Source organism: Anarhichas minor, unplaced genomic scaffold, assembly GCF_050575085.1.
Source record: "Anarhichas minor isolate MPS153535 unplaced genomic scaffold, ASM5057508v1 ptg000136l, whole genome shotgun sequence".
Taxonomy (NCBI): domain Eukaryota; kingdom Metazoa; phylum Chordata; class Actinopteri; order Perciformes; family Anarhichadidae; genus Anarhichas; species Anarhichas minor.
The window spans coordinates 4,682,501-4,737,205 of NW_027466582.1; the positions used below are offsets into that span (position 1 = coordinate 4,682,501).

At 42.9% G+C, this 54,705-nt stretch overlaps 6 protein-coding genes across 6 annotated transcripts in view; 3 read left to right on the plus strand and 3 right to left on the minus strand.

Annotated features, from left to right (window-relative positions):
- The window catches only part of hddc2 (HD domain containing 2), a 2,477-nt gene extending 1,611 nt beyond the window's left edge, over positions 1-866 (minus strand). Inside the window, exons 1-3 of the mRNA XM_076084601.1 lie at positions 788-866; positions 215-336; positions 1-23 (exon numbers count right to left, since the gene is read on the minus strand). The exon at positions 1-23 is cut by the window's left edge and continues 80 nt beyond it. Of these exons, the coding sequence (XP_075940716.1) occupies positions 1-23; positions 215-336; positions 788-862 (220 nt within the window). The 5' untranslated portion in view covers positions 863-866. The remainder of the gene's footprint in view (positions 24-214; positions 337-787) is intronic.
- A 321-nt stretch (positions 867-1,187) lies between these two features.
- cenpw (centromere protein W) lies at positions 1,188-2,710 on the plus strand. The gene is made up of 3 exons (XM_076084712.1): positions 1,188-1,344; positions 1,468-1,581; positions 2,502-2,710. Exons 1-3 carry the CDS (start codon positions 1,258-1,260, stop codon positions 2,526-2,528), a joined length of 228 nt encoding a protein of 75 aa, XP_075940827.1. The 5' UTR covers positions 1,188-1,257; the 3' UTR covers positions 2,529-2,710.
- A 3,311-nt stretch (positions 2,711-6,021) lies between these two features.
- On the plus strand, positions 6,022-7,770 carry LOC142941880 (R-spondin-3-like). Its single transcript, XM_076084006.1, has 6 exons — positions 6,022-6,055; positions 6,153-6,161; positions 6,437-6,628; positions 6,764-6,904; positions 7,036-7,182; positions 7,586-7,770. Exons 1-6 carry the CDS (start codon positions 6,022-6,024, stop codon positions 7,768-7,770), a joined length of 708 nt encoding a protein of 235 aa, XP_075940121.1.
- A 1,034-nt stretch (positions 7,771-8,804) lies between these two features.
- On the plus strand, positions 8,805-11,956 carry LOC142941901 (E3 ubiquitin-protein ligase rnf146-like). Its single transcript, XM_076084026.1, has 2 exons — positions 8,805-9,007; positions 9,571-11,956. Exon 2 carries the CDS (start codon positions 9,572-9,574, stop codon positions 10,643-10,645), a length of 1,074 nt encoding a protein of 357 aa, XP_075940141.1. The 5' UTR covers positions 8,805-9,007; position 9,571; the 3' UTR covers positions 10,646-11,956.
- A 14,791-nt stretch (positions 11,957-26,747) lies between these two features.
- On the minus strand, positions 26,748-31,710 carry LOC142942346 (microtubule cross-linking factor 3-like). Its single transcript, XM_076084621.1, has 8 exons — positions 30,967-31,710; positions 30,088-30,312; positions 29,664-29,822; positions 29,374-29,442; positions 28,549-28,818; positions 28,091-28,462; positions 27,200-27,862; positions 26,748-27,072 (listed from the first exon to the last, which is right to left on the minus strand). The coding sequence occupies exons 1-8, from the start codon at positions 31,708-31,710 to the stop codon at positions 26,962-26,964; spliced, it is 2,613 nt and encodes an 870-aa protein (XP_075940736.1). The 3' UTR covers positions 26,748-26,961.
- Positions 31,711-33,592: 1,882 nt separating this feature from the next.
- Positions 33,593-40,920, minus strand: LOC142942238 (very long chain fatty acid elongase 4-like). Its single transcript, XM_076084494.1, has 7 exons — positions 40,624-40,920; positions 38,829-38,920; positions 37,996-38,183; positions 37,093-37,173; positions 36,187-36,358; positions 35,893-36,020; positions 33,593-35,556 (listed from the first exon to the last, which is right to left on the minus strand). The coding sequence occupies exons 2-7, from the start codon at positions 38,893-38,895 to the stop codon at positions 35,275-35,277; spliced, it is 918 nt and encodes a 305-aa protein (XP_075940609.1). The 5' UTR covers positions 38,896-38,920; positions 40,624-40,920; the 3' UTR covers positions 33,593-35,274.
- Positions 40,921-54,705: the final 13,785 nt, after the last annotated feature.

The window sequence follows — 54,705 nt, forward strand, 5'->3', positions numbered from 1 at the left end:
GAACCAGAGCCAGCTTTATGCATCTAAAGTACGAGCATGATAGAAGTTAGTATTCAGGTATTTTGCAATCCATCTTTGCAACAACATACTAGGACTACAACACATAAGCAACATGATGTGATGAGTATTTATGCTTTTTAAATTATATTAAAGAGCTCCGTTCATCCCAATGGATTGGAAGAAGGTCTGGGTGCAAGATGTGCGAATGAAGTACCTGTCCTTGTCCACTGTGGGGTCTGTGATGGTCAGAGACATCATGGCCATGCGGTACATGTGGTCCGATACACTCTCTGGTTTCTGTACGTTCCTGTACACCCATCCAGTCCGTGGGACCCTCTGCAGGTAACAACAACCACAACCCACAAGTTATCAGTGGCACAGAAAATGGGAAGTTTGTAGACACTGATTTTATCATTTAAGACGTTTTAAACAAAACTCCACTGGCTGCAGGTCCTGGAAGGTGAATGTTTACTGTTTTTGTAGTCTTTTGTGATAATGTTTGTGGAGTTTTCTTCAGCTGTTGATTGGACAAAAGGACACAGATAAGATATGCTTTTTTTCTTCTTACTCTCAAGTTGTAATATGATGGTAGTAGTATGTGTGGGTGGGTGTGGGCAAGGAGAGAATAGATAAGCTGCACTTTGGGAGAAAAAACACTGTCTCGCAGCTCCAACAAAACAATTTACAAGCTACAGATTGAGCGTCAATACACTTCAAATTATTTGTTGTTCATTTATTGACCAGGGACCAGATCAACAGAGCAGTGGTCGGAGTTTGGGCGTCTTACTTTGAGCTGTCCGATAAGTTTCATGAATTGCAGCATGTTGCTCATGCCGGCTGTTGTCTCCATGGTGGCCGCCATTACTGCTGGCTGGCCGGATACAGACAGTAGAAGTCTGATGGTGTTTTTCTGATGTAGTTGCGTAAAGCCGCCGCCAGATGGTAGCATAGATAAAATAGAGATAGAGGTACTACACTTATATTCTCTGTGAGTTTAGAGCTATTTTTTCTATGTAGGTGATTTAATGTTTGCCATTCATTGAATAACTATTTGACTTGATGTTATTTTATCCTTACTTTGAAAATAGTACTTAAAACCCGTTACTTCATAACTGTAGGTGGCGGTAATGACAACAAGCGACACCGTACATGACCACGAAGAAGAAGCAGTGTTTACCGGAAGTAAGAGGAGCGGGAGATTTGAAGACGTAAACAAACCTTTTCGTTAGCGTGAACTTTAGCGGAACATTTTCCAAAATGCTGAAGAAGGCACCTAAGTTGAAATATATTATCAAAACGAAATCGAAGAGTAACATAAATGTGGGGCCGACGTCAGAGGCAATGGTGAGTACGTAGCCGTTAAGTCTAACGTTAATGTTTGTTAGCTTTGTTTGTGGCTAACGCTAACTAGCATAACTGACTCATCAACTGATGAATAAACGAGCTAATTTCTTCTAATTGTCTCAGATTGAACTCCTGACGCTGCTGTTTCTGAACAGCCTGGCCGAGGAGGCGAAGTCCAAAGCTTTTGAAGAGAAATCTGCAACTATCAGAGCTCATCATCTCAACGCAATATCCAAGGTGAGTTCAAAGCACTAAGCTAACGCTACACCTGTGTCTTATATGTATTTATATTTCTCTCAGAGTCCATTCAACATTACACTTCTCTACAATATTGTCTGAAATGGCCACACATTAGCAAACTGTCAGTTATTCATACACAGACTGCAATCTGCGTCTTATCTATCTCTGTATTACAGGTTTGAATGCTTCAATTTTAGCTGCAACTATTATTTCCATTATCGATTAATCTGGCAGTTATTTACCCGATTAATCGTTTTGTCTGCACATGCAAAACAATAATGAAAGTTGCACGAGATATATATTTTCTTTTACAGTTGATTTATAGTGATTTAGTTTAGTTTTTGGGGCAGCAGTAGCTCAGACCATAGACTATGACATTGTCAGTATGGACTAGTAGCTGGAGAGGTGCCAGTTCACCACCTTGAGCAAGGCATCAAACTGCTTACTGCTCAGGGCTGACCATGCAGCCCCATTAACTCTTGACATCCCTCCACAACAACTGTGTGTGTGTGAAATAACAATGGAGTGAAAAAATAATAATTTCCCCCAAAAGGGATTAATAAAACTTCTTCTTCTTTTTAATATGCAGTGTGTTTATTATTCTTAAAATAAGTTTAGAACCCATTTTCTCATGTCACTTAAACCTATTTCTTATTCATATGTCAAAACAAAATTATTTTACATTGAGTGCATTTGAATTTGATTTACTATAACCAAACATTACAGGACTGAAACACTTTTCTGCATTCTTGTAAATGCTCATAATAATTCTATTATCTAGAACTGATGTTGACAATTATTGATGAGATGTATAAGTGCTTCTTACTAATAATTATTTAATTTGTTGGACACTTTTTGATTTCTCCATTTTGAACAAGAAATGGACTAAAAGTTTTTTGTTTGTTTTTTCATTATAGAAAATGCTGAAAAAATCACGGGGGTGAAGACAGCGAAGTACGTCATCGTCGTCATTTTAAGAACATTATCATGAATGACAGCAGCAATTTTTTATGATATATAATATGTTTTCATCTGAAATGTACATTTTATGTTTTTTATTCTATCCTTTGTGTACCCGATATCCTGTCATGAGAGTTTTTTGTTCTTTATTAAATTCTTGTGGATCTTATAACGACTCTTATTTAGTCCACTAAACTTTAAAATGCTCAACATAACAGCTTGCTCATGTAATAAACTATAATATAACAATAATATATCACAAAATCATCATAGTCAGCATTGATTGCCAAGAAAAAAACATTTTATTTCTCTGTAGGATCCTTTAATGTTGTCAGACACATATAACAATCAGTGGCTAAAACAACAACTGTTAGTGGACGTAACCTTCTGCTGCCATTAGGTCAACCGACTTATTAAAAGTGTCAAAAAATGCAACAAAGACGTTCTGTAAAAGCAACAGCAAAACAAATGTGCTGAGCGTATTAAGCTTTGATCTCAAAGTTGTGGACAGCTCGAATAAGTTTCTACTTCCAGATCTCTTCTCGCTCTCTTATCATCCGTCACGGTCAATGTTTATGCCTCACAGCTTCCTTGGTGAGCATGGGGCTCAACCCCCCAAATTCCTCACTTCTTCACGCTACATAGATCATCTGCGTTGATGCTGTCCTGCTCATACCTGATCCCTGCAGGGTTCTTCACAGGCGGGCTTTTTGTAGGTGTGTGTGTGTGCGGGGAAAAAGTCAAATTGACATCGTTGAATAGCCAGATTGTAATGTCTATGGGGTTTTTATTGAAAAAGATTGTATGTGGTTTTTTCTTAGCAGAACCTTGGTAGCAGGTGGTGACCAAAAATCTGTTTTTGGTTTGTAGTACAGTGCAGTCTTTCATCATAAGTTCAAGATGTCTTTTTCGAGCCTTGGCCAGTATAAAAACAGTAGATTTAATACAAAAACTCAAGAACTTTAGTGCATCATTTGAATTTTAGATCACGTGAACATGATACAGGTATATATAGATATGTCCTTTATTATTAACTCCCTCCTTTTGCTCGCTGTCCTCCATCTTCATCATTTGCCCGTTTCCCGTCATTCCTCTCGGCAGTTGAGACATTCCTTGGCCTCCAAACGGTTATTTTCTTCAAGAATCTGATCTGGCTCCCCGGTGAGCGTAGCCGTGTCGTGTTTATGTTCGGCGTCAGGTTGAGGAGGTTGTTACTGCACCTGCTGTTCTCTCCGTGATTCTTATATTCTCACGACAGAGCCCTCTAACACTTGCATACTATTAATAATTCCTCCTCAGTTTCCAGCAGAAATCTGCTTTAGGACGTTAAACCTCTTCACACTCTCCTGTTGGAGAATCCAATCTATGATGTAGTGCATGAAGATTGATGGATGATGTTGCTCTGGCTGCACATCCAGAGGCTCACACTCTTCTTCCTCTACTAAAATAGAAAGGTAGCTCTGTCTTGCCTGTTCGCTGTGTCTCTGTGTCTGAGCACCTGTTGACAATTTAAGCCCAGGCAGCGTAGCCCCTGTCCAGCTCCTCCGTCTGGCAGCGTAACCATCAGCTCCGTCTCTCAGATGATAAATCAACTCCATTGTAAAAAAAAAATGTCCCTGCAAAGCTCCTGATGATTTCTCTTTTGACATGTCTCCAGACAAGCCCAAAGAAAGCACGGCATGTTATTATGATAACTTGCTGTGCTTTTCCTAATAAGGAGCACATGGTTTCAAAGTGTGTCATTGTTTCTGTTCACATCTTTGCCCCGCGGAGGCAAAGAATCAATTCGCTCTCACAACACTCTGAGAAAACGTTTAGAAATGAGCAAAAGCTACAAACTCAAATTGTTTGTCTCTATGAGATTTGACGGGCTCTGAAAATGATTATGGACTAAAGCAAAGAATCCCGAATTGCAGCGGGAAACTATTTCCAAGAAGGGATGGGGGACTCAGGGGAGTTCAAATCTGTTTTGAGAACCACAGAGTTCCCAAAACATGTGATAATACACACCGGGACGCCAAACAACAAATCCCCCAGAGCCCACAGCTTTTATCGCAGATTCTCTCTGACACCTCCAGCCCTCATGTTTTATGTTCTCATTGGGAGGTAGTCAAATCAATCTGTAGTTGTGGTATTCACTCCCTGAACCCAGTCTACATTGAAAACCCGAAGTGCCCAAGCATGGCTTGAGTTGAACTGAATATAAAAAGTGTGGGCAATTGATGATAGCAGTATGTCTTTATTTCTAACCCATCATTGTGACTTCATCCCGCCTGTGTGGGAAGACTAATCTTGTGATGACAAAAAAAACAACATAGTCACGCTTTATCTGTAAATGGAACCACATGAGGAGATATTTTGTTGTCTTGGTCACACACACACTCATCCTATTTTCCATTAGGCTGAGGGGAGAGTGTGCGACTAAAAGAGAGGGTTTGTATATTTGATGTGTTGTAAACAGGCTCTGCGCTACTGTGGTCAAGATTTATGGTAGTGACAACCAAAAAAAAAGTGTCATTTGACGACATAATGTTGATACAAATCATATCAAACTGCTTAAATAATCATGTGTTGGTCAAAAGATCACTTGATGTCTTTATGAGTATCATGCAAATATTGTTTATTTTTAAAACTTTCACCACTGGACACAAAATGCGTTATACTTCACTGAAAAGTGGATTTTCAGTGAAGTAGACTCTCCGATTTTCGCCATGAGATTGTGTAAGTTGCTCATTGGACCACCGTAGGCTTCCAGTCGGTCACGCTCGCAGCGCACACGTCCTCAACTCAGATTTAAAGTGTGCACAGATCAACTTGTACTCTGCCAGGTGAAGGTCAAACATGCGAGTGAAGTAACTATAACCAAAACACATTTTTGTTGAGCGGAGGTATAGGGGTGAGGGTGTGGGGGTGGGGGCTTTAAAAGACACAGAATTGTGAGGTTTACTCAACGAATACGTTTTAGAGTGTTTGACACGTGAGGATAAATGTGTCGTGTAGACATTACAGTATTATTCCATTTCTGTGAAGAGAGACCCTGTTTGATGTGATAGAGCATCAGGAGGAGGGTCATGAAGGACGGGTAATACGGGAGAGGAGGTAGGGAGTGTGTCTGTGTGTGTGTGTGTGTGTGTGTGAAACAGCAAAGACGACCCCATAGCAGCTTACCCAATCAGACATTAGATCATTTGATGGTTTTTCTCTGCGGATTGCTCTCTGCATGGCTTTCTGCCAGCGTGAGTGATCTCATGGAATGTACACGGGATTCTTCTTCTTCTTCAAGAAAACATTTTGCCGAGCTCTGCACTCGACCGCTCTCCCTCCCAGACAGGAGTCTCTGCATGGGTCCATTTGAATGAATTGTTATGGATACCTTTTTTTGAAATGTACATCGTGGGATTTCGCTGACTGGATCGATGCCGTACTGAAAGGTGAAGGAAAATGCGGATGCCGTCGTTAATTTGGTTTCTGCACTTCATGAATCTCACGAAAGGCCTGGATGGCACAAGACGTAAGTATTCATGCATAACTTGTCACTCCCACCTCTCTTAATACTGTTGTTAGACATGGCTCCCGTGAAATGTGTCTTATCTTTCCCCCTTTTCCAGTGGGAGGAAGTAAATAGTAGACAGACACTACATATGGAGACAATAAATGTGTTATTTCAGGGGGAAATGGGGTCATATATCTCCATGGTGTTTACCCACTTTGCACACTATGAATTTGAAAAGCTTGGCTCATGTGTATCGGCCTTGCTCATAAAACCCCGTCGCCTGTAAAGTTTCATAACGTAAATTGAGCACACTTGAGTTTGTTTTGTTTTTGCACAAGCACAGGAAGACTATACAACTCTTTTGTAGTCATAGCATATCTGGAACCCCGTTATCCACAGGCAGTTCCTCCGTGAGCAGACTCTGTCCGGCAGGTTGTGCGACATGCTCTGCCCCGAATGGCTGTCTGTCCTGCAAACCTCGCCTCTTCTTCCACTTGGAGATGGACGGGATGCGGCAGAGGGGCACCTGTGTGTCCTCGTGTCCCCGGGGTCACTACGGCATGCGCTCTCCACACATCAGCACCTGCGCAAGTAGGTACCAATGGGCACATGTAGGAATGATAGAAAAGGTGTTTTTGTGACTGATTTGTGGCAGTGTTGAGAGAATAAAACAAACCACAATGGTCACTCTATGCTGACCACAAGTTCATTTCCACTGGCCTGCAGGGTGCAAGGACGACTGCTCTTCCTGTTTCAGTGAAAACTTCTGCACACATTGCCACCCCGGTCACTTCCTGTTCCGGGGCAAATGTGAGAACAGCTGTCCAGATGGGCTGACGGCGAACACAGTGCTGCGAGAATGCACAGGTGAGCCACCGTCCGGCATGATACTCATGCAGGCTGTGTGTACAATGTGTGTTTGTGTGTCTTTGTGCATGCAATAAGGTCCATGATGTCGTGGGATCTACAGAACAGATGTTTGTGTCCCTCTGTCTCAGAGTGCTCTATAGACTGTGAGATGTGTGTGAGGAGCTCCGTGTGTGTGAGCTGTAGAGCAGACCTCTACCTTCTCCACGGTCAGTGCCAACTCACCTGCCCGACGGGATTTGAGCCCGACGTGCAGCTTATGCAATGCATCCCCCAAGGTGAGAGAAATTCACTTTCACCAACTGTTTCCACACAGTTAAGAAGTTGAATACACTGAATGCGTTCCAAATCGTATACTTTTTCTTTTTTTTTACTTTTAGTTCATACTGCAGCTTCCCCTACAAAGTGCGTACTGTTGCGTATTCAATCGGGACATATTTGAAGTTTAACCCTCTTGCTCATATATCCGCTGTGCAGAGGTTTGTGGGTCAGAATAGCCAGAAAAGCGACCGGATGCAGACATCCTGGTGTTTTTTTGCTTACTTCACTTGACATACTAAATATTTTTCTGACATACTATAAAGTATGGTAGTATTGGTACTGGAACGCACAAGGTCTTAAGTTTTAATCTCTCGCTACCTATGAGTACTTTGTCATCATCATCGTCATCTCTCTCCTCAGTGCACTGTGAGGTTGGGGGATGGACAGACTGGGGTCCATGTGTTCGCAAAAGGAGCACGCAGGCCTCCAGGAGGGGACAGGAGACACGTGACCGACAAGTTCTGAGGTCTCCGAGTGTCCACGGGGATGCCTGCCCACATGTGTCAGAGAGCAGGAAGTGTGCCATCAAAAAGAGACCAGAGTAGGTTGTTATAAGTGAGGGAGCGGATTATAGACTGTTTGTTTATATTGCAGAGATATTCAACTTGTTATCGCACATTTAAACTAATATAAATTCACAACTAATGTAAATTGTAAAGATGTATTAATCGAAAAGATTTATCTATGCAATCCAAAATAAATTAATAAACCGGACGGATGGATCTGATGTTCTTTTATACAGTTATTGTGTATCTATAAAGTCAACACTTTCGCTGCATCGCTTGAGCTTATGTGGACTTCAGCTGAATCAGACATTTCATATGAATTCCAGTTCTGTGCTAAATTGATGCCACTTGTGGCCAACCATTGTAAAATAACTTACTGATTGCCTAACTTGACTGATCAGTTTGTCTAATTGAAAGTTTTTGAGGACACCTGTGCTGTTTCTACTACAACCATACATTAATTACTGTAATAAGGCAAAGTGAGACATTAATTAGTATGCATTAAAGTCAAAACCGCTCGGATGATACACCTCTGAGCATTAACTACAAGACCACCAAATGTTAACAGAATGTAAAATGATATAATATTAATGTATAAATATTTTTGTAAAAAATAAATAAAAAAATCATGTAGTACGATTATTGTCTGTATATATATATATATATATATATATATATATATATTATATATTATTTCTATATATTAATATAGTAATAATATAATTTATAATATTATTATAAATGTTATTTATATTAGTCATATTCTATGAATTTATGATATTATAATATATTAATTATACATATATATATATATATATTGTATATATTAAATATTTTTGTTTAAAAAATGCGATTATTATTTATATATTATATATCTGAATAATTTTGATTGGATATTGTGCAACCCAATGATCGATATAAACATGACAACACATCAATACATGAAATAATTAATTGATATACACCACAGACTTTATACAGTCTGGTGTATGTATATCAGGACTCTCCACGCGTGGACCCTGACGCACGTCACGTGCTGCGCTCAGCTGCACTGATGTTAGATCTGCACAACATGTAGAGGACATTGTAGACGGTGTGAGGTCCGTCCAGGAGCTCTGAAGTCAGTTTGGCCCAACGGCTGGAACAAGCGTCCGAACAACAACGCAGTTATCGCTTTGACGTACTTCACTTTATAACCAACATTTAAATGCTGCTGTTTACATTTATGTATCTGCACTTCTGCCGAGGACGCTTCTAGAGTCACCTCAGTGTCCAGGTGAGTGTGTTATTAATTGTGAAGTTAAGCCTGTAAGCGCACTGACGGCTAACATGCTACATATGCTAAAGCAGCTGTCAAGTTAGCATTGGTTAAGTGACTGTTAGCTTGACGTTTACCTCACAGTATCTTTAGTAATATTGTTGTATCGCATTAAACAGACGAGACTCTAACGTCCCCTGCTGGGAATATAAGCTTGCTTTTTATTTATTTAAAGCAACTAACAAATTAGCTAAAGCTAGCTTAGCAGTAGTTTGGTTAGCTCTGTCAGACAGGCGGAAAAGAGGCCTTTGATATAACTCGTAATGAAGTGTAAATTCAGGGATGCCAGCCTGTCCCCGAAGTCACATTTCTTAAACACGTTTAATTTGCAAACTTTATTTCACTGATGTATATTAGCAGGAACCATAACTTTATGCTGCGTGTGTTTGAGGGCGTACCCAAAACAATCAACAGAGCGGTTACTTTGCCTATTCAATTTAAATGTTCAGTTACAGTTGTGTAATATTAAGAAGTCTTCCTCGGCCTGATTTGCTGTGACAGTGCTGTGTTTCTCTTTGTAGCATGGCAGGCTGTGGAGAAGTGGACTGTTCAGTGAATGCCCTGGCTCCCTCCAAGCTGATAGAGGAAGTAGGAGACACTACAGACTCTTCCAGTTCCACCACCATAACCCCGGAGTGTGCCATCTGCCTCCAGAGCTGTATCCACCCGGTACGCCTCCCGTGCTTCCACGTTTTCTGTTTCCTGTGTGTGAAAGGTGCCTCCTGGCAGAGCAAGCGCTGTGCTCTCTGCCGACAAGAAGTCCCAGAGGACTTCCTGGAGCGGCCGGTCCTCCTGTCGCCCGAAGAGCTGAAAGCGGCGGCTGCAGGGATGAGCCGAAGTGGAGCGACCGGGAGTGGTTCCCGGCGAGACTATGCATGGTACTATGAGGGGCGCAACGGCTGGTGGCAGTATGATGAGAGGACCAACCGTGAGCTGGAGGAGTCCTTCGCTAAGGACAAGAAGAGCACAGAGATGCTGATTGCTGGGTTTCTGTACGTGGCCGACCTGGAGAACATGGTGCAATATCGGCGAAATGAGCATGGCCGCAGACGCAAGATAAAGCGGGACATTGTAGATATCCCCAAGAAGGGCGTTGCGGGACTGAGGTTAGACCCCGAACCTGTCCCCATTCTTTCTGTGCCAGTTGTCACCCCAGCTGCAACAGAGCGCGTCAGTTCAGCGGATGGATCGGACACTGATGGCCAATCACAAACTTCATTCTTTGGGATTATGGCATCTCTTCCCCCTGTTAGACCTCCAACACTCCTGGGGCGCCATCTTACCAGTCCCCTTCTTCCCACGCCATCAAGTGTGGAAGAGTCCTTCTCCCAGCTCCTAATCAGCCAGCCAGGTGGTGAAGAGGTGGAAGGAGACGATGAGCTACAGACGTACGAGTATGCGTCCGGCAGCGGTGAAAGTGAGGAGGAGGAAAGGGAGTGCGAGAGAGGGGGAGCAGAATCGATGCGGAGACACAGGCAAAGACCGTTAAGAGAGAGCCAGCCGGCCAGGATGCCTCCGAGGGGCGGGCCTTCCAGCTCCGCTCTCAGTCTCCGCTCACGGAGTCCTGATGGACAGTGCAATATTACAGAAGTGTGACTGGGCAACGGTGCTCAACCTATCATCAGGTTGACAAAAAAAAATAGTATGCATCCTTAAAGGTCCCATGAAATGGAATAATACTGTTTATTGTGTTGTTTGTGTCACTGGGTGTATTTTACCGCATCCATCATGTGCCAAATATGATCCTAAAATGTATCTTACTTATTTTTGTATCAAAATATTCAAGGATCTCCATCCAATTGAATGTAATGTTAGTTTTGTATGGGATCCGGTAAACCTGCAGGTCTACAAAGGTAACCAGCAGTACTGCTGTGTGCTTGGATGTTATAACTGACAGCTCTCTCCACTCTTCACATATAATTACTTAACACCTGGGATAAACGAATGTTTGTTTTCTTTCACCCAATATTGTGCTTCATGCAGAAATGCTGAAACGGTTACAACCAGGGACACAGCATTCAGAGAATATTTAAGGTGGAATCTTTGAAATTATGTCTGGAAATCTCCTGACACTTTGCAACCCCGGTTACAACGTTAAAGCCATTTCAAGGGACCTTTAACACATTCATTTCAGCCTTTTTTTGAAGACTTAAAAAGTCAGTTTCAGCCAGCAATACACTAATGGTAGTCATGCATCGCCCTCAGCAACAGGTTATGTAGTGAAGCATAACACTTGTTTTTCAGGCCAAAAAACTTTGGTAACTTCTTGGTCAATGTTGTCCAACAAAAACTACCATCTGTCACTGTGACATAGCGATACAACTGCTTTTGAAAGGAAACCACACCCTCTTTGTTCTAATCTTTTGAGCTCATTTTTAATGTGGCTCAACTCAATTGTAGCAGCTTTATGTAAATGTTACAGAGAGATAAAAGCTCACATTTTCCTGCTTGCTGATTAGGTTTTTTTCGATGTTGAGAAGTTTGCATCAGGATCTAATTATTAATATTTAAACTGGAGTTTGTGTGTGTGTTTAAAGGGAGGAGGGACTGCTTTCCCTCTATTTCAGTGTGGACGTCTTGTTTTAATAACAGCGTGTGTTCTTGTTGTGAGTGGAGTTGGGTGCTGAAAAGCTACTGGCAAAACCACTGGAAAGTATCGAGCTATATATGTAGAGCGACTCATTTGGATTTCTATTTCTTGTCCTAGTACTCTCGATACTATCAGAGCACTGACGTGTACTTGGACCATCTCAAGCTGTCCTCGCATGCTCTTTGTTCCTGCTATTATTTTAACTGTCAACTTTTCGCTGTTGGTGTCTCACCATCTGAATTACCCAAACAAACCTGTGTGTGTGGCGTTGTCCTTGTATTTTTGTCAACTTATTAAATGTCTATAATTTAAAATCATATGTTGGATTGTTTTTGTTTTTAATGGAGGAATACTCAGCATAGGCTGAAATGTGTCGTCTGCATGTAGTGACCGTCAGAGCCCACAGGATGGAGCTGTTTCACAGATTAAGCAGCTTTTGACTCCACCTGTGGTGTGAAACCCTTTCGTTGGTTGAAAACCTGCCAATGAAAGCAATAACATTTTTTCTCAGTCCTCTCCCTACATAATACCATGGTTGTTTTTACAGCATTGTGGTGTTGGTCTTGTCTGATACATGCCAACAGGGTCTGTGGGACCAAGATTACTTGTGTTTACTGGCGCTGATTCCACATGGTCCTCTGAATATACAGGTTTGTGGGAAACCGAGACAGTTGCCACTAATGCAGCCGAGCGGCAGCGTTTGCCAACTGAAGGAAACCACAGGCTCAGTGTGTGCAGATGGGCCGTGACTAGAATTAGAAGCGTGTCTTAATGAGCCAGACTTTCACAGAACTGTTCTCTGTTACTTCAGTGACCAGGATGGGGACTTTTTTAACTGAAGATGTGGTTTCTGCTTTGGGTATAATTTACATCTGCAGCTTATAAAATATGCTCAGCCTCCTTCATAAAAATCACATCCATCGTTACTTCACATTTCAATTCATGTCTTCGTGGCAGGGTTTGGTCTCAATTTATTTAAATTTATATCCAATTCTTGAGAAATCAGACATTTGTTGTGTTCAGTAGGGCTGCCCCCTCTTAGTCGATTGGATGTTATTAGATTAAAATCTCTTTTCTCTCGATCAGTTGTTATTTTTTCGTTTTTTGTGCTCAAGACTTATTTCTGAGAAACTTATCAGCATATCGCTGGTAAACAACATTGTTTCTTTGTGGATATGTCGATTAAATCAACTGATCTGTTAGTCAACAAAAGAGTGTAAGTCAATTGTCGAGGCCAGCCCTAATGTTCAGTATGTACTGTATGTATTTCCTTTACTCAGGTGAAACATAGGGATTAGCAGCCACCATAAAAATAATATTAATGGGAAAACTGCACCAAGTTGATTCCTTTTTTTTAAATAATAATTTGAGAACCAACAATTTCTCTTAGGATTAGACGGACATTAGCGTCCGTTGAACCAACTCGCTCCCATCATTGATTTCAGTGGAGCAACGGACCGTAACACGCTCTACACAATGTACGCGCACACACACACACAGACACAGACACACCTGTATTTTACTCTTTCATTGGCTGGAATAGAACAAGGTAGACCAGATACAAATGATAAAAGGTACGTTGAAGCTGGAGTCAGAGTGGCTGATGGAACAACAGACACATTTGTGTAACTGCAACACAAAGTGCAGCTGTCACATCTTCTCCTAATATATGTAGAAACTCCAGAAGGTTGTTGACAAATGAAATATTTGGTGGTGACTGAAGGTCCTTTGTTGTGCTTACTGTGGCGATAAGGTGCCAATGGGCCTGCTGATTAAATAGGAATAACTTGGACTCCCTTATCATAAAAGCGGTCCGTCACACATCGACACATTGACTCAGTCAAAATATCACGAAACGATTTGTGAAAATATTTTCAAATACGCAACTCTTTAAGCTGTACTGTATCCAGGTACATGAAGAATAATGTCATGTGCAGCATTATGTGGGAGCATAACATTAGCTGACATGCTATGGAAACAGTCTGCATTTAGATTGAACATGTATACAGCGGCATCTGTCAACGCAGTTAAAAGAAGACAGAAGTTGAGCGTGACGTCTCTTCACCCAGCCGAACACACAGACGCAGAGACAGACGGACGGGAGACGCACTACTATATGTTTTCACGCACATGGTTGCCCTTTACCTCCCTCACATGTACTGTCATATCCTGGTGAAATTCCTCCCTCTTCACACCACAGAAAATACTGTCTCCAATCCCTCCGCAAATAGTCCCGTCTTTCGCCACCCCGAGGCCCACAGTGGACCATTGTTGTTGTGTGGATTATTTTCAACCTTGTTTTTATCGAACAAGGTTGACTGTCCAGTGAGAGTTGTTCTTTGTGTAAGAAACGGCAGAAATTGTGCATGCATGTTGATAGCTACATATTCGGCATCTTTGTCAGTTTAATCGTGCAGTTAGAACTTTTAGCGTCTGTCTGTGCACGTTGCATCTGTAGATTTATGTTCATTATGTCATCAGTATTTCTAACCATAATGCTGGGATTCACAGACGGGGTGTCTCACTGCTGCAGGAGCCAGGAATGACCTCACTCCTACTGTAACCATCATCGACCTAACACCATCAGAGCCTATCAAGTAACACGCCTCGCTAAGCCCAGTGCTAGTAAACCATTTATAACAGCGTCACGTCATTACTACATAAAGTTTATATTATGGGTATTCTTCATTTCTAAATACAGTATCCTGTGACTGCACAGTTTGTAATGTATCGTTACTGCTATCTAAAGAAGACTGTGACAGGTGAGATATCAAATTCTTGAACGTACACTTTATTGGCTACGTTATTGCATACGCTGAGCTGAAAGTTAAAAATATGACTTCAGGCATAAATGTTCTGCTAGAATCTCAGTGCAAGAGGGCATAATAATGTCAGCCTTTTTATTGGCTAAATTAAATTAGCGTTGGTTAGCTTAGCTTAGTCTTAGCTTCTCTTTGCACAAAGTTAAAACAAACCTGCCTACCAGCACCTCTGCATTTTGGTATCTAACATATTATATATCATTTGTTTAATCTGTCTTTTTTTGTAAAAAAAAGATCTTACAACTGTGTGTCGTGTCTAGATGGTAACAGACACATTTGAAAAAAAAAACTTCTGTGGTCCCATCTTTCATTTTTCAGACAGAGTAGTTAATTATGTCTCCAACACTTTCTCCCTCTATTGTAGACAAACAACAATATAAATCACTTTCTCAATATTGCAGCTCTATCATACTGCAAAAGAACTACAACCTTTATTAAGGTAGGATTTATTACATGGCTGTTGTGTTAGACTGAATTAGTTTGAGCTAAGTGAACCGAACCAGCAACCATGGGTAGATATGTAATTGCAGAGGTGGGACCAGGTCTCAAGTCTTTGGACTCAAGTCCAGAGTCAAGTCCCAATACCTAAACTTTGAGTTTGAGTCCTAAACAAGTCTTAATGGACTCCTCACCAAATGTCACGTCATTTGTGTCTCCGTCTGTCATTTTTGTTTTCCGTTAGTTCTTCATGGTTCTCTTCTGCAACTTGATCGGATGGGTGTACCCTGTACGGATGGGTGGCCATCAATTTCAGGTGTGTGTATGTGTGTACATTGCGTACAGTGTGTTATAGTCCATTGGTCCCCGTTTACATTGTCACGTTGGCATGCTGACATTAGCATTTGGCTAATAGTAGTTAGCACCGCCTCACAGAGCTGCTGGCATGTAGACTTATCGTCTTGTTGTTCAACGCACTTCATTCCTCTGTGCTAAAAGTGTGTGTGCACGTATGCATTTGTGTGAGGCGAATATGTTTGCGTGGGCCACTGGCCAGACGGCGGGCCAAGTAGTGGCTCCCAGCGGACCGCTCCACTGAAACCAAATAAAAATTGGTCATTCGTCACGCGATAAATAGACCACTATAGACACCTCTGCCAGGCAACACCAGCTAATCCCACGAGAGCACCCCGCTCTTGTTTTGAAAGGCGAGCCTCGCGGGTTGTTTTTCAAAGAGGAGATATTTGGGCCTCATTCTATTTTAATGGAGAGGTCTAAAATTCTCAAGAACCCCTTTAGGGTCCTCACGGCTGTCCTTGATGGTCCCACCTCTTGTACTGATACACTCATCATCTGGCATTTGAGATGGCCATTTCAATGGACGGACGCAGATACACTGACAGTTCGGACATGTGGACGAAGACAGAGCGAGCAGGACTGTGACACGAGCTACAAGTCCGACAGATGCAACGTTTTGTACTTTGTAGATGAAGTGGGTGAAAAATGGATGTGTAGAGTGGTGGGATTTCCCGTACACCTATGGTCTAACAGGGTTGACCCCTAAATTCGTAATTTAAACCCCAGCATGAACAAGAGCTTGGAAATCCATGTTGTGCGTGTTATTGATACAGGTGTTCAAGAGGAATAGGCTCAGCAACTATTGTAGACGTGATTTTAACAGAAGGCTAACTTTCATTGATCTTATTTATTATCTTTTAATTCCTCTGTATTATTTGATATGTTATATCTGTGAGATACAATCCTTGTGTTTCAGTCACAGTAAGTTGATGTCAGGTCTGCTGCGTCCAAGTTTTGTCCCAAGCCTCTAAAAGAACACCGAATGACACGGCTGCAAAACAGGTGTCCGTCTCCTCGGTTGGTTTTCGAAACCATGCACTCACATGTCCGGGGGTGGTGGATGCTAACGAGGGAACATCGTTAAGAAGACAAACATAAACACTGTAGAACTCGAAAGTACACATGCATGCTGTTCGAAGCATGCAAACGTCTCTGGACTGTTAAGTTTTTTTTAACAAGAGAAAACATTCTGTATGATGCAAAGAGAAGCATCGGAGAACCCTGTAAAACAGCTCAGTTTCGGGTGGTCTGGTCCTCTTTATGTTTAACCTCTGAAACAGGGTGGTCCTGTCACTCTTCTGTCCACATTTTAGCGAGAAGCGCACACATACAAGTGGCAGTTAACAGTCTATTTTGAGTCCGTCGCAGTGGCAACTGACACGTGCTGAGGATTTCAGGGTAGACCCCCCACCCCCCAAAGCCCAGCTCCAATGAATGAGAGGCTTGTCAGGACAGAGATGCAGTACAGGGTCAGAGGGCAGGGGACAGGTGGAAGTGGACGAGAGGAGGCAGGAAGGAGCGTGGAATTCACACATGCCTCAGACAACCAAGAAGACATTATGTCAGCCACCAGAGGCCTATTCAGACAGATGTAACTCTCATAATCATGCATTTAAAGAAGGTATATCGAGCTTGTGCAGATTTGAAGTCTGCCTAGCAACTATTGTAGACGGCCTGTCTCTGTCAGTGAACTTTGAATTAACAATTTTATCACAATAATTACCTCAACGTCTTTGTGATCCAAAGTTAAGATAAGTGATCATTTCTTGAAAAAAATGGAAAACGCACATATTTACGGAAGCCCAGAACGGCCATAGTTGCAATATTTAAAATTGTTCAAGATAAATATATTTGTTTACAAGAAAACAAATGGTTCCTTACTCTATTATAACAAATCTCAAAATAAGATGTGTGTCAGCAGCTGATTTGATACCCCTCAAAAATAAGAGTAGTTCATGTACAATCAAAATAAATGTGCCTGTTTAGCTTAATTCAACCAAGTTTGCATATCTCAGTGATTTGAATTCTACAACCAACCAGTGGGTGATCCAGGAATCAATGTAGGAAAACCACAGGTGTGACTTATAACCTTAACGAGGGCTCAGTTCCATTAAGTGTCCCAGTCAGACATTCCAGTCGTTAGTTTATTAATTACACCTGTGCTTTCCCTGCTATAGCGCGTCAATACATCTGCTGTGGAAAAGGCCTATTTATAGCATTGATACCCCCAGTGTCTCCTGCTAACACTAACTACAAATCAACTTTACATTTAAACACCGATACGATATTATTGCTTTAACAGGATGGATTTAAACATCACTATGTTGCCTTTGGTGGCATGTGACACAAACGCTCGTGGGTGTCCTCCGATGGCTGGGCTGCTCATGTGTGCGCACAGACACACACACACACACACACACATGCTCTAGTAAATCATTCAAAAGGGCAGATCAGCACCCTTACCATGATCAAAGACATGACAACAGATGCACCATGGGACACAACTGAGAGTGGGTGTCCTCTAATGTCTGGGCTGGTTGTGCGTGCACAAGTACACACACACACACACACACACTCACACACACATACTCTCTAGGTACTTATTTAAAAGGGCTGGTCAGCACTTTTACCATGATCAAAACCATGAGAATAGATGCAGCCCATCAGGTGTGATAAATCCGCTCTACAGGTGTGAACAGATATTCATGAATTAGTAGGTGTATGTTTAAGTACTATTGTAAGAGCATCCTCTAACCCAGTGAAGATATTTTTTGATGGGTGTTGCCTCTGCCGGGGTCACAGTGGGTGTGGTATCGTGGTCTGCTGACGTCAGTGGAGCCATAGCTACAGTTCAGCTGTCTGCTCTTGTGTTCTTTCTCTTTCTGTCATCTGTCTGTCTCTGAATAGCCCGTTCCGTTAGAGTACATGCTGTGCCAAGCTCTGCCATGCTGTCATGCAAAGAGTGTCCTCAGCCAGGAAAGCAGGGAAACAAAGGGAGTGAAAGGGTGAAGCACAACAGGAGGGGAAAACATACACACCACACCATGTGTCTTTGGTGGGCATGTTGAGCAATTGGAGCATGCAGGCAGAAGAAGCTTGCCAAGCGTTAGCGTGGGGGCCTGATGAAGACAGGAGTGATGGCTAAAATGGACACCTTGTTAAAATACACTCATGCAGCCCAAGTAGGTGGCAACCTGTAAGATAGGCTCTCAATTGCACACATACGAACTGAGAATAGAGACAGGAAGCGGTAGGAAAGGAGTGAGGAGAAAGCAGAGAAGCAGATATGGGAAAGGTACTGTCTTAAAACCAAACAAAAAATCGAGTTAGTGGATAGATGTGATGAAAGGATAAACCACAAAGCAAACTAAATCCCAGATTTGTCGACACTTCGATGTATCATTGGGAGGCAGAAACAGCGATGGGTAAGATGAAAGAAAGAGAGCTGGGGAGACAGAGAGAGGAACCAACGTCCCCCTTCCACTCTTTATTTATACCCCCCCCAAAAGACAGCAGGGTAAGATTTCTGGCACCGATAACGCACGTCACGCTTGCTATTTCTGTCTGAGGTGCCACATAGCACCGCGAGGTGGGGTGACAGGGCTGAGGCATCATGGGGCCAAGTGACTTCCGCACACCCGCCACAGCCTTTTACATGATATTTCACACTTTGGCCACCTCTGCCAGAAGAGGGTGCGTGTATAACCAAAGTGTGGCAGAGCACACGCGTGTGCTTTTGTGTACCGAAAACATGTTTTATTTGGTGAGAAAACTGCAAGATATGTGCGATTGTGTAACTCAAAGCTTTGGCGTTGGTGTGAAGCTGAGAGAGTGTGTTTCCTCACCTTCCACAGAGCAGGAGGTGTCGGAGGAGCCGGAGGTTGTTGATGCGATCTTATGAGGCTAGAAACACAGAGCATGAAAAGTGATCCCTCATGCTACAGAATCCGTGTGTGCGCGCTGCACACTGGATATCCTGGTAACGACAAATAACATAACTGCTCTTGAACCAACACTGTGCCTCATTAATGTACTTCACAGCATATTCAGTGTGACAAATGTTTTTTAGAAATATATAATTAAAGCTACATAATCCAAGCACCGTGTCATATACAAGCCTCAGAAACCTCTCTTTTTAAGAGGACAATCTGTGAATCGGCACGTTTTTTATCATACAGTTCCTCGGGTGTGTTTGAACCAGTTGGTGTGTTGAAGTTGGTGGACAGTTAGCTCATTTGCAACAGCGACTGACACCACTTGAGCTGCCGTCGCACTGGCATGTGGGGAGCTAGCGATATCAGATATCCATAGGCTTAACATGCAGTAAATCATCAACACCCTGAAATATGAGCCATCGTCAATTGAACAATGCAATGCTGCAATGGAGAGACTCAAGAGTCTGTATGTCAAAGCACTGTCATATTTATTAACAAGAAAGAAAAAAAAATACATTAAAGGCATATCATAGTTGTTTGTCACAGCTGTTATTTGAACATCTTAAATATATTACTTTGACAATATGATAGAGTAAAACACTGTTGTTGACGGTTAGCAGATGGCTGCTGGAAGCAGAGTTGCGACTTAATCTACTCCTCCTGGTTGCCAGGTTGAATTTGATTCAACCTGGCAACCGTAAGGATTAAACACAGGAGCATGCACCCTCAAACTAGGGCTGCATGCAAAATCTCATTATACAGAAAACACCTGAAATTTAATACAAAAAAAGAGGATAAAGGGGGGGGGGGGTGCTGCAACTAAGCAATACGTTGATGTGTTGGCAAAGGTTTCAGCACAGACGAAGCAAAAAGCCACAGCAACACTGGAGAATGTTGTGGATGTTTTGTTTTTTTCATCTTGAACGTGGCATCAAGATGAGATTACGCCCTTCTTTAACTCTCTTAAAGCACTTTGTTTCACAGAAAAGTCTTTGATATTTACAGAGTGAGGGTTTTCCTGGAGGAAAGGATCACATAATAACGGTCTCAGTCTGAAGAGAATAGGAGATGAGAGGCCGGTGCTTCAGAGCGGGGCTAGGTGTTCTGGTCATGGGGCTAGGGGGGCGAGTCCGGGGGTTTGGGGGACTGTAGGTGGGGCCTGACGGGGTGGTGATGATGGCAGAAGGGGTGCGGCCGGCCCACCTGGAAGGAGGCCGCTGGTTGGCCGGTCGTGCAGGACGAGAGAAGCTCCTCTTAAGATCGTCTGGAGACAGCTGGGCCGGGTTTACCTGAACAGAGACATAACGGGACACACTTGTCAGCTTGTGCAGCATCAACACAAGTTGCGTTGGTTGGTGAGCTAAACATACTCGAATAAAGAAGCAGAAACAACACCTACCTGTTGTGGATGCTGTCTGTAAGCTGTGTGTCCTGCTCTGGGACTGGAGCTGTACTCGTGTTGGATCTCCAGCATGTCCAGCAGCTCAATAAGTCCTTCATCCCTCACTCGGCCACAACCTGCCGACTCCTGTCCCGCTAACCCACCCCTCTGGATCTTCTGAGCTCCAGAGGAAGCACTTAAGACCCTGTAGTCCATTTTGGGCTCCACATGTTGGGATGCAGGCTTCCTTGCTCTCTCTCCTTGAGCCAGTCCTCCATCTTTGTCTGCCCCACTGTTAGCCCTGGGTCTTATCTTTGGGCTCCCCGCCACCTGTGATCTCCTCTGGGACTGCTGGGGACCCCACTGGGACCCTTTTGAACCACTATAGGCTCCTCTGTGATCCTTGTGGTTCTGTCTACCAGAGTCTGATGCTAACCCCCACTCTTGGCCGGGCTCTATCTCTGCTGGCAGCACGTCGGAATCTGCTTGGCATTTCTGGGTAGGCACGCGCACGGGCGCCTTGCCGGCGACTGCAGTGGCTCCCAGAGCTCTGCGCTGACAGCCCGGGGTGGGGCACTTTGGCTCCGGTGCCTGCCCCTGATGCGTCACCACCCCCGATTCGGTGAGCATTTTGCCCTCGTTTTCCTGAAGCATGGCTCCAAACTTCCTGAGGACAGAGGGGCTGCCGCACTTCCTATCTCCCAGGACGCCCGGACCGAAGGGCTTCCTGTCCAGGGCAGGAGATTCGACTGTTGCGATTGGCAGCTGTGAGCGCGGTTGTACAGCAGAAGCATCCCTTTGTCCGAGAGGGGGCTTGGCACCTGTGTTTTCTTTGTTGGGGGAGCTCTTCATGTGGGACACTTGGTTCTTCCTGTTTTCAGTCTGTTCGAAACTGGCCAAAAGCTGCTCTTGACCGAGCCTGAAACAAACAGAAATAAGATTAACAGGTGTTTCAACTCGCATCATTCTGCAAGTGGGTTCTTGAATGTGGCTCCAGTGCACTTACCTTTCATTTCCAGAGCTTTTTCTGATCTCTGTTGCCGGGCTCACCTTGATTGTGTCACTGAAGCGCTGAGAGAGATGGGAGAAATATGTATATAGTTTAAAATCAACCTCCATCAGCTATATTTAGAAGCTTTGAAGCTGACCCTTGATCATCACTCGATAAAGCACTGCTAAAACTACTTTGCTGTACTTTAACGGCTTTTCATGTGGAACAGGAAACAGTTTAACGTCTTGTCTTTCTTCCTGACTGCTTTGTCAGGAGTCGGTGAAAGTATGTGAAACTAACTCCTATCTGGCCGTCTGTCTGTGTAAGCAGACTGGAAGGAACCAGCTAACTGTAACCCATATGTTCCTGACTGAACCCCAGCTTTGACTCGTATCATATCCACATATCTGGTTTCCTCAAGATGTGCAGAGGCCAACAGAATGAGACACAAGAAAACGAAACGACATGATCTGCCTTCACTTACCACGTGGCGAGCTCGATTGTTCTTTGGGCTCATTTGCTGCCCCTGCCCCAAATAATCCTGCAACAAGTCTCCGATCTCCGAGTTGGCGTGGCAGTACCCGTAGCCATTCTGATGACTGACAGGGTAGCTGTACCCACTGGGGCTATAGTTACAGCCGTTACTATAGTGATGTGGCACAGTTATAGCTCCAGGGTGATCCTTGCCGTGGTGCCCTAGGCCGCACTCCAGCTCGCCGCCATTTTTCTGGTTGTCAGCAGTGACATCGTTTGCTCCTCTGCGGGCCTGAACGCCATTGTACAACTGAAAAATGGAAACGGAAGAAAACATGAACAACCTCCTACATGCACATGTTGTACACAACTACATGCAAAAGAACAACTGGGTTTACACAACAAACACGTCTTATAATTATCACAAAATCGTTACACGGCCTATATTTATGATCAGCACGTTATTCCACTCTGCAGCACCATCTGTTTCCCTTCGCAACCCTCCATACTCCTTTCGTATCCACTTTCAGACTGTGTGTGTGTGTGTTCAGCAAGTCTGTCGGCACATCACAGTTTAATTATCTTGTTAACATTTGTCTGTATCATTGCTCCAACAAGGCCATGAGGTTGAGTCAGTTGGTGTGCTGCCAACAGTTTATTATGGTACACACACACACACACACACACACACACACACACACACACACCAATTAACACACACTCAAGGGACTACGGAAGCACTTCCTAACCTGGAAACAAAACCATTAGCATATTTGATTCAACCACATTTGGATCATAGTTAAACTACAACTCCTAAATAAATCTTAGAGATTCTATGATGCTGAATTTCTTTATCTTTCTTGTAAAAACCTGAGTGTACTCCATTCTACAGTTAAAGGTGCATAAAATAATTAGCTACTGAATGTAACCCCTATATTTCTACATCATTAGGTGTAGTATTGTGCTGAAGAGATCAATACGAGGAGACTGTTGATGATACTGATACTTAAAACACTGGTTTGCTCCTCAAATCCCATTTTCACACATTATGAAGTCCAATGTTCATTCACTGACACACACTGTCAACTAATCCACATGAAGTCCACACTGCATTGACCCAGGTATGGAATATATGATGCATTAACTAGAGTAAAATAATGAGTGTTCTCAGGGCAAACGGCAGCTTGAAATCACCTTTTTTGGAGATGAAGTTAGTCAGGTCTCTAAAGGATTTTAAACTGTTTTTATGGGAAATCTTACCTCTTCGATTTTTCTCTGGATGTCCTGCAGCTGGTCCTCCCACTCCTGCATCTCTGAGTCAAAGTTGTCCATCAGCTCGGGCCTCTCCTTCCCCCAGGCCCGGCCACTGTGTTCCAGCCCACGCTCCAGATCAATGGCTGCCATGACACAGGCCGTTCAATACCCTGAGGCCTCTTTAAATGGCAATTTCCCCTTTCTCCTGTTCCACTTTCCTGTCAGAGGTCACAGAGGGTTGGAGGGATCGATGGCCTGGAAACCTTATAAAGACGAGGGGGGGAAAAAGAGGATGGAATACTTATTTCTCTGTGATTCTGTGTCATTTAGCCCTAAACATGATTTCGAAATCTCACTGTTTCTTCAGACAAGTGAGAATCTTTTTATTTCACTTTTTTACAATGCTGGTCAACCTGTTTCAACATCTTCAAACAAGGCAGAATACGGTCTACTACTGCATCAGTGGCAATGACACCCAACTGAGGTTAAATTACAGCAAGTGAAACCTATATAATCCCATTAAATTTAAGTAATTTCTACTCATCTCTACTTATCTAATTACTTGTATTGTTGGACACTTTCTTCCCTCACAAAGGTCAGACATTTGCGGCCCTGTCCTTTTCAAGTTCTTAAAAAATTCACAGGCATGTAAGCCTACCAATACAGCACATGTGGACAAGAGTGTTGCATAACATCTCTTGGTCACTTTGACATCCAGTCTGCCTCTGTGCGCCTCATCACATGGGGGAAAAACACTTACAGTAAGTGTCTGAAATGAAGGGTTCAACATCAAAATGTCCACTGTGCTGTGTTGTATCTCAGATGCATTCATTTGCCCTCAGATGGATCCCCAAACACTGTAATAGTGTGCTGGTCAACATTCATTAATCACATGTGGCGTTGAGTCCCAATGGGAGCACTAATAGCCTCACTATTTTTGCAGCCCCTTGCTTTGTTGTCGTCGTTGCGTCATTAAATATGACAAGTAGCCTTGTCGAAAGTGCACGAATGTACCAGCCACTTCCCTCCCACTGGTGATGCAAGAGTAGAGAGATATTAATAATCTTGTAACTATGCATAGTAAACTGGCTGCATGGCCTGTGCGCATGGGTCAGAGACTAAATCAAAACATAGAAAAATGACAGCCCAAGATAATAGAAATAAATGACTTCAACATAAATTAAGAATAATACAATTTAAATTAAAAGAAATCATCACAAGGCTCAAACATGACAAAAGAGAAGTCAGGCAACTGCAGGGTTTGTCATTCATGCAGTCTAAATTGTATTCATATTTTGGATACAATTAGTCATATACAATTAATTTAAAATTGCATCGTTCCACATGGCACTAAACCATAATGCATTTGAATTACAGTAATTTCAACTGTTCTTACCTCTCTCAATATAAACGTTGTCGCTCCAGTATAAATCCTCAGCCTGCTCTGAGTTCCTGCGCTGTGCGCTCCAGCCTCTCCGATGGATTCACTCCGCTCTGCGCCTAATTGTCAAGTCCCCTCTCTCCGGTGCTTCCCCCTTTGCTTTTCCTCCTCTGTGTTACGTAAACCCCCGCTGACTGGATTTAAAGGGCCCCCAAGTTCTTCTAGTTACCCCTTCGGCGTCGGGGTTAAGTCCGGAGCGTTGAGCCAGAGGGTAAACAACTTCTGTTCCAGCCGGGGTACCCGGCCTTTATACCGCTCTCCACTGTTTACGTGGGCGCGCCATTGGAGCCGGGATCAAATATCATAATGTCAAATTTATTCCACCATTTGAAGTCTCGATGGGACAACTGTCGTCACTGGCATCCTGGCTATAATTACTGGGGGCTCACGGAGCGAGGGAAAGTGTTTACATTGCTATTTCAGCTGCTGGAATCTCTCAGCCAATGGGCTTCTCTGTTGCCACTCTGCTTTGGGATGCTTGGGCAGATTTTGTCTTGTGACTATGCCCAACTGCAAATCATTTATTCCAAGGGATGCCAAATGGGTGTGTGTGTGACAGGGTGAGTAATGATGTGTCATAGTCAATAATATCTTTATTATAGGTATAGTCACAAAAAGGAACCTGCATGCCTGGCATGATTGGAACATGTTGTACTTGTAAGTCATTACATGTCACATGGTCTCTGCAATTTCGATGTTATACAACATTTCCTGGCATATTGTTGCTTCAAAAGAGCCAAAATGTGTGAAATCTCCTGTGTGTGCGTGTTCTTGAATCATCCCGCTGCAGTGACGTCCGAAGACAGTTGTTCATCTGACACGTCATCAATTACTAATCAGTGTTCCTGCAGGGACTTTTGGGGGGCCTCCCTGGGACAAGATCTGGCATTTGGCTCTCAATGTGATCGTCCGAATTCCTTCCAGTTTAAAGCCCCGGGATCATCACCATTATTCCTCCACCTGTTATGTTCCCTAATAAATGACAAATACTTCGGGAGTTAAGGAGAGGGGACACAAACAAACTGTATCCTTACTTTACCTAAGAAGAAGTGACTGCTTTCATAACCTGTTACCGGATAAATGAGGCTATGTTTAGTAACAAGGTTAAACCAGGACATCAAAGGGTGAGGCAAGGTGATTTTGGTTTTCTCCCTTACAGCCTTGTGATCTCTAAGCTTGATGTAAGCAATGCTAAACCCTATATGCCCTCGATTTCTGAAACATACTCCACCTACAGTGTCTGTCTAAATTATGTGTGATAACATCAACTTAATGCACCACTTACTGGCTTGCAGGGCCTTATCTCATGGTCTTCATCAGCAATAGAAGGAGATGGAAGGCTTTTGTCCAATTTCCTGTTGGCTTAAAGAAAAAAAAAAGACATAAAAATAAGTTTATTCACTTTCTTGCCAAGACTTGGACAACAAGATAAATACCACTCTCATGTCTGCTACCAGTACAATACCCTGCTTCCAGTGTTTGTGCTAAGCTAATCTTCTGCCGGCTCTACCTTCACATTTAGCATCGAGACATAGCAAGGGTATTGTAGTGTAGTGGACATCCACAGATTTCTCTTGGGAAGTGTCTATGACACCATCTGAACTCATAAACCTTGTCCAGACCCAGAGGTCATTAAGTGGTTAGACTTCATGTGCCTGGACACACTCAAGATGGGGCTTATTGGGGTCACGCTTGACACTCACACCGTTGAGGCTGAGTCTACCATGTGAACCCATCTGTGCGCGTTTTTTATGATCAGCCACATTTTCTGAGGACAAAGAGGACACATCCAATTGTAATAAACAATTTAAAGAGACTGTTGCTTGATATGCTACAATCTTGCTTATAAACGTGGTCCAATATGAAAGAATAAGATTCTATTTGCTTCTTTGTTATCTTCATTATTTACACATTTTGTTCTGCAGCATTACAAACATCAGATCTGTGACACATCGATAGGGCAACAGTCACTTTTTATAGGATTTGCTTTGTACCTCACCTTCTTGGGCGACAGATGTGGACAGCGATGTGTGTTGTGGATAATGTGGACTCCAGTGTTGAATCTAGCCACACTCTCTTGAATGCGACTGCAGCTTTGAGACGTGCTGAGCTTCTTTCTGTGCTTTTGGTTACCTTGGCAACAAATGATGCGGGGAGGAAAGAATAACAACAGAGCCAAAAAAAAAAACAACAACAATAAGGGATGATGTGAATAAAGGGAGGCGTACATCACAGAACAAAGAAAAGAGTAAAAAGAAAGACTAGTTTAAAGATGGTGGCGTAAGAGAGGGAAGAGAATAACACAAGTATGAGGATGAGCAAAATGATAGGCTGGAACATCTGGGTGGAGGAAGAGTGGACAAACCAGGAGGATGGATTCAGTGAGAAAAGGGAAGAAACGGAATCAGCTTTAACTCTTTGTGACATTTTTAATGCAACCAATGAACATTTAAAGTGTATGTCTCACCGACAGTGGCTCCTCCGTGTCCCTGTCATCGAGCCTCGGCACTTCCAGTCTGTCTATGAAGGTCTGCAGTTCTTTGCGGAAGGCCTTCATCTGGGCGTTAATGCGATACAGCAGCTCGTGTTCCCTGATCCTGCCCCCGTCTTCCTCTCCACCCTCCTCTCCTCCCCTCCCGAACATCAGGTCGCCGTTTGAGACGAAGACCCTCGCCTCTGAGATGATGGTGGCCGTGTCGGCGATGAGCCGGTCGATGGTCCGGACGAGCCTCTCCGCCTCTACGCGGATGTCGGTCATGTGCTGCCTGTCGCGCAGGCTGCACCGGCCAACAGGCAGGAAGCGGGCCAAGGCGGAGGAGGCGGCACCCTCGGGCCCAGTGGGGGTGTAGAGGCCCCGTGTGGGCGTCAGGCAGCGGCTGCTTCCGTTAGTGTTTCTGACCTCGTCCGAGTCACTTTCCCCACCTACGGGGCCCTCGCGTTTGCGGTGCGGCGGGAGGAGGCGGGAGGAGGTGGAGTCCTCGTCGCTCTCGCGGCGACCACTTGTGGCGCCGCCGCCATCGCTCTCTGCGTCGCTGTCCCTCGGGCTGGGCCGCAGGGAGAGGTGGGAGGCCAGGTCATAGCGCTGCATGTTGGAGAGGAGCACACGGTTCTCGTACTGCAGCTGCATCACCTGAATTAAGACAAAGAGATGTTAAGAGTAAGAACAATTGGTAATCAAGATTTTTATTTTTCTAAATAGAGACATGTTGCTATGTATGCCCTATGTATGGGGAAGTCACTTTGGTGACCTTTTTATCCAGCACCATCATCTGGTCAACATTTTAATTTGTCCAATATTTTGGATTATGATATATTCAAAAAGGACATGAATGGTAATATTATCAATCAACTTGAATACCTTGCCACTTAGGTCATTAATCTGTAGCCTTGCTGCCTTTAACTCCTCCTGCAGGGCTTCTGCCTTTGCTCCATCAATCCCTCCGCCTCCCGCTCCGCCCCCATGCCTGCTGCCTGCCTCGTGGGCTTTGAACCGTAGCTTGTTCAGCTCAGCAGTCACTCTCTTGTTTTGATCTTCCACGTCAGCCAGGTTCCTCCTCAGCAGCTCTGCCTCATCCTCCACCAGCTGCAGCTGCTGTCGGAGCTCCGTCAGATCGTTACCGAGGCCTCGCCCCGAGCCCAGCCTACCAGACGCTCCGCTCCCGGAGCCTTCAGCGCCCTCTCCTTCCCCGCGGAGGTCGTCGAGCTCGGCCCTCAGGCCACGATTCTCAACCTTTGGGGAAGAGAGAGAAAAGCTCACATGACTCCCACTGAGGTAGTATTCCCTTATTAGACCCAGGTAGCATCGTCTGCTCTTACCTCCAACTCGACTATTTTCCTCCCCAGGATGTTGGCCTCCTCCTCCACCAGGCGAAGCCGGAGCTTCAACTCTGACTCCCGGGTGGTGGGCGGACCCCCAGCCTCTCCTTTATGATGGGTGTGGTCCAGCTCACCGTAGAAGGAGCGGTACTTCTGCAGCTCTTGCTCCAGACGGTCCTTCTCTTTGTCAATCTTGGCCGTCTTCTTTCTCATAAGCACCGCTTCCTCTTTGATGAAAACTAGCTGGCACTTGAGGTCCTCATTGTCCTCCTGGAGCGAAGAGACAACACAGACCGTGAGTGCCTTTGAGTAGAAACGGCTCAAACGTAATCCTGAAGTTCAAAAAGTTGGTCTCCGCAATAAGACATAAGGACGGAAGGATTTAAGATTAAAGAGAAGATTTTGTAGCACAGTCTCTCAAAGCCAAACCGTTATCTATCATTGGACCGAGAGGATGTTTGACGTCTTCTGAGTCTAAAGTAATTCCTGGAGCTCTGCAAACTCTCAGCTTTCATTTAAAATATACTTTTCTTTCAAATGATTGGCGCCCTTGCTTTGGCCTGTCGTGGCCCCGAGGTGAAAAGCAAACGAAACCTGCAGCATCTATGAGTTTTAATTAGTCTTATTGACGACTTCTCACAAATATGCACCAAGGAGGCCAAGGGGAAAAAGATGAATTATTAAATCAGGACAGCAGATGTTACTTAAAAACATACTTCCTGGTAATTATCTCCTTTATGTTACTCCCCATGATTGTTCATGCAAGAAAAGGGAAAAAAGCATTATTTTTGTACATTTGTAATAAAAACAACAACCACCTCTCACCTCTGTAGGAGTCTGTGCTAATTTCCTGTCTGTCTTCTGGATGTCCTTGCTTCCTCTTCTCTTTTGAGACTGTTGGAGGACAGAATACTGAAACATTAACGTGTGCCAGTATGTACAGTATTTGAGCATTTTGTGCATTCCTCCGCTTGCAATTTGAAGGAAAGCATTTAGAATAAAGTGCACTATTCAAAAAGGTGACAGGCCATGTGATAAAAGCTTTATCAAAGTGAATTGTGTGGTGCTCGTTAATGCCATGTGATGTAGATGGTTGCGGGTAAGTGTCTACTCACCTCTTTGTTTTTGTCTAGTTCATTCTGCAGGGCTTGTTTGGTCACCTCGACCTCGATGAGTTTCTGCCTCAGCTTTTCATTCTCCTCCTCCGTCTTTGTGCGCTTCTCCTCCACCTTTTCCAGCTCGTGGTGCAGCCTCACAGACACATCCTTCGCTACCTGCATTGTTCAGTTATTGTGAGGATATCAGTTTAGAATATTTTCACTTTGCTTTGCAGATTTTTTTTATCTTCACTTTTCAATTATCTCTTAACACTTAACTTTACTATCTTTGGGCACAGTAGTCAAAGCTACAACCATGGCAATTGTTTCTGGAAAGGCAATGTTTTCCCCTGTGGCTATATTAAAAGCTTGCATAAACATCCTTTGGGACGGCTCCCAGACAGACACAGAGACTTGAGCAACCTTCCCCTCCCCTCTGCACCTTCAGGTCCTGCTCCAGACTCCTGAGCAGCTCCTCATCGATCTCTCCCGTCTGGGCGTAGCGCAGCCTCTTCCTCTCGGCCTTCCTCAGACGGTACTGCAGGATCCGGCAGTTTTTATTGGCCCTCTCCAGCTCACGTCTCATCTCCTGCAGCTGACACGTGTCTTCCTCGTAGAATGTGTCCCGCATCTCGTCCATCTCGGTCCTCATCTCCTCAATTTCACACTGGTGGGTGCGCAGTAAAGATTGTGTGTCACAGTTATGAGACGGTCAAGATTAAGACCAGGAAAATCTCTGCTGTTTGGTCGACTTTTGACTCTGCAGAGTCAGTGATGGAAGTTTTGGACTTGAGCCAAATGTAGTCAGCTTCAGAGATGTGCACAGGATTTTAAGAAACAACAACACAAAATTATCTGAATTCAAATGTATTTCAAGACTGGATGTGAACACTATGTCTACATGGCACATGCAAATCCCAGTTGTTGACTCGCTTTGTCCCCCATTTTAACAAATAAGATAGATATAATTGATCCTAGCAGATCGACATGATCAATAACCAATTAGTCATCTGTAGCCAGTGTATTTTCAATTTTAATCTAATCATTATATTATGTGAAGACGTGGAGGATGTTCAACAGACAAATCAATTGATGTTTACTTATCCGTGGTTCTGCAAACACACAATTCAGAGTAATGTGCCAACAGGGTTTCATGGGCCCACAGGCTTCAACTACAAACATGGTCATTCTAATATGGGAAAATAAAACTAATTTCGACTCTTTTGGAGTGGATTTTGCGGAGGTGTATTTGTATCTACACATTTATAATCATTCCTTGCTAATGACACAGCTCCAGACACAAAACTAAACTGTATCAAACCTTAAGATCTTCATTTTCGTCAAGCAGTCTCTCCATCTCGTCTTCGAAGGCCTGGTCCTGCTGTGTCACGGACCCCGCCTCTGTCTCCTCTGCAGCCGGCTCCGGCTCTCCCAGAGCGGCCTCCTCTGTCCCCATGTTGTCCGTCTTGGTTTGCATCCTCGCCCCGCTTCTTCTCAGTCTCTTCTGCAGGTGGAACTGGATGAGTTCAGCCTGCAAGCATCCTCCCTTCCACAAACCCAAACTTAGGCCCGCACCGCAGCCGCTCCTGTCCCTACGGCCTCCTTCCTCTCCGTCTTTCTTCCCTTTCTCTGCCGACGAAGACGAAGCTCTTCCGGGCAACAGGCGCTGAGCGGAGTCGCCTTTGAGGCAGGGCAGGCGCAAAGCGGAGCGACGGGCCGATGCTGATGAATCTGTCGTATCTTCCCCGACAGCATCCGCCCTGTTTGGTCCGACTACATCAGCTTCAGCACCATCCGGGTGAACAGCTGCACCGCCGCGGCTCTCGGGCTCCCTCTCCCTTCCGTCGGCGGACCTCAAACTGTCTCTTGCCCCGATGTGTCTGCTCGTTCCTGCGGGGAGAGGAGACCTGGACCTTCCTGGGTGTCTTGGAGCTGGCTTGGTTGCCCCTTCCTGGGCTGTGGCCGGCGAGGGAGCCCGGTGTTGCCTCCTCCTCCCTGCGCTATTGTCTGCCGACGATGTTGACGATGATGGAGGATCTGCAGCGCCGCTGGCGGCAGGCTTCATTTTCTGCTCCACTGAAATAAGCTCCAAACATAGGCTGTACTTTTCTAGTTGTTTATCACAAGTGGGAATTTTAAAAAGCTGCACAGAAAACTCCAAATGCAGTAAATTACAAAGCTAAGCCCGGTTTTAATCACATTTAAATATTCTTCAAATAGAGTCGCAATTTAGAGGAAGATGCTTACTGCATGCACGCCACTAGAAGCCGCTTTTCTGCAACTGCTTCACCCCTCATCATGCTGAACCATAACTTTACAAGGGAGGTGTAGGCCGAGGCTACTGTTTGTCCAGGACCACTAAACATGGACTGTAACCTGCTGGCCCTGACCGACAGGTGTATTCTTACAGTCCAAACTAATACCTTTTACATAGAGAGCTCCACATAATGAGGGAATTCTTACCGCAGAGCATTAAGGAGAGTCGCTGACACGGGGCACCACCAGGCAGTGCAGGGGCACTGACCATATGACGTGAGGATGACGTACGTCACACCAGGAAGTGTCCTCACATTTAAATGAGTTTCATTGGCAGGCACAGCCATGATTAAGTAGCTACAGAGTTGCCAAAGCAGGCTGCACACTATTTACAATGTAGGTATAGCCTACAAATTGAAATGAATGAGCAGAATACCTAACTTGCATGCATAGGTTTCTAATGTCTGAGTAAATAGCTCTGATAACATCTCAGGTTGAGTTTGAGACTTGTTATTTTTAACAGAAAGCCTGTGACTAAAAGTTGGCATGTCTTGTGAGAAGTGACCGTTATTTTCTTTTTTTAAATCGTCTTTTGTAAATCCCTCTGTTTAATGAAAGATTACGTTTTGTCTTCCTTGACGATACAGATTTTAATACAGAAAAGGTTCCTGGCATGTGCATATGATATGCTTCACTCACTCTTGCCAGGAATCACACAACACATCCCCCCTCATCTCATCTGCTCCTGACCCAATGCATGTCCTGTAACTAAATTCAGGCCCAGAAGAGGGTGCCCTCCTCACGTAAAACTGAGTCAGTCCAAGCTCTGAAGGCAATCCGTCCCACACGCAGACGGCGGGCCAGTAAAACGCTGACTGTTTCCACTCCGTTAGGCTAGAATGAGCTCCTTAGTCATATAATTGCTAATGAGATGAGTGAGTGACGGGCAGGTTTGCAGAGATTTAACCCCTTCACCCTCTAATAGACGGGCCCTCTCAGAAGGCCGGGTGGGTCCGTCGACCGCCAGTGATCCTATGAAAATGACAGGCCTATTTGCTGCACATTATCAAAGGCAGAGAAAGAGTTTGGGAACCAGCAATTTGTTTTACACTTAGTTTTCTTTAAAGAGTTGCATAGGGATGTATTAACTGTTAACTATGTATTGGGATGTATACTACTTAATCTGGCTCACAAATCTGTGCCACAGCTCCACTGAATGTCTGCGTACAGCTGTATGTCTGCAGGTTAGTGACCTGGGCTAAATGCCTTCAGTAGAAAAGCCTTGGCCCTTTGCAATCCTCTTAGGGCCTGGCTTAGATCCCTATGTGTCCCCATGGAGGACAAGTACTCCTCTCACTGATCTCATCCAGTCTATCATTCACATCTTCACCATACACCTCCACCCTGATGCCAAGTTACAGAGAGGTGCACCATGATAAGATGGAAGGCTGCAAAGTAGGTCATGTAGTGTGCGACAGACTTGTAGAAAAAGTGGCTAAGCATGAGAAAAAAACTAAACTGTGGCCTGAGATGTGACATATCAGGAATAACAGATCTGAGGCATTTGGACAACAGGAAAAATGTGGAGGAAGAATGATTTAATAGACGCTATTAGTGTATCCACAATGTGGTGAAGGAGCAATGGGATATAGTGAGATTGTTGCAGGGTAATGAATAAATGGATGCAGAAGGAGGGGTTAAGTTTTTTTAATTAACCAGTATATTAAATTCACAGCAGATATGACTTGGCTGTTTCTTTTGCAAAACAAAGTATGTATTTGCCAATATTTGGGGCGAAATGTGCATCTCTTACTTGCCCTGTGTATTGTACAGTCATTTGCATAATGAATCAATACTGTATCAAAACTACACAGTTTGAGAGTTACAGGAGAAACCTCATGGCAGATTAGTGAAGGCTTCTCTTCCAGTGACCTGCTTTCCCGGGTATCTCATGGAGTGACGTGGAAGTAAGCTCTTTTGGAGCTAAAGCCAATTTACCCCCAAAGATTAGGGCAGATCTGTCTGGACGGGCCAAAGACACAGTATACCTCTGACTCTCTCACACACACACACACACAGAAGAGCTACTCTCTTCCATCCCAGGATGGAAGAGAGAGATAAAGGAAGGATAGGAAAAGGAAGACAACGGCTTTGTCTTTAGATTAGGTTCCTAATGCATGACAGCTCGATCCTATACGATGAGTACAATGTTGCTTGAGCATTAAATTAGCTGATTTACAATTGATTTTGCGCTTGTGCTCGCACCAACACAAGGACACATAAACAAACATAAACTATCGGGTGCTGACATTGTCTTTATTTCAGTTATATGTGCAGCCAGAAGCTGTGTTGCTTTCATTCTTTTGAAGACAATGAAATAACCATTTGTTTTCTTTAAAAAAAAAAAAAGAAAAAAAAAAAAGAGTCCTACATGGCAGTGAGACAATATTCAGCAGAGTTTCAAATCTCTTATTTTTGCACCTCGGCTACATTGCGGAGCAAAAAGAAAAAAATCACGAGGACCCACAAAAAAATGATTAAAACAAAGATACCCACAAATTTGCATGAATAAAATAAACTACAGTCCCCCTCCCACAAAGTGATTCAAACCCAGTTTTAATTCACAATGATCACAAAGAAAATATGTCATTCTGTAAATGCAGCACAGTTAAATCCGTTTCAGACAGCAGAGAGATGTAAAGTCCCGGACATGTTGGATTGGTAGGTGAAGTAGATGAATGAAAAGTACTTAAATACAGGAAATGGCAATTGTGAGAATGTCGTACTGTGATTTTGTCCACTTAACTTTGCTCAACTCTAATTATGAGCAAACATAAATGTACCCCCCGAACCAAGAAAAAAATGCATCTGCATGTCGTTTTGTTGGTAATAGTTAAATTCGTTAAAACTCTTATTGAGCACTAGAAAATAAATTAGCATATTAAAGACTATTTAAGCTTTCAGTTAAAACAATACTGGAATCCAGAGTACAAAAGTTGGAGGTGAATTTTGGTCGATAGGTTAGTGGATGCTGAGCAGATTGTAGGTCCTATAATACTTTGGTCCTATTACGGTCCAAAAGCCAGTTGGACAGAAGAGCATGGAGCCTACATGATCAGCACCGTACTTGTTGTGGAGACAACCAACACCCCTCTCTTCCTCTCAAAACCCCTTACAGACACAAACACACACTTCTATCCTTTCATCTTTCCAAGTTGGTCACGAATCACATCTTTCTACATTATGTGCAGGGATGATGAAGCCAGTGTGGGTTCTGTCTATCCCTACCCACCCTCCTTCTCTGGCCCTTAAAACAACTGTCTTTTTTTTTCTTTTTCTTTTTTAAATCGGCCGAGCAAGCACTCTTCCGTTTTCACTCCCTCTTCGCTCTTCCTCTCTTTTGCCTCTTCCCGTTATCCTCCACCTCCTCCACTTTGCTATGACCGTTAGCTACCACCGAGGTGCCGTTCGCCACGGGCTTGCCTCCCTTCTGGGCGGAGGAGGGTTTGCGTCGGTAAGCGTGGTAGTAGAAGTTGGCGAAAAGGATGATGAAGGTGACGGCGTAGCCAATCAGAGCCCACTGCATCCAGGCGGGGAACGGACAGCCTGTGTAGAGGGAGTGGCCAGCATGGCCGATGGTCACGTGGAACTGGATCTGTTGAACACACAAAATCAAATTATTAAGCCAAATTAAACAACATGAAGCGCAGTAAAAACGCAACTTGCAGAATGTACGATATGAAAATGCAGACTATTGTTCTGACCATTACTTAAAATGTACTGCACATAAAAAGCACTTTTTAGATATGAACTTTCATTGAAATAGACGATAGAAGTATATCTCAGTGACCTAACTGCAATGTTATGTCTTTACAACAACAACAGTATAATTAGTGCTGATAAAATGGTGTTATTTTAAGGAGGATATTTCAACAAAAACATCCACAGAACACACACAACAGAAGCAAATGCATAATCACAAAATACCCACCATCTGAATAATGGTGAGGTATTTCTTCCACCAGAGGTACTTCTGTATCTGAGGTCCCAAAGCTGCCAGGCCGTAGTATCCGTACATGAGCACGTGGATGGAAGAGTTGATGGTTGCACCAAAAAATGCTGTGGAAAGATGAAAGGGTTGCATTTTGCATCAGCCGTCATCGTGTTATTTACACATGGCTGCCGTGCAAATGAATGCCAGCTCTTCTATCAGTGGCACGAAGACAACATCAATCTGATGAATTCAACAGCTGGACGTCATGACCATCAAGATCCTTTCACTCACATTGTCCACCGGGGACCCACTTGATGCCGATCCACCAGAGGATGAACATGGTGCAGTGATGGTAGACGTGGAGGAAGCTGACCTGGGTGAACTTCTTCCTCAGGATGAAAAAGACGGTGTCCAGGAATTCCACTCCTTTGGAGATGTAGTACCACCAGAGAGCGGATGCTATCTGAAGACGTAAAACACAGGGTGGAGTGAACTATTGCAGCCCTCGATAGCATCGATGATAGATAACGGCTTTAGCCTGCGACTACAATGTGCAGACATTGATGTAGTACTCGTTACAGTCGCTTAAGTTCTTAGTTAATCAGCCCTTTAAAGCCCCACCTTATTCCACTTGTGTAGGAGAATTGAGTAAAGTATTACTACTGCAGAGAACAAGGTAACAGATTTGATATCACTTAGATATCATATATTAAGAGTAATTGTACGATATACAGTATATTTATACATGTATATATTGCAGATGTATTCACGTCCCACAGCAATATGTCACAAATCACTCATGTGTGTTCTCCTATTTAACTCCTGATTCCTCGCAGCCTGATACACACATGCACCTGATGCACATGGTTGCTCTCTAAGCCACGGCGGTGCGGCATCATGCCATCATGAAAGAGCAAGGCCTGAGGTTGGAGACGGGGGGGCGGAGCCTCGCGGTGGCGAGACCAATTACTCCAACATATGTGAGTGTAGGCCACACCCTGTTTGTACTGAAATCCCCGGAGACTTAAACTTTGAAAATCTCTCTTTTCTCCTTTAACCCGCCGAGTAAACTAAAGGCACTTGCTACTGCTGTTGCGATTATCAAAAGTAAAAACATTTATTTTGGTAGTCGTGTAGACAGGTGTGTGTCTGTGCGTAGATGCGTTAGGTGATGCGCGTGTGTTGGAGGGAGCTTACCCTGACTTCGTTGACGTCGTTGGAGGAGCTGACAGGCTGACAGAGGTAGCTGTACCCGGCTGCTCTAGAGGCTAGTAGGAGCTGATGGGAAGAAAGAAAGCACAAACTCAGAAAACGGCTGCGAGGAAACTGGTCGACATTTTCTAAGATATGGAGAAACTACAGCAGCGACCGCGAGTAATCCGTGTTGACACACTCTTTTTCTAAAAACAAAACTTAGACGAGCTATTAGACATCACGGATTGGAAATCATTGCTACAGTAGAATCTGCATGTTGCAGGAAGTGCTGCAGCTTATTTTTGATTAGAGTGAATCGGTCACAAAACACAAAGCGTCTCTACATTATTTGCTCTAAAAGAACAAATGTGCTCGGTGCTTGGTCAAGATAACATGTTGAGAGAACACCCATACATAAACCTTTGTGTTCAACCAATAAAGTGGTTCAACTGCGAGTGATTGTCTTGTCTCTTAACGTTAGGTTTGTCACAGAGGGCAGGGTCACTGGTGTCATTTTCTCTATACCGTCCATTGTTGTCTTTTCTTGCCTTTTCATGTATTCTGAGTGAGCAACAACTAAAATGAAACATGCATAATTAGCTGGAGTAAAGCAAGCGTTTTTATAGTGTATTAAGCTGCATTTTTTTTTTAAGTAGACGTATAGAGTCTATAAACATAGTACTCTGTGCAAAGTGTCTGCTTTTAATGTTTAAATGTGACCGTGAATCCATGATTGACTGTCACAAAGTGTTTCTTCGATGTCGCCCGAGGAAAAGCCATTTAGTAACACCTGTGTGTCTTTTTTCGCTACGTAGTTGCCTCGACATCCCTTTAACATCCTGACAAAAAACGACTACGTGCTATGTGTGCTACTGTAACACGTGAAGATAATCGACATGTCCTTACCTCTTTGGCGATGTAGAAGTTGAGGACCACCATGCTGAAGTTGTAGACTATGAGGGTCTTCCTGAGTATGTAGGGCTGACGGTCCTGCATGTATCTAGGCCCCGCCCACAGGAAGAGCAGGTACAGGCAGCTGATGGCCAGAGTGGGGACGGGAGACGACATCATCGGCCAGCTCTCCACCCTCTTGTCTGGAGGACACAGGGGTGGTTTCAATGGTGGGAAAAATGTGAGGTATGATGGTTCAACAACAGAACCACTGTTGTTAAAGTGAACACACATGTAATGCACAACAGGCACACCTTCTCCTACAACCTTTATGACACTTTGTGCTAAATATTACATTGTAGCATTCTGATGAACAGCTAAAAGAAAAGTTCAAGTACAACCCAGTGCTTTTACGATACATTTTGTGCAGTGTTTGTCCTTTTGTTTCTGTTGACATTACATTTATGGGTAATAACCATTCATATACCAGCGTTATTGTAAAGATCCAGGGACAATGCACAGGACGTCGCCACATAAGTGAGACAACAAGTTATTTTTTAAGTCCCCAGTTTGACCATTTTGTATAAACTATGTATTTGTGGGTGAAAACAAACCTCTTTGCTCGCTGCTTCCTGGTCCAACTTTGACTTGCCAGACTCTGCTATGCAGTTATGCTATCACATACATATCAAGTATGACTTTTTTTTTTTTTAACCAGAAAGACAACATGGTCAAATTAGGCAGTTTTCTGTCCTCGAGCTGTGCAAGTAAGCTGGTGACTAAAATCTCACGACAATAAAACAAACTGCTCTTGTGTGTTTAGAAACAAGTGATTATAAAGATCTTACCTGCTATAGTAAGGCCCCATTTGTAAAATTCTACAGTGTCATTCACCAGATGTGTTACAGCCTCCATGGCTCTGCCTTTGGTCCTGATTATACTGAAAAAGAGAGGAAGAGACGGAGGCAAGACAGGCGGCGTCAGTGAGAGTCACCCAAATTCAATTACAGGCCGTACGTATCCTATCATTGTAACTAGGAGCATGAGGAGCTACGCTGTGTAACCATGGTACGTGTCCCTCTCTATGCAAAGCACTCTTGTAATCTGAATCCTCGTTAGCTCGTGATTGCTGATGTGCAGATATTAAGCCGAAGACGTCGAGACTGACCCCAAAGACAACAATTTTCAGCATCGTATCAAACTTCGCAGGGTGTCTTTTTGGAGGCAAGTGAAAGCCTTTTAGAAAGGGATTCGTATCATGTGTCATACATGCTACAGGGTAGAATCATTCAGCTCATTATACATGAATGGATTGTACATTGTAGCATTGCTCCAAACACCCTAAAGGACCATGTCAGGCCTCTCTTTTCTTGCCCTCATTGGAAACAGTACGGTAACATTAACCTCCACAAGATGTTAAAGCACTTTCCATCGATTCTTATGAAGAATCTGGCCAGTCACAACAGTTTGAGATAACTGCAGGAAATAGGATCAATGATACGGGGTAATTCGTTTCCCCCCGCTTCTGACACTTTTCTAAGACTTAATAAATCTTCTATTAACCTCCTTTAACTTACTCACTGACGGGACAAATATGACAGAAGCAAATCAAACTAACATGTATAATAATGGTCTGGTACATCAAGAGAAATGTGCACCCACCTGACTGTAATTAAGCAGCATTACATAACAAACACTCCTTATCCACCTGAGAGCTGAGAGCAGGTGTCTCCATATTAATCTATAATTAATCTGATGCGTCAGATCAGATTCCCTTTCAATAATTAATTCCTCTGTATACAGTGACTACTGTCCACCAATGAAAGTTCACTGACAAGAAAATGCTGAGTATTATTGCACATTGCACCAGATGATCTGACTTTCTTTGTTGTTGTTGTTGTTACAGGACTTCATAAAACAACATACCCACCCAGGGTATAGTTTAGTTGCAGTGGGCCGCGGAGGGAACTCAGACAGAGAGGGGTTAACCGGGTTTGTGCGCAACACAAAAAGACAGGGGCGCATGTGTCAGCAGGTTTCGCTCAGACCGCTCAAGAGGCTTAAATTCAATTGATCAACGAGCTTAGATGTAACGCTAGGCCTAAGTACAAATGCCCAACGACCCACAAGCCTGTTTGATGGTTATCTGCCTCCATGTGCTATATGACACACTCAAAGAGTACCTTGTTCACGAGGAAAATAGTGAATAACACTCGCAGACTGTGATGGAGTTATTGTAATGTTGTAGTAATAATACAACATTTAAAAAACTCTCAGATTTGTTTTTCCACAGCCAATAAATCATTTACACTTGTTTTCTCTTCGGGATTTAATTCAAATATAATTCAAATGTTGTTTTTTAAACAGGTGGGTGGGTTAAATTAAGAATAAGAGAATAATATTAGCAACAAAACTATAAAAACGTGATGAAAAGTGTCTCTCACGACCACGTAGACATAATTGACTTGACGTGGACAAAGGGCTGGGCTCTTTCCCAGCAAGGCTTCTTAATTAAGCCCCAAAATACGACTAAACACTGGGAGTTCCTTTTTTATACATGCACATGCAGGAAAAGCATTTAGCATGCCGAGAAAACTAAATTACAACGCAGCACACATGCACAATTGTAAAAACGTTACTCACGTCCTCGATATTTAAGAGCGTGTAATGACATCCGGTGCAATTTGATGCCCAACTCCTCTCAGTTACTGCTTCGCTCCTCTTCTTCTCCTCCTCCTTCTTATTCTTCTCCTCCTCCTCCTCCTTATTCTTCTTCTTCTTCTTACTGCTAATCAGTTTCTACGCCGCTCCGGTTACAGTTCGACATTAAACAGCGATTTGGCAAGAAACTAGACAAGGCAAGTGAACAGATATATGTCTCGGATGGGCCAATCATGCATTCAGTCCGTGCCGGCCGCTCAGCCGCATCATCTTCTTGCAATCTCCTTGACGCCGAGAAGCCAGATGGCATTGCGCATGCGGGAATTCACTCCCGTGTCTCGTGCGCGTGCGCGTGAGTGCGCGTGGCAGTCGTTTATCCTCGGTATTTACCATTACAGTATAACTAAAAACATTAATGAACCAACTAATTAACCAAAAAACGAGGTGAATCACGTAATAAATCCAAATAAATGACTACTATGGGTTTATTTATGAATGGATAAGCTAAGCATATGTTTCTACACAATTTCCCCAAATCCATTTATCTCCTTTGGCTCTGCTGGTAGATGGTGATACCATGTTCTCCCCTTGTCGTCTCTGACCGGGTTGTACCACTAGATGGAGCTGTCAATCCATCGTTGGATCTTCTACCTCTGGAGGGATGAGGGTTCTCTGAAGGAAGCCTGGCTACCTCTGTTACAGTGAGTCAGGAATAAAGAGAAGTTCCCCTTTCTCTGTAGTCTACCCAAACATCCTGCTAGCAAGGCACATTGCAGTATGTCTCTGACAGAGTTTATTATGTTATTTGCCACAAACACTGTACATCACAAGGGAATATTTAGTTGTGATGTGACAGGTAGCGTCCGTGGAGCCTCGTGCACATCCAGGGCCTTTTGGCACAGCATGGTGTGGACGGTGTCATTTTTGGTTCATTCAGAAAGGCTCTATCCTTTTCCTTTTTTCCATTTATGTAATTCTTATAGGCTTACAGATGCAGCTGGACTGTGTTAACGTGGCCCGAAGTAAAGCCCCTATAATAATAATATTAAAATTAGTGAAGAAACGGAGTGTGTGTGTGTGTGTGTGTGTGTGTGTGTGTGTGTGTGTGTGTGCATAAAGTATAATGTGTCAAAATAAATTAAGAAAACATTGGTATATTTCAGAGTATTAAGGGTGTGGACACAATAATATGGACACTTTCTACAAAATAACACTGTGCAGTACCTCGTATTTTTACTGGTGTCTTTTCTTTCCTCCTGGCTGCAGCTCTTGGCTGAAGTATCAACTCAGTGAAGACATCTAACCCACTTAACGTGAATAATAAGTCAACTCTAAAGTCAATTATGAACGCACATTTCAAAGAATGCACTTGAAAAGTTGTTTTTTTCACATTTACCTTGTAATAATAGCACATAAAAGCTCTTATTTCTAAAATAATCTTAAGAGCATCCTCCCCATCCTGGCCTCAGGGTTGAGGAAGAAAGTGGTCCGCTTTATTAAATTAATTGGACAAAGTAACTTGCAGCTAAACATATTGACATCTGTCTTCTACAGGCCTTTATGCTCAGTCTTTAGTCTTTAGGTGTAAGCTATACTTCTACATTATGCAGCTTAAACTGCTGCTGGTATCCCCTTCCCGTCCTTTAGGTGGTGCAGGTTAGCACGTGTACTGGTCTGAAAATCACCAAACACATCCCCAATGAGGAGAACTTGCAGCCTTTTTAGTGTGAATGTGTGAGTTTGAGAGTGAGATAGAACTTCATGAGGTGGTTTACTTCTAAAATGTGTTGGCTGCAGATCACCTGGTAAATAAATACACTTATTAGAACCGCCCTAAATGGTGCACAGCTCTTGGCTTTATTGCAGAGTTTGTGTAAAGTGGTATGGCTCACGCTATGTGACATCTGGAGAGAGTCCCATTGAGTTGTGGTTGCTCGGATTTGTGGTGTTTTCTTTACTTTCTACTTTCTACTTTACTTTTTAAAGAATTGATTTAAGATGAATGTGCTTATTAGAGTAAATATACGGTGATACAATGTTATTGGCTTCGTGTTATGTGGTGTCATACAAGTGAAATAACATTTCAATTATGACAATAAATATTTTTCTAATTGTTTTTTGTGGTTAAATCTAACAGAAAACGCGAGGAGACACTTTCTGAAATCAGATATTCAAGTTGATGAAAGTAAAAGACAAGAAGGAGACAAAATAAAAAACATAATCGAAGAGTAGGATCATATTGGACATATTATGTGAGAGGAATGAGAGTGAAGAAGAAGGAAGCACAGTGTTTACGTATATTCAGATGAATTTGACCACATCCATGTACAACAGGAATAACAACATACGTTCTTTAACAGGTATGTAAGATCTAACAGACCATATTGGCATTATAATTATATTAGTGAAGGTTAATATGAGCTTCATAAGGTTTCAAAACTGTCATCAGAGAAGCATGTTTGTTGTATTACCACAACGTTTTAGAGACCTTAAAAAACGGTGGTTGCTTCTCCTGATTGATTGTGTGTGAATGCTCTTTTGAATGTGTCAAAGTGGCTTTACAGAAGAGTTTAAGTGTCATGTGCTGGTGACCGAACTTCCTGTTTTCACCCTTCCTATTTTCTTCCCCCGGCTTCTTTCTTTCTTTTCTTTTTCATTCTTGTCCCGTTCGCTGCTCCTTTCACTTCACTCCACTCCCGGTCCCTCGTGTTGTGTTTTCACGGCTTGTAAAGTTAGCGTCTGTTAATCTTGCACACTCTTTATGGTCTTCATATTTCGTCTTACATCTGGCTGTGCCATTTTCAAATAGGGTAAACATTTCACAATTTCCAACTCAGCATAGCCGTCTTTTTGTGGCCCCCCCCAAAGCAGCCATCAGAGACATATTAGCTAGCGATTTATGCTGGAACGCACTGTGCACAAACCACCAAAATCTCTGTCAAGCAAATTTCCTTCTGCAGGGCGCATTCACAGCCAACCACCTGGGACGAACCCCTTTCCACATACCTCTGGAGCGGTGCACTGCTGTAAAAGAAAAGACTTTTGGGGGAAAAGAATAAGGTGGTCATTTCTTTCACACGGGCCGTTACTGCACGGTCCAAATCTTGCAACTTGAAGTATCTGTTTGCACATATTTGCACATGCAGAACATTTTTCATGATGTGTGAGAGCACAGATATAGCTCAGTCAAGATGTACCCACAAAGTACTGCTTCTTTTTCAACACGTGCAGACAGGAAATTACAGGCTACTGGAGATTTGTGTACAGTATATATATATATACTTACTCTGTGTGTATGGACTGTAGCTTAGTATGAATGTGATCCCTTGTGTAAACGACCAATCTCTGCACAATGCACATGCATCCTAAGGCAGGACTAGTTGGCGTCAGATCAGTTGGCGTTTTTTTTGGATCAGGTAGATTTCTCATATGCAGAGATGTGCTCCTTTCATTAGTGTTCCTGCCCTAACTACAGTGTCTCCAATTCCATCTAATTGCCGTGATCGTTTTATTTTATCGTGTCTGTGTAATCTGGATCAAGTCCTTTACATCAGAGTCTTTTCATATGGTTTTAATTTGAAAGGCTGATATTTAACTGGCGTCATTCAGTAGCAGATCCCTCTCTGTCTATAGTGGCTCTCTAGATGTGGCATTAGGTCACAGCTTGTGCCATTTTTGAGGATAACTCGGCTCCTTTTTTTTTTACAGCTTCCCATAAAACCAAGATTTGAGCTGCACACATGTACTCTACATGTGCACACACACACACACACACACACACACACACACACACACGCACACACACACACAGTGTCTTGTCCTCATTTGGCCTCTGCATAAGGGAACCCCTCCCCTGCTGTAGTGTGTGGCCAGAAGTACCTCAGCACAGAGCTGGTGATGGAGCTCCAGTTTTCCTGTTTCAGGCCTATACTGTCACTGTTACTTCCTTTGTTTCTCTTTGCCCATGCCCATTCACCCCCCCCCCCCTCTCTTAGCCGAAACCTTCTGCTCCAGTCAATTTCTATTTATTTTTCAGTCATTTATTGTGTATGCTTCCTGTCTCTCAACACTTAACCATTTTCATTAATCATCGTTTTCCCCAGACAGTTTCTCTTCTGTTTTTCGTTAGCTTTTTCGTCCACATGCCACATGTCCATCCACACTATTTAGTCTGCTTTTGCACACACACACACACACACACACACACACACACACACACACACATGCACTTAAAAAAAAAGAAAACTATTGTTATTAGTGGAAATGGGACAGGTATAACATTTACATATATTTACGTATCGCCTGATTTTACTTTACTTTAACGACAACATCAGTTGTACAAGAAGCTGTAAAGAAAAAAAGACAGCAAAGAAAGTAAATAAAATAAATAGATAAACAAACCAAAACCAAACAATGACAATGAGAAAGAAAGAAAAATGTCAGTAAAATGGGACAAACTGAGGCAGCAGTAAACTTAATCAAGTATCACGTTAGGAAAAACAGATTAAGCTTGTAAACTGGCCAGATATTTGATTCTTAGTCTGGAGAGATGGTTGACTGATTATTAAAAAACTGAATAAATGGTCTTCATAACTTTTATTTTTTTTCCATGCGTAGAAAAAACATCATTCAACCAGATTAAAAAAGAGGGTGCTTTTACAGATTTCCAGAATAGTAATAGACTTCTTCTTGCTAAGAGTGTTTTAAAGGAAGTCGGGCTGTATGGCTAGCAGTGGGCATGGTTGTAGCTGTAAAACAGAATATAAAGTATTAAACACTGAAGGCTTGAATTCCTGCAGTTGTGGAGAGGACCAATACACATTCATAGACGTGCTTGGGGCTCAGCAGTCCCACTTTGTATCAGACTCAGGATGTATTTCTGCCGTCTCTACTGAGGTGGACTCGGTGTTCCACTTTCCACTCGATTAAACTGAGCTGTGTCACACCTTTGTTAACCTTTAGCAGTAGATTGGCTGAGCATGCAGCGTTCACAGTTATACTGAACACTGAATTAAACATCGCAGTGCATCAGGAGCAGACTCAGACAGAACGCAGCAATAAACAAACAGAGTTGGTTGAAGCTGTTGCAGACACGTATGGGTGATTATTTAAGATGGTCTTGAAATTACAGAGGGATATACTGTAGGTGCTGTAGTTGCTGGCCTTGCAAATAATCCCAGTAAAAGTAATCTATTTTCAAACCTTTCCAGTGAAGCCTTTAATCATTGCAGCAAGACAAATATGAACCACAGTTCCAGGGAAGTAAAGATGAAATATAAAGACAGGGATTTTCTGATAACGGCTTCTTGAAATAAAAAAGAAATGCCAGTAATTATTACATCTCGCATGCAGGGAGGGCCGACCAACCATATCATTTAGAATGGTGAGTATTATAATTATCTCCAGTAGTTAATCTAAGAGCTGAATGGTTAACTCAAACTCAGTGTGGAGGCTGAACTAACTGCTTCAAGAACCCTTCTCCCTACAACTCAGCGAGAAGTCAGGATGTAGTTACAGATTATTAGGCGTCTGTTTTGTACAAATAGGTCTTAGCATTTTAAAACACACAGATATGCACATCCTGCGATAAAAGTAGTGAGCAACGTGGACATTTCATCAAAGGGCATGTGTGTGTGTGTGTGTGCTCACCGTTTCGTGACTTTCTTTTCTGTAATAAGAAATGTGAAGATCATTACTGAAGCTTTAAGAAAGGAGACTATATGGTGTACTATAATATTTTAATTACCTCTTGAACATTGACACACAGGGGGACATCTGGAGGTGCTGTGTTGGGCTTCTTCTCCTCTCGTCTTTGCTCTAAACCGCAGCCTCGGTTAGTCAGGAATGACATTCTTAGTCCTGGCTTTGGCCGTGCCTACGCAGTGATCCTAAAAAAAACTGTTGCTTCATGCACTTAATGGAAACCGGGATTGTAAAGTAACTTGCTTGGCATTCCGTTTAATATTACGAAGATGGATTTCCATCTGAAAGTAGTTCTGAAAATGTAATGATCTGGCACTTTTTGTTGTCATGAATATATATCCTCTGTTACCCTGCGGTGATGTCATCACGCTTTGTTCACTGCACATTTGATTACAGACACAGCAGCAAATGGACACCAGTAACCACTTGTAAAAATTCACTTGCTATACTGTTTCAAGCTCCTCATTACCCACTTTATACTTCTTTACACCACGTTCTTACTGTACACAGTGATGCATCACTCTTGTGATGTGAACAGTATTGTTGTCTGTGTCTATGTCTCGAGGCAAAATGTTTTTCTGCTTCGACTAAAGCTTCCTGGAAGCTGTTCCTCTTTGTTCACTGACTTGGCGTTACTGCAGGAAATCTGATTCTCAGGACTTTTCCTCGCTGGCAGGCGGTGCGCCCATTTATTTTGACTGCATGGAGCAAAATGTGTCACAGCGCATGGTGGATGGTGTAATGCAAATCTATATTAAGAAAAGTATACAGCCACACAAAACAAGTTATTAGATCACTTTTAGTGTTACCAGAAGTTTGAGGTGTAGCCAACACCGAGGGTCTGCGACAGTGGCCTGGAAAGCAGGAGTCAACATAAGGCCCTTCCAGCACAATGTGGTCACTGATTATATTTAAAGCTGGTTCAGGATCAGCTCTGCCAATAAACCCATGACAGGGACATGGTTAATGGGCAGATACACTGGGCTACACTGCCCATTTAAATTAGCTTGAGCTCTACTTTCTGGTCTGTTTTTTTGTACCGACAAGTCTTTCAGTCACGCTCAGTGACGACATCAGAAAAAGAGAAATCGTTCATAAAAAGCTTGAAGGGTCATCAAATGTGATAAACAAGATTTAAGAAATATTGTTAAAGCTGTTTATTAGGTTTATAGATAAACAGCAAGATAGCTAAAGCACAGCACAAACCTTTCAAAGTCTAACAGATCAATCTAAATTCAGTTCTCTCAATGATTTAATGTGAAATACATTATTGTTTGATTTTATTGACCTTTAATTGCTCGTTTATTGTCATGCTCATGGATATGGATGCTGTGCCACACTGCTCTTAGGAGTAGTGCGTAGGATTTAGAGGGATTTATTGGAAGAAATGGAATTATAATATACATAACTATGAGCCGTTCGTATCTACATAGGGAGCAGGTCCTCTTTACGGAGTCCGCCATGTTGCACCGTCATGTTACAGAACGGACACACCAAACACTGGCTCTAGAGAGAACCTTTCACGATACGTTAACTGAAGGCCAACGTAGTTTGGAAAAGGAGGGGTGAGTGAAGGGGTGTTCAGTTGGATGCTATCTGTAACCTTTAATTAATTAAATAAAACATAAAAATTAAAAAATGTTAAACTAACTAGCTAATGTTGAGCTAACTAGCTACTGGCAAATGCTGAAACTACAGTAATCCTCGTACAGTAATACTCTGTTTTTGTGTAAACAAATGAATGTACTTACCATTTTCACTAACAGGAAACGACACAAGATGTGCACTGATGGATATCAATATTCTTGCCAGTGAAACTTAAAGGACATTGCAGCAGTTTTGAACGTCACATACACAAAATTGGGGGACTGGGGATCTTCAACCCCCATAATGCAACTCAATGGCATCTGTCATTAGACCGTCCCTGCCGGTTAAATACCCTCATCTTTCAAACTCCATGCATCTAGTTTATAAAGCAGATTTGCTGTCAAATATGTTGCAGTCTCAATCCGACAGCACACATTATACAACTGTTTTCTTCATGACGAGCAGACCTTTATGTGTAAAATCACCTTTCTCAACAAAACAAAGCAAATAGTTTTTCCAAAGATTCAATATTTTGTTTTCCTTCTGTTTCAGAGAAGTTCCTGGAGCTGAATCGCCTCCTTCCCGGAGCTTGGAATTGACATCTGTGTGTGAGTATACTTCATTTTGACTTTTTTTTTTCAGTGTGACCGCGCTGCTCTAAACTCGCGTTATATCCGTATGTAGTATGGTAAGTGGGACAGCATTAGTTGTGGGAAGGCACTGCAGGTATAGCATTCGGTCGTTAATCCTCTGCCCCACAGAGCTCAAAGCCTCTCAGCACTTGTCACGTTCTGTTACTGTTAATCTGAACTGGACGCGCTGCCAACAGGCTGACCCAGTGCCTGCTCCCCTACCCCCGGCTGAGGTCAGCGTCTGACGTCACTCAGGGAGGCAGGGGTTGGCCTGTGCCAGTGTGCTGCACTCTGAGAATTACCGCCAATTACTTGGTTTTAAAATGCCAATGACCTTTGAGAACATTTTGAAACTGAACGTTTTGGAGTTATTCGGTGTATAATTCAATTATTTCCACATTTCAAAGGTGAATAAATGAAAGAAGGGATGTATATGTATAAGGGATATTAGCTTACTTTGACTTGCTTAACAGTCAATGAGGAAGACCAAACAAAAAAATAACTTTTATAAGGAAATCACATTTGATAGACACACTGAGGTGAGTTATTAATTCAGAGAAGAAGCAGATGTCTGCTGTACTGCTGTATGTGTCAGCTCACTCTTTGTGATGGACAATCTTTTGGAAAATATACATAGAACAGAGGGAAGCACTTTAATTTAAGACATATGCAGCCACTACCCCGTTGTACCAAACAGGCAGCTGCTCTGTGAAATGGTTGGACCAAGGAAACAAATTGGAAACAGTTGCTGTTTTCAGGAAGGAACTCAATTGTTTGAGTGGGTCTTGTTCAACGCTCAGAGTTGTGTGGGCTTTAAAGTACAGCATGTGTGCACAGAATAGACCAGGCATGCAGGTATTTGTTGGCTCTATGTGCTGCTGAATATCCATGTGGATTTTGAGGGTGGAGCTAAGTGCAACCGAACGCCGAACAAGACATTTTTCATGAACTGAAAACACACTGTGAAAGGGTTATGGTTGGAAGACAAACACATGGAAAACTCCCAGACTGGAGAAAACTGTGGTAGCGAACTGTCAATCACAAGGTATCCACGCCCCAAAGCATACCCTATCGTCTATTTTACTCTAAATGGGATGACAGGCTGACCCCCAAGCTGTGGGCATAGGCATCAACACACCATCCATCATGACCCTTAACACCGGAGCGCCTCCGTGGAAACTGCCAAGCACCAGGACGAGGACGCCAACACCCACCGGTGTAGGAAGAAAGCCAGCAGGATTATTAGAGACCAACCACCTCAGCCACAAACTGTTCTACCTTCTGGCGTCTGGCAGACGGTACAGCAGCATCCGGTCCTGCACCGTCAGGCTCAGGGACAGCTTCATGCCACAGGCCATAAGACTGCTGAACTGTCGAGCACATCCTGAGCTCATCACTTGAAACTGTAACTCTATTATACTATCACTCAACTCAATCTGTTTACATTTCTGGATTACTACTTTATTTCATATTTGTTTATGTTATATTTTATACCTACATTCTTGTGTGATTTTCTTTTTATCCATATTTGATTAGCATTGTTAGTGAGGGCTTTTCATTGACAACCACTGCTTCTGTAATTGTTGTGCATTTGACAATAAATAACTTGATATTTACTGTAATGTATATTTGACTTGAGTTATCTTACCCTTTTTTTTATTACCCATTGGGAGAGAGAGAATATCACTGTAATATTGAATGCATGTCAGACTATTATAGGCTACTTTGCTATATTTCAAGCATCAAAAGATACACGACAATTCCTGATAAACTGTGAGAAAGTCATATAAGAGAGGAGCTACATCAGCAGGAGAGAAGAAGCTGCAGGTGTGTCTGCGGCTGCAGGAGGGAAGCGCTTCATTTCCAGAGACGCTCCGGAAATGATACGTTGCGTTCACGGGCCGGAGCTACTTCAAGCACAATCAAATTAATCACATAAGGGGTGTTGTAACAGTTATTGTAATGTTACTTACACAACACGGTTAACATTTTTCATCCATCTTAATTAATGACTGGTTTCAAAATACCACTAAAGGAGCGAAGTGACACACCCGTCATGTTGGTGACCTGAACAGTAGGAGCAGGCTGCGTATAGCTAACATGGGCCGAGTGGACTGGTTGTACTGGGACAGACGGACCGAGTGGTCTGGCTATATTATCCATTGAGAATGAACGAGCAGTAAAGTTGAACCCGGAGCAGATGGTGACGGACTTCACGGGGCCGTTCAGACAGGTGAGTACAACAACACACTGCTGCACTCTCCAGGTGAGAACGTCAACAACCACTTCGTTGCGTGTGTGCACTACGCGGTTTGTGGAAAAAAAAAAAACTGCAACTTGTGGCTGCAGCCTCTGTGGAGTTTATATTGTTTGTAGCCTACATGTCCAACTTTGGTGAAGTTTTATTATATTGTTGATTCTAAAAGAAGTTCAAGGTGCCGTGGCGTCCACAGCTCGTTTTATTTAATTGTCAGATTTTTGTCCCCTCTGGTTAATTCTTGTGAGGCCGCGCTGAGGAAGGCACTTGCTTATGGTAATTGATAATCAGTTGTGTGCAGAGACTGCAGAGTGTCCGTCTGTTGATATGGACATAAGAGGCTGCTTGTTGACACCCTTGATCAAATGTAACGCAGTAACGTTTACTCAGAGTACATTTCAACTGACCTACTTTTACTTTCACCGAAATGGGCTTATATTTTTAACACAAGTACTTTAACTTGAGCAAAATTACTTTAAAGTAACAGTACTTTTACTTGAATGCAATATTCTATAGGCTACTCTTTCTACCTCTGTCTATTTGTTACACTTTGTATGCTGTACAAAGTCATATTTCTATCTACATGTGTGTGTTTGACAGCACACTTCTTATTATCATTATCATTATTGGCTTGAAAACAGCTACAGAAATCAATATAATAACATCCAAGTTTGAAAAGTCTGCATGAGGCAATTATGTTGAAAACCACAGTAATTTTATTACTAAATTAATTACTTTTGAAGTGTAGAACGGAGAAAAAAAACACCCCGATCTTTCCCCTGTAGGATCTGGCATTGGACATTTTTAGAGCAGTTTACCATATCTAGGGCTGCATACCAAACGTCAGCCTGCACATTTGTTATCATTGATAAGGATACGTTTCAGCTGGCAGGATGCCACGTGTACAATATGAGCACAGGCAGTTTTCATGTTTCAAGAAAGCGATCCGTTATGAAGCCATACTTTTCCGTATTAATGGATCAGTGCAAAACTAGTAGTATCGTTGCCTTTGCATACCTCTTTAAAGAGAGTCTTTGTTGTTTGTGGCATGTGATGTAATTTAAAAGCTTTTGCATTTAAGCCGACATCATTAGGGCTTCGTCTTTGAATGGATACAACTGACTTTAATTAGTTTATTCTCTCACCAGGGTTTAATTTTGTTGTTTTGTGAGGTCATTTCCAGTTGTTCCAAGGAGTTTTAGATTTTCCACAAACACATTCACATCGTTAGTTTGATGAGTCACATTGTGTTGTGCTTGCAGTAACACTTACAGCAACAAAAAAATATATGGTCTTTGGTGTGCATGATTAGAGGACAAAGTGAGTAGTGCGTGGTTGTAAAAAGCTGTTTGTTGCATATTTTGTAGCCTGTTGCCAGCTGGTTGACTAACCCCACTCTACCATAACCCTAACCTACATACAGTAAATCTGTCACGTTATGTTTAATGAGAGACTAAGTAATGCTAATTGCTCATTTCAATTACACTGGATATGTATGTTAATTGATCCTTCCACGACCAGTTAACCAAAACCTCTGTTTTGGTTGTGTGATTGTGGCTGAGGAAGAGCACAATTAGCATTCTTTTGAGTCTCATTGGGGTTTTTTTTAGCAACAAAGAAGACGATCTACATCTGAGAGTAAGTCCTGCGACTCAACATAAGAGGAATAGTTGTATTTTAGGAAATACACTTAATCACTGTCTTACTTAGACTTTAGAGAATATTGATACCCAGGGTACTGTCCACTTTCAGATATTTTTTTCAAGCAAAGTTTCCAAATTCAGAGATAGCAACGTCCACAGCACCGTGAAGTCGAGCTTTACGATGTGGCAGTCCCTGCGAGATGGATTGAAAATGTCGCAGAGACAGTAATTGGGGTTTGGACTATGAAGAAAAAGATCCCAAACCCTGCCACCTCCTCTTACGTCATTGCAGCAGCGTTCATCATATCATGAGATAATATCAGTCACGATTAAAGAATGTGCTGCCGTTTAGTAACAGTAAAACATAGTCTGTCTGAATTGACAACTTGCATGTGTGTGGTGCGACTATTGTTCTTTGTTACAAACACTTAATCAGGGTGTCACAACATCAGCCAATACCTTTCCTGATGAATTATTGATTGGGTGTGAGACCTCTGGAAGACACAGCTGGCGTTGGAGTGGTTGGTGATGTTATGAAACAAACATTCTTGCTTGAGGAGTTAAAAAAAAGAAGAAAAAAAAAAAAGAGAAAAACTTGCAGAGATCGGCGGATAGTTTGAAGAGGTGACGGCATTCTTGAATTGATGTTCTCATTTTAATCCCAAGGTAATGCTTTCTCATCAAATTTCCTCCCAAATAATGCTGGGTTCGATTATTTCTTTCTCGATATGGTCAGAACATGTTAGAAAGAACAATGTGTTGAAAGGAGATGGTTGGCAAATACCAAGATTCAGACGACTCCACCGGCGACACAAAATGACTTTAAAGTCTTTTCTTAAAACCCCAAGGACACAGAGATTTCTGTTACAGAGGAGGACACAAAAACCACATGCCCACATGCACACCATCCAGACATCCCTTTGAGCTCCCTCGGGGATGAATCATCCGGGGTCTGATGTGGTCAATGGCAACCCGTGTTTCTGTTTGCTCAGATTCCGCCTTCACAGCCACATGGGACTTGATAAAGTTGAGAAGCTGCCTTTAGCTGAGTCACCATCAAGTTTCCTTCATTCCCACGATTTTCTTTTCCTGTGGCTGCTGAGTTTTTTTGCAGCAGTTGGATATATGCTTATAGGTTTGGTAAGCCACTGCCTCAAGTGACATCTTCAGTATGCTGTCACTCACATCCTGAGCATATTCCACTCAAATCTAGACCATACTTTCTTTTTCTCTGTCTTATTATCTTGTGTGTATGGCTCTCAAACCACACATACTCATACGCACTCGCAGTCCTGTCTGGAAGAGATTGTTGTCAAATGAGAGCAGATTGAATGCATCGCAGACGTCTGTCGTCACTGAAATTCCTTTTATTCTTTCTGATAATTTACCAGACAGTGGTGGTGGTATTTGCAGCTCCTCCATCACACAACCTTGTCTGAAAGAGTCTAGACTGTGACTTTTGGACCTACAAACTTAAGCCTTGTGGCCATTGAAGATCCTGTCTGGAGAAAGGTCTTTTTGTATGATCAGTCAGTGGAGCATGTCCCCAGGCAGTCATTCTGGGTCTGTTTAAATAGTCCAAAATGTGTGTGAGGTTTTGCAGTCATCGTGACATGCAAGTAAATTAATGCACCTTAGAATAATTATAATCAGCAGCCTTCCACATCAGTAACGTTGATAAGCACTGTTGTTTGTGCAGAGCCGTTGCAGCGTACAAAGATTAATATGTGATAAACAGTCACATGATACAGGTTCTGGGCTCCTCCAGTAACAAAAGGACACCAGTTGAGCCACATCAATCATTCCTCTCTTGAGGAAAACCAGATGAAACATATTGAACAAATGAAATGGTGTGGAACATCGGGATCTGTTATTATGTGTATGTCGATCATTTGTGTTAAAATGGCTTTGCCAAAGTAGCTCATTGTTGTAAATTTGAGGCGGTCCTAAGTGAATGTCCTACCTAAACCATCTTGGCTCTGAACATGCTCGTTTTGCTTCCACTGCGACATATTCCAGGACTTGAAAGCTGTAGCCCCCACCTGTAAAAAATATAAATAAGTGGTTGAAGGGATTCTTATCCTGTTTTAGTGTTTTGTCGTTCACCCTCAAGTTATCTCGCGCACAGAAAGACACCTGTCTTGAAGTTTGCAGATGTTCACGGGGCAGAAAATCCAGGTTTTCATGCAGTTGCAAAGAATGAACGTACACTTAATTGCCGTAAATTAAGTCAATTATTCTG

Excerpts from the sequence above, each read along its gene's own strand:
- cenpw (XM_076084712.1), top strand. The coding sequence starts at position 1,258 with ATGCTGAAGAAGGCACCTAAGTTGAAATATATTATCAAAACGAAATCG. Across the intron at positions 1,345-1,467 it reads GGCCGACGTCAGAGGCAATG|ATTGAACTCCTGACGCTGCT; the intron begins GTGAGTACGTAG and ends TAATTGTCTCAG. Across the intron at positions 1,582-2,501 it reads ATCTCAACGCAATATCCAAG|AAAATGCTGAAAAAATCACG; the intron begins GTGAGTTCAAAG and ends TTTTCATTATAG.
- LOC142941880 (XM_076084006.1), top strand. The coding sequence starts at position 6,022 with ATGAATCTCACGAAAGGCCTGGATGGCACAAGAC. Across the intron at positions 6,629-6,763 it reads ACACATCAGCACCTGCGCAA|GGTGCAAGGACGACTGCTCT; the intron begins GTAGGTACCAAT and ends ACTGGCCTGCAG. Across the intron at positions 7,183-7,585 it reads TATGCAATGCATCCCCCAAG|TGCACTGTGAGGTTGGGGGA; the intron begins GTGAGAGAAATT and ends CTCTCTCCTCAG.
- LOC142941901 (XM_076084026.1), top strand. The coding sequence starts at position 9,572 with ATGGCAGGCTGTGGAGAAGTGGACTGTTCAGTGAATGCCCTGGCTCCC.
- LOC142942346 (XM_076084621.1), bottom strand. The coding sequence starts at position 31,710 with ATGAAGCCTGCCGCCAGCGGCGCTGCAGATCCTCCATCATCGTCAACA. Across the intron at positions 29,823-30,087 it reads GTCTGGAGCAGGACCTGAAG|GTAGCGAAGGATGTGTCTGT; the intron begins GTGCAGAGGGGA and ends TGAACAATGCAG. Across the intron at positions 29,443-29,663 it reads AACTAGACAAAAACAAAGAG|TCTCAAAAGAGAAGAGGAAG; the intron begins GTGAGTAGACAC and ends GTCCTCCAACAG.
- LOC142942238 (XM_076084494.1), bottom strand. The coding sequence starts at position 38,895 with ATGGAGGCTGTAACACATCTGGTGAATGACACTGTAGAATTTTACAAA. Across the intron at positions 37,174-37,995 it reads ACTTCTACATCGCCAAAGAG|CTCCTACTAGCCTCTAGAGC; the intron begins GTAAGGACATGT and ends TCTTCCCATCAG. Across the intron at positions 36,359-37,092 it reads ACGACGTCAACGAAGTCAGG|ATAGCATCCGCTCTCTGGTG; the intron begins GTAAGCTCCCTC and ends TTACGTCTTCAG.